Consider the following 72,089-nt stretch of genomic DNA (forward strand, 5'->3'; position numbering starts at 1 on the left):
CATCGAACTAAATCTCCTTGCATTAACCGTTGCAAAACACTCATACTAGCATGTCATAGTCTCCTATGCCATAACCAACTATCATGCTCATCCTTTGCAACTAGGCATAAATTAGTCATATTTATGGAATCTAAATGCACCATGTAAATGTTTCTTATTCTATGACCAACAAGCATAATCCGATTATATGCAAAGTCAATAACTTTACAACCATTAGTTTCAAACATGACATTGAATCCCTTATCACGTAATTGATTAATACTCAAAAGATTATGCTTTAATCCATTTACATATAAAACATTTTTAATTTGTATGGAAGAGGTATTACCTATTGTACCTATACCTTCAATGCGACCTTTTGAATTATCACCAAAAGTCACTTCTCCTCCATTTTTGGCGTTAAGTTCTATGAACCGGCTTTTGTCTCCAGTCATGTGTCTTGAGCATCCACTATCAAGGTACCATGAGTTTGAATTTGTTTCTCGTGCCTTGTATCAATGCTCTTTTTCCTACAAACATAGCTTAATTTTTGATTTTTGGTACCCAAATTCTTTTGGGTCCATATTCATTACTTTCCAAAATCTTAGTCCCCTTAGGTATCCATTTGTGTAGGATATCTTTATCTTTAGTAGTAATGAGTTCTTTAGGAACCCATATACTTCTAACGATTTTTCTATTAGAGGTTTTTCGGGGATCTATATGATTGTAGTTTTTAAAACTTTTTCTAACAAAGTTGGATTTTGAATTTTCTCCATTTTCAAAACGTTTTGTTCCAACTTTATCAAAAGAAGCTTTAAGATCATCAATTTTCTTTTGATGATCATCATTGACCTTTGAAAGTAAATTTTGCAAATCCGAATTTTTCTTTTCAAACTTTTTCTAATTTGATTTGCAAATTACTGATTTTACTTTCAAGATTATTGTTGGTATTGAATATGAGCTTATTTTAATTTTTCAACTTTGAAATATCATTTTTATATTTTAAAAACAATTTCTCATAATCCGAAGCCAACCCATTATATTCCTCTAATAACTCATCATAAGATAAATCATCTAATTCAAATGAGTTATAGGTTACCTAAGAATCTTCCCTGAATGCCATCAAGCACAAGTTTGCTACTTCTTATTCCTTTTCATCGGAACTTTCATCATCGCTCCATGTAGCCACGTGAGCCTTGTGCTTATTCTTTGATTGACCATTTCTCTTTAATTGTGGGCAATCATATTTGACATGCCCCAGTTTTTTGCATTCATAGCAAATGATCGGGTCTTTATCTTTTGGTTCATTTTTGAAGCCTTCATTTCGTTTGAATTTTCTTCCTCGGTTAGGCTTCATCATTTTTCTGAACTGTTTGGCAAACAATGCCATCTCATCGTCATCATCATCGTCATCTTCATTAGAATCACTCTCATCTTTTGTTGATTTGAGAGCAACTCTAACATTGTTTTTCTTCTCCGTCTCCTTCTTTGGCTCATCTCTTTTCTCAAGGTCTTCCTCTTCTTTAAGCATCATTTCATGCGTGAGGAGAGAGCCAATAAGTTCATCGAGGATCAAGGATTTTAAGTTCTTAACCTCGATGATCGCCATCTTCTTTGATTGCCAAGCTTTTGGAAGAGAGTAAACTAATTCCTTACAAGCTTGTCATTTGGAATTATTTCTCCATATGATTTGAGACTATTGACAATCGTGGAGAATCTATCCGTCATAGCTTTGACATCTTCATCTGGTTTCATCCTAAAATTTTCATAGCTATGAGTTAGAAGACTAATTTTAGATTTTTTTACCTCGTTTGTTCCTTTATGAGTGACTTGTAGTTTGTCCCATATCTCCTTGGCGGTTGTACAAGATGAAAATCTCTCGTATTCATCTGGTCCAAGAGCACAAAAAATGATATAGATGGCTTTGGAGTTGAGCTAGAACATTCTTGTCTCTCCTTCACTCCATAATCTCGGGTGAGTGGAGGGTTTGATGTATCCATCTTCTATGATATTCCATGCTCCCATGTCACTTGCTTGAATGAAATACATCATCTTATTCTTCCAATAAGCATAATTAGCTCCATTGAAGAAAGGAGGCTTGTTGACGGGTAATGAATCGAGACCGAAGTCAGAGTTTGAAGCGCCGACCATTGATGACTTGGAAATCGATGTAACTCTTACCGAATCGACTCAAGAGGCGATTAAACCTTCAAATGAGTGAGGCTCTGATACCAATTGTTGAGTTAATCGATTGATGGAATAGGCCAAGAGAGGGGGTGAATTGGCAATTAAAATTTTGGTGGAAGCTTTTGCAGAAAATTGAAAGAAGTTGCACAACGATTTAGAGTGGTTCGACTTTCTCAACCAAAGTCTACGTCCACTACCTTAGCTATCCACACTAAGGATTTTCCAACAAATTCACTAATTTTTTCTTTCTTTTGAGGCCAAAGAGATAACCTTACAACTCCCTCAAGAATATACCCAAATTCTTGAGAACACTCTTTTTCAAAGAGAAACACAAATTTGCAAACTTACAATGAAAACCTCACAAGGTAGATTGTTTGCACAATTCTAGAACAAAGAAAGAACACTCGAGAATGAATATAATTGAGTGCAAGTAGTGTTCTTGAAAGCAAAATGAATATTGAATGAAAAATAGGCTTGAAGTGCTCAAACAATGAGTTTGATGCTTTCTCTTTGATTCTCACTTGATTCTTGTTTCTTGTTGTTTCTTCTTATTGATCAATGGCTTCTAAGCTTGTTTAAATACTCATTCAATTGATTCTGAACGTTGGGGATGATTAGTGGAGTCAATAGAGCCGTTTAAGTGTGAAAACAATTAATAAAACAATTGGGAGCGTCTGGTGCATCGATGCATATGGCTGGTGCATCGGTATACTATGTGTAAAATTCAAATATTTCGACCGTTGGACCCTTGGTGCATCGGTGCACTAAGAGTGCATCGATGCATAAAATGTATTCGATGTTTTAAAATAGCCTGAGTGCATCGATGCATAAAATGCATTCGATGTTTTCATAAAACCCTGAGTGCATCGATGCATGGTATGTGCATCGATGCATGGATTGGTGCATCGGTACACTCCCTTGAAAAATTGATTTTAGGCTCGTTTTTTGTTCGAAATACTTTGTGAAATTTGTTTCAAAAATAGTTTAAGTATAAAAACACACTTTTACACATTAGTAAGGATTGAGATTGAACTTTGAAAGACTTGGAGTAATATTTTGATATTCGAGTTAATTAAATCGAATATACTTAGAAAATCATTTGTAAAATCTTAAAATTCATTTAACTTAATTTGTTATATCGAAACATCAAAATATTTTCAACATTATACACTCACAAGAACAAAATGTTAAAGATATTTTTTTTATATAAAGCATAAATATGCATCACAAATTTAGAGAGGAAACAACGTTCCATAATGACAGAAAAGTTTAAAGAAACCTCCGGTCTTACTAAAGACGAAACATAGAATAATTTGGATCAAAAATTTATTTATTAGCCAATTCTACATGGATCTAATTTACTCATTGAATTTAATAACATTTATATCTTTTCATTCAGATTTCAGCCTTACAAGTTAATGTAATATCTACCTTAAATTAATTGAAAGTTTTTCATCTCATATTATTTGTAATTAAATTATCTTTTATCTCGTTATCACGCATAAATTAATTTTTTTAATTTAAATTAATTTGATAGCTTTTTTAGTTTCACTAATTAATTTAAATAATTAATATTATTATTCACTGTTTTAGTTTAAATGATTTTTAAATGCATCGTTTTCGGCCCATCATGCATACCTTTTGTGTTAGAACTTAGAAGTAATGCTTTTAGAAAAAAAACTTATGGTAGTATTTTAATAAGATAGTTAATGATATTAATTATTTAAATATTTTTATTAACTAATAATATCATAGATATTAATAATAAATTGTAAAAACAAAATAAAAATTTAAATCTCAAAATTTACATTTTATATAGAGTAATTTATTTCATCACTGAATTTTACTTTCACTCTTATTTTATTAATTGAACTTTAAAAAATTTTAATTTTTTTCATTGAACTTAATACCTTGGATTTTTTGTCGCTTAACTTTATTCTCTATCCTATTTTGATCACTCCATCATTAAATAGTTAACAATATTAAAAATGACATCATTTAAAAAAAATAAAATTTTTACCAAAACGACGTTGTTTTGCATCTATATAACAATTACTTTTAACACCGTTAACTATTTAATGTCCGAGTGACAAAAAATAATATTAAGTTCAATAAGAAAATTGAAAAGAATTAAAGTACAGTGAGTGAAAGAGGAGAGAAGTAAAGTTAAGTTACCAAATTTATAATTTACCCTTTTATATATTATATAAGAATACAAAATATGAAACGCAAGTAAAAATATCTATAAATAAATTATCCACTCTTTAAAAAAGAGAGTAGATTTTGATTTCAATTTACATCTTTGAATCGATTTGAAAGAACAGAATTGAAGGGAAAGAAAGTCCAAAGAAGGAAAAAAATACAGTTAGCTGCACCACAAATGGCGGACGCCTTTTGTTCAGACTGCAAGCGGAATACAGAGGTTGTTTTGGATCACTCGGCCGGTGATACGGTGTGTTCGGAGTGCGGGTTGGTATTAGAATCGCATTCCATCGACGAGACATCAGAGTGGAGAACCTTCGCCAACGAGTCCGGTGATAATGATCCTGTCCGTGTCGGCGGTCCAACTAATCCGCTTTTGGCGGATGGCGGTTTATCCACCGTTATCGCTAAGCCCAACGGTGCTTCTGGAGAGTTCCTTTCGTCATCGCTGGGTCGGTGGCAGAATCATGGGTCGAATCCGGATAGGGGGTTGATTATCGCTTTCAAGACAATTGCTACCATGTCTGATAGGTAAATTATATCAGTTTTTTTTGTGTTTTTGGATTTTTATTTTTTTGATATTGGGTTTTTGTTGATATTATGTAATCTAGTTGGATGGTCAGGGTTTTTGGGGAAATTAAGTGAGAGTATTTATGCTAGTATTGTGGTTCTTTTGTGAAATTATTAGAGTTATGTTTGATTTGAGTTTGGGGTGTTCATTGCTTATGGAAATTAATTACTGGAAATGCTTAATATTTTGGGAATTTTTATCTCTTTCCGGATTTGGTTGCCATTTGAGAACCGAGATGTTTTAATTGGTGGTGAAAACAATTTACAAGGCAATTGTCGTTAGCTTGTTTACTTGTATGTACTGTAGAAAAATTTGAACAAAGTTTGAGGGCTGATTCTAGGAAATTTAGTATCTATTTGGGAAGTGATATGCTTTTCAATTTATTTTCCTTTGGTAGAATCAAACTGGTCTTGAATGTTAATATTTCTTGCTGATTGAATTTTAGCTCTTTTTGGCACCGTTGTTGTTGCAACATACAAGAGGACTTGGGTTTGAACTTCTAATGTGCTTAAGCACGCAACATACAAAAGCATTGATGTTTAATCTCTACGATTACTTTGTGAAGAGTCTTAATACTGGCTTTCAATTACTATTCTGTTGTAGGTGTAAAGATTTGCATATTTATTCACTTTCCCTTTCCCCTTATCGATGAAGAGAAGTTCTGTGCTTGAGAGAGAGTATTTACTACGAAATGTCACTTATTTGTATAATTTTATGTTTCAGGTTGGGGCTTGTGGCTACCATCAAGGTATGCTACCTATTTCAATGCAGATATAATTTGAACCATTTGATGATTCGGTGTATTACTATAGACTAACATGCACATATGGCATATACTTGATACACTCTATTTTTAGTATTAATGTGTATGTATATCATTGATATAAGCTGCCATTGCTGGACCAAATGAAGGTTTGATGCGCTAGGCTATATCATGTCATTGGCAATACTAAATCGAAAAAGTTAAAAGCTTAGCATGACAGACTTAATAAGAATAACTTGTTTTGAACAGTATGCCTTTAGTGTAAGTATTTGAAGTTTCTTGGAATTTCTTCTGCTGGCAACTGAAAGTTTCTTGGAATTTCTACCACTCTTAGTTTACTTCTCAATTATTGTCTTCTAAGATTACAAATAGTTTTGAGAATGTTGATGCTTCTAAAAGAAATTCTTTCATATTTGAAGTAGTTGTTAAGCTAATTTGAGAATCTTCCTATTCTTGGCTGTAACATCTCACTCTTTACATTTATACTTTTAGTTAGCTGACATGTTCATCTCTAGTGGTATTTTTTTTCCTTTTATCACTTTTCTTCTTGTGTGATTTATGGGGTTTTTTTCATTGGTTGAAGGATCGAGCCAATGAGATATTTAAGAAGGTGGAAGACCAGAAGTCTAGTAGAGGAAGAAATCAGGATGCGTTGTTGGCTGCTTGCCTATACATTGCTTGTCGACAAGAGGATAAGCCACGCACTGTCAAGGGTACAGGCTAAGATTCTTTTAACATCTGGATGTTTCATGATTTATCTTTCTTAATCTCTATGAGCTTCCTTGAACCCGTGGATTTCAATTAGAAATTTGCTCTGTCGCCAACGGAGCCACAAAGAAAGAAATTGGACGAGCAAAAGAATACATAGTGAAACAACTGGGATTGGAGACTGGTCAGTCCGTGGAGATGGGAGCCATTCATGCTGGTGACTTCATGGTGAGTTCCCTCGTCTGCCACATGCTTGGAAGGCAGCACTTCCATGGTTGAATAATGAATTCTATTCATTTGTGCTCACCTTCAATGTTTTCACTGACACTAATCCGTTCAATTATTAGAGGCGTTTTTGTTCCAATCTCGGCATGAATAATCAAGCAGTTAAAGCTGCCCAGGAGGCAGTTCAGAAGTCCGAGGAGTTTGATATAAGGTAATTATTAGTCTATATTCTTCATGAAGTTATGAGCCAATACTGAATTCCTTTTTAAGCATTTTGCTTTCAAACAAATTTCAGTGTCATCTATGACTTGGATAAATCTGTGTGGACCTATGTTATTCCGACTCTTTAATTTTATTTACCCATGTTTAACACTCATGTGTGACATATATGAGTAGATAATGATTGTCCAAATATGTGAAACCAAAAAATTGAGCATACCAGTGTCGGTCACATACTTGTATTCGACACTCATTTGAATTCGAGGAACATAGGTGGACCTTACAAGTTAACAGAATGTATGATTAGGAAATGGGGATTTGAGTTGATTAACGGATGTGATCGGGTAATTTTTGAATTATTGTTTGAATAGAGAACTAAAGAAAAAGAAGCTGTTAGATTCTAAATGACACTCATGACTTGGATAAATCTATCCCTGCAACCAAATTTTTATTCAATTTGGTTATTTTATCTTAGGCATTTGTTGGATGCTGTACTTACTAATTTGTGTACCTTTTGCAGGCGAAGCCCTATATCAATTGCAGCAGCAGTTATTTATATCGTAACACAGCTTTCAGATGATAAGAAGCCTCTTAAAGGTTTGACTTTTTTTCCATATTTATTGTCATGATTCTTCTCGACACTTCACTGCTATATTATTCCAACTCGTTGTGTTTCTTGAATTAAATATGCCTGATAAGCCCGGTCCTTTTTAGGATATGTCACTCTTCAAAACCATTAAAAAAAACCTTCCTGAGCGTGTCTGTGTTGGGGACATGTTTGTATCCGACGCACACCCCCGTGACCAAGGAAAGCAAAGTATTATGATTCTCTGAAAAATGCAGAGTTTTGATAGAAAATTTCAGTTCTGATAGAAAATGGGTGGGATGCAGATATTTCAGTTGCTACGGGAGTTGCAGAAGGGACGATCCGGAATTCGTACAAGGATCTTTATCCCCATGTATCAAAGATAATACCGAACTGGTATGCCAAGGAAGAAGATCTGAGGAACCTATGCAGTCCTTGAATTATAGAACAGACAATAATGTGAATACCCAAAAGAAGAATGTTCTCTCCCCGGGTTGTCGTAACTCTTGGAACTATCCGGTAATGATGTTTTTCTGTTTTCCTTTTCATTTTTCTTGCATAACTCCACCCTTGCAAGCAGGGCGAAAATGTCTATGGCATTTACTGATCAATTGCAATTTTAAGTTCTAGCAATCAATTTCAATTCTCATTCGGTCACCCATATTTGAATATATTGATTATCGGAAATACTTGGGGATTGTGCAAATGGGTATAATGAGTATTAATGCACTATTTCTTTAAAGAAAAATCTTTTGATGCTTTATGAGTTGAATTATCATTTGATTTAAAAGGCAAATAATTAAGTACAAATTTGACAAAATTTGATATATTTTTGTTATTCATATATAGAGATACTTATCAGGTAAGTCGATCGTAAGTTTAGTTTTTTATTCTTATAAATTGTTTGATTTGTGTTCAATTTGATACTTGATAAAATTTTGTTAGGCGTACTCGTTAAAAATTCTTGTTATTCCACTTGGCTCGTTATTCGACACTTTTTTTTGGATAAGCTTTGTTGCAAATACCTAAAGAGAAACAATAAAAACTGCTAAAAAAAGACGTTCAAGGCTCCCTAACGCCCATGAAATAAGACAAACAACCCCCTACAGGGAGATCCCCCATCGAGAACAAAGTATTATATTCACAGTATCAACCTTATCAAAACATCTACCGCCTAACCTAATGCAAATCATACCTTTCACAGCCTTCAATACAATACCCAAAAAAAAAAAAACTTTGCATTACTCTCCCAAATGCAATAAAGGAAAACACTCCATACAAGCTTAAGAACAAAAACAAACGACTACTTACATAAATAAACTGTGACCCAGCTCAACTCCTCCTCCCAGCACCTCGCCTCCCTTGTTAATCCATAAAGCCTCAAAATGGCCGACAGATGCTTGCCGAGTAGGTGCACTCAAAGAACGAATGACTTTTGGTCTCATCCTCTTCCCTACAAAGAGGGCGTTGGCTATCAACATTCAGACCCATTCAAAGCAACTTATCCTTGGTGGGAAGCCTTCCCAAGATTGCCATCCAACTGATGATAGCGTGAGTGCTTAGGAATATGCAGCGGAATCCACACAATCATATGCCAGTCAACCTTAAGATATTTGACTCGAAACTCCGACCAAATCCACCTCGTAGTGACCTTACTCAAATCCTGAGCAAAGTTAAACAAATGAGTCGCCTTCACTCGCAACTTAAGGAGCTTTCTGAAGCACCAACTCGAATTTACTTTTACCTACAACCTGTCAAAAATCCACTCCTTTAAGAACGTATTCTTTAAGCCAAGCAACCCAAAGCGAACCCTGACCCGCAAGGATACTCCTGATCAACTGAATCTTGCAAGCTTTGTTCCAACAATGGATATCCCTAACCCCTAGACCTCCCTCCGATCTTAAGGAGCAAATTTGCTACCAACTAACACAAGCGCCAACAGCAGAAGTGTCAGCGTTCTTCCAGAAGAACCGAAAACACAACTGCTCAACCTTATTAATAGCATCCCGAGACAGAACCAATTGACGACATCAACTGTTGATTATACTAAACAAAACTGCCTTAATAAGCTGGAGCATACCAGTATAACTAAGATGCCGAGAAGACCACTAACTTAACAAATAGAAAATAGTGTGAAATAATTAGAAAAACTTAACTTTAAAGTAATAATTTATAAATACACTAAATTAACTTATTATAATTAAAGTTACAATTCACAAATATACCAAATTGACATATTATAAAAAAATTACAATATATTAATCCTAAAAGTAAGATAAACAAGATACTAAAAATTACTAAAAGAAATTGACAAACTATCTATGAACTTGTCGATTCGAATTAGATTTTACTCGATTCGTCTCGTCAAGTTCTCGGATTGAGTTCGAGTTAAATCAACTCAAATCGAACGTCAACTTTAATTGAGTCGAATTCGAACTATTCATGAGTTGCTCAACTCAATTAGCACCTCTATTCATATATCATAAAATATTAAAATAAATTTTATATTGATATAAATTTTTATAATTAAATTCAAATAAAAAATAAATTTTAAATTAATTGGATTGAATCAATCATTCGATTCATGAACATATTTAGATCAACATGACTCAACATTTTTTGGACAGTAACTTAGATGACATTCTTTAAAGTATACTTAGAGATTACCAGTGTTTCATAATCCAATTCATAAAAAGGAAGCTCCAAGGCTTTGTCTTGACTAATTGAAACCGACTTGTATCGCACACCTAGTTTTGGTGGGTGAGTATTCCACTTGAACCAATGTTCAACCCCTGTGGGTATCGATGCTTAATGCTTTACTAACATACTTTTACCATTAATCAAAGCATAGATGAAACTAAATAAATAATGAAAAATAAAATAGAAGAAAAGAGGCATCTAACACAAAGGAAAGTAAAAATATTGGCAAATTTAAAATATAAATTACAAACCTCTCCTCTTCACTCTCGACACTAATTTACCCAAACTCTTCCTATCAACTTCACTATCTTCTTCATCCAAATACAATATATTCCGGCCAACTATAAAGGAACTTGGTAAAATTTTGACGAATCATTTACCTAAACCTCCGTTTTGCTTCTCCGTAAGCAACGACACCGAGGACGGTCACTGTATAACCAGCAATGCCAACAACTGTGACGGGATTTCGGAACAAAAGTATCGAGATAACAACAGCCACTGCTCCTTTTGCATTGCCTAATACCTGAATCAATCCCCAGAGGAACATAAGGAAATGCAATAACCAGGCAAAGAAGCACAGCGATAGTCCTTATTCTCGTAGGAGAAATATGTAAATGAAAAATGTCGAATTTATGGCGGGTTATTAGTTCAGCTTTCAGCTAAGTAGATATTATATGAGGGAGTGCTTAAGGTCAATATATTTCCTGAAAAGAAACTAGAGGAAGGAAAAAGGGAATGAACCTGGAGTGTTAATGCACTTGTGTGTTTAGTCACCAAGAAATTCGACAAATTAGCCGAATATGCGAGTGTTGAGTTAATGAGAAGCAGCAGCCACATGTATCTATGCTGTCTTCCAAGTGATATTGTAACTTCTACAACATTTGGTTCCATTACAAGTGCGGCAGGCACTAAAACTAGAACGGCAATCGGGGACATGTAGAGTAGCAAATTCATCGAGTTCAGCTTTTCCCTGCAAGAACGATCCAACAACCCAAGCAGTTATCTACAAGGGAAAGACCGTATTTTTCAGATTACTGTGTTAAAGGATGACAGTAAGTTAAACGATGACTACGTGGCCTGGCACTAACAAGAATCGCAGACAAGCTTATCTTTGGTTAAACCCCAAGTGTCCTGCCTCCTCTCATCCAACTGAAAACTCACCATGAACAAGGAATAAAAAGGAAAATTGAAACTAAATGCAACAGACTCTTTTGCCAGAAACTATTAACCGAACATGTAAAGATATGAGCGAGGCGAATTGCAGACGATGAACAAATAGAAACAGAAGTGATATACCCTTCTGAAGAAAGCAGAATCCCCTGAAGAACTGATTTGAAGGCCCTTGCAGCAGTTGCACTTATGCACATTATGAATCCAAACCAGTGAAAACCCGGTTCACCCTGCCACCAATAATCAAATATAAGGGTTTTAATTAAAGAAAAAGAGAAACGTTGGCTAGAACTGCAGAAAAGTTATAGAGCTCTGCGTCTCTTTCCTAGTTAATAAAAAATGATGGATGCTTAAAAAGAGACAAGATATGTATACAAGCGCACGTGCACATTGGACTCATCTTCTTCCTTTATCTGTTTTCCTTTTGTCATTTTCATTCCAGGATGTCACAGTTTCGAGACGGTTGTACTTAAAACAGGTCAATTATACATAAAAAAGGCCTCATGATGTGCTCCGGATATGGCTAATCACATTGCAGTCAATATCTCATGTAAATTTACTTTCGTTCCGGTTACACTACAATAATTCTAAAGGAGGTAATTTGCATCTTCACTGCAATCGCAACAGACTCAATATCTCATAAATTTGCTTAGGTTCTGATTAGACTATAACTTCGATTCCAAAGTAATTTGCAACTTCACTGCAGAAAATTAGCATTTTATTGAATCATTAAGTAGCTCAGTGCATGCAAAATTTTACGGTAGCACATCTATTGTTAATCATCACAATTGACTCAATAAACCATCCTGAAAGTAAACAAATAAATTAGTGAAATTGATATTCGAGTTTTACGGTACCGAACATGTAACTTAAACCTAGCCAACCCACCTCTATGTTACGTCAGTTTGTTCAAATTTCCATTGTATCTATATATTTCAATCTTCTAGGTTCAGCTTAATGCATGTTCCGTAAGGCCTTTCTGAGACTTACAGCAAAAGGACAGTCCTGGAATATTTCTAACCCAAAAGTTATGTTCTTCTTAATCGTACGTTCTTCTTAATCGATTCTTCTTTTCTCTTGAGGTACCTATTGCCGAAGGCATCCTCAAAATACATCGAAAAGCTTAGAAAAAATTAAAATACATATGTTAGACACATACCGGTGTCTCACACTCCACTCGTCAAAGTCCAAATAACAAAGCCTAAAAGACAACGAAGTTGAAATGCTACAAAACTTTGTTGGTTTTGTAGTTTCAGCTTCTGAAACTAATTAATTAAGCACAATCTGGACTAATTAATGAAAAAGGATAGATTTTTTCTATGTTACTCGGACTCGAATACAAGCATCAAGTATGGGGAATGTATCCATCAGGAATATGGCTAAAATTTTCTAATTTTTTTCTATGTAATTAAAGAATCCTTGGAGGTTGTATTTGTATCCTAATATCCATGTAGATATGAATGTCCGGGACAGGGTATCCCACGAAAAACAAAGTCCGAGCAACATCGTTGATCTCGGATCGGACAGCTCTTAAAAATTTCAAATTCTCTTATAATTTGGTATTTTCTATTGATAATATGTTATGGTCCCTAACAATTATATAAGTTAATTTTCCTAATATAAAATCCTATATCCGTCTGATTAAGATTTACTATAGTAAAAGATCAAAGCATAGAATTACAACTAATTATAATACAAAATAACATCAAAACAATCTCAGATCTATCATCTTGGTCACCTCACATACACATTACATAAAATCAAAATCGTGTAATGATTCTAAATATGAACTTTCTTCTTTTTGCATCAATCAAAGATCCGAATGAGCTAAAAGAAGAAAAACAAAGGAGCATTTACATACCCCACTGGCAATGACAACCCCAGCAACAACAGGCACAAGAGCACCGTAAGTAACCCAAGCCTCCCTCTTGAAAGTCATCAAGTACGCAAACAAGGCAGTGAAAAACGGCGTCGTGGCACCGACGGCCTGGTTGAATGAAACCGGTAGGTACCTCAAAGAAACGTTGCCACCGACGACCGAACAACAAAAGACGACACTCAAAGTTGCAATCTTTAGGAACTGAGTCCTGGATTTGATCGGCTGGAGAGGAACGAGCTTGATGAAGACGATGGAGATGTAGCTGAAGAAAGCACAAGCCGACATGTGGCACATTGTTAAGAAAATTGGGAATCTGAAACCGTTGTTGGAAAGCAAGTATTTGTTCAAGAGGAGGACTCCGATGTTTGAGGAGTACCATAGGATTATGAGTGAAGATATGAAAAGGGTTTGCTTTTTTGATGATGATGGTTGCTGGGTTGATGACATTTTTGGAGGTTTTGAAATCGGAAGAGAAGAGTGTTGGATCTGTTCTTCTGTGAACTCGATGAAGGAGATGAAATATAGGATTGTAGCAGCTGTCACTTGTGCTTCACTGGGAATTTTGTATTTTCTTTGTTTTTGTACATATCTTTTACGTTTTAACACTTCCTTTCTAAATTTAATCTTAAATCTAAATTAAATAGGGTAAAGTATATGTTTAGTACCCAACTATTATATATTTCCGTTTTGATTACCTAAGTATTAATATTTTAAAATCATATCTAACGTTACATTTTAATTTCATTTTGATTAAAATTGACAGAATTATTGAAGTGACATTTAAAAAAATCAATAATGACATGATATTATTTTACGGTGACACGCCAACATCAACGTTAATTTTTCAATTGTAGGTGGTCGAAATAAAATCAAACTGTAATGTTATAATTTTGAAATAAAAAATAATTGAATGACCAAAATATAACAAAAAATAATTGAGGCATGAAGTTTAACCTATAAAAGTGTTTGATTTCAATTCTTTTTAATATTAATATCAATAGATTCTGCATTTCCCCCCTATTTTACCTACCATAATAGTATATGTTGCTCATCTTTCAAAATCATAAACATGGCCCTAACAACATTTATTCTTTTTTATCTTTTGAATCTGCTACATTTTGATCTCCTTAATTTATTTATGATTAATTTCCAAGTTTTTCCTGTGATTTTATCATTTCTTTTGTTTAATGAATAAAGAACCTAGTATATGTTGCTGATTCGGGAGGCTTTAATTGGTCGAACGTTCATTGTAGAAATCTGTTAGATCGCGAATGGCTGATGGTTGAAGCTTTAAAGAAGCAAATTTCCGGAGTAAGTGTGTCAAGTAACAGAGTCGACAAAATGGAATGGAGTCATGACAAAGGGGGTGTTTTCTCAGTTAAAAAATTGTTTGATCTAATAGTTGATGCGGATGTGGAAGCACCAGAATTTGAGTTCGACAAAATCTGGAAATTGTTTGTTCCCCCGAAGGTAAAAAGGTTTGTCTGGATGCTTAAGATTCATAGATTACCTACCAAAGTATTCCTCAAAAACCGGGGTATGGAGTAGTGGACATGGAGTGCTTATGTTGTTGGTGTGGGGTGGGGCAGTGGGGCTTGAGGAGGTGGATCATCATTTTGTAAACTGCCCTTATATAGCTCAATTCTGGGTTTTGTTCACTCGGCGGTGGAGAATTCCATGGAGTAAACCTTGTACCACTGACCGTTTTTACGATTGGTGCATTTCTATTCAAATCTGTTCGGAACTGAAAAGTATTTGGCTTGTGTAAATTTCGGCTGCCCTCTGGAGTATTTGGTTGAGTAGAAATGATCGTGTGTTTAGTGGAAAGAGTAATTCTCTTACGGATCTAATTTTCATACCTAATTTACGTGCGTTGACTTGGTTAAAGGCGTTTTAATCTAAATTAGTAATCAATGAATCTGTTTGGCGGATTAATCCGATGTACTGTCTCTTGGAGGACTGTTATTCTAGTGGGGGCGTCTCAGACCCGGTAAAGTCGGATTGGTGTTTTACCACTGCTGGTGTTGCAAAAGCAGGGTGGGGTGGCTGCGGGGTGGCTCCGCTCACCCTCTGGAGCATTAAAGGCATTATTCTCGGAGCCTTCTAAGGAGCACAGCACTATAGGTTCAGAATTATCAGCGATCAAGTTGGCTCTCGATGTGTTCTTAGAGGCTGCGTTTTTGTAGGTAAAGGCATTGGTGGTGGAATCTACTTCCCTTATTGCTTGAATTGGATCTCTCATCCCTTGAACCGCCCGTTGAATTTTTTACATATCTTGGATGAAAATGATGAAAAGGTCAATTTGATTGGCACTGTTGTTTTCAAGCGTGCTTCGTATAGTCCTTCGACGGCGGACTGTTTGACTGGCCAAGGGTTGGCTAGACTTGATTTGTTCATGGCTTGGTGGTAGATCTCGGCTGGAGATCCTTCATCTCAAGTTTGAGGAAGTGTTTTATTGATGCGAAAAGGGAAGACCAGGGAACATCAAATCCCTGCAAAGTTTTCTTGATGGCAAGGTTATGAAGGAGCCATCGGACAAGATCAGATTCAAAAAAATTAGCACTTGCAACAGCAGGGATGATGCCTCGCCAGAAATTTTGAACACTGGGACAGTCTCTCAAAACGTGCAAGATTGACTCCTCACCAAGTTTACAAAAGGGGCAGGAAGAGTCCGAGGACATTCCACGATGAACACGTTCACCATTAGTCATGAGTTTTTGCTTCAATGAAAGCCATAAGAAAAGGCGAAGACGTTGCAGAATAGGGAGTGACCAAACTGATTTCCAAATTGGACTAGCATCATGTCAGCAATGCTCGAGTTGTAAACGGTAGGCAGATCCAATGCTGAAGTCACTGTCATTATTGCAGTGCCAAAGAATGGAGTCATCTTTGTCAGATTCAATAGGCGGTCTAACATTAATAATGTGAGCCACTACGAAAGGAGGGCCAAGAGACATGAGTGCCTGAGTATTCCAATAGCCATCAGAGTTTACAAAGTCGTGCACATGCAGGTCATCAGAAATCATATTTGCGTCAAGGGCATAATTATGTAGAGGACCTAAAGAAGGTACCCAATTATCGCTCCAAAACCGACAACTAGTTCCAGTGCCGATCGACCATATGAGAAGGGGAAGAAGGGAATTCCATGCCCTTGAAAGCCCACGCCATAAAGGGCTGCAAATTGCCCGTTGGATGGACGATGAGCAAGCTTCAACTAAATTATATTTTTGTAGGAGAGTTTTGACCCAAAGAGCATTCTTACAAGTCAAGAGATTATACCCCAGTTCCATCATGAAAGCCATGTTTTTCTCATGCATTCGAGGGATTCCAAGGCTGCCTCGGGTCCTTGGTTGGCAGACTGTTTCCCAATTGACAAGTGAGACTTTCGGACCTGTGGGAGAAGAGCCCCAAAGAAAACGGCGGATACAGGCTTCGATGTCCTTACAGACTTGTTTAGGTAGATACATCGTTTACATAAAATAAACTGGGATGACACTGAGAACCGAGTTTGCAGAGTGAGACGGCCAGCTAAAGAAAGTTTGAGCTGCCCAACCCGACAATTTATTCTGTATCATATCAATAATGGAGAAGTTTGAAGCAGTAGGTTGTTTATGGAAAATGGGAACACCCAAATACTAGCCAATTGATTCAACTTCTTGGAAGTCAAGTTTGGAGATAACGGCGATCAACTATATCGATATTAGGCGAAAACCACACTTGAGTCTTAGTTTTACTTACCTTGTGCCCCAGAGAAGTAGCCAAAGTCGAAGAGCACAGAGTTAATGGTGTCGACATGCTGGGGACCTGCTCTAGCATAGAAGACAAGATCATCAGCGAAAAAAAAATGGGAGACACGCAATCCTTGGCGGCCAAAAGTGAATGGCTTCCAAGTACCATTATTAACCGTAGCAGAGATACGGTGGCCCAATCGTTCCATAGCAAGCACAAAGAGATAAGGCGAGAGTTGGTCTCCTTGTCGAATACCGCAATGCGGGGTATTAACACGTGAAAGAGATCCATTCCACTATATCTGAAAAGTGGAAGTGGTGATGCATTGCATGATGATTTGTATGAGACTTCGCGGAAAACCAACCTCAGAAAGGGTATTGTTGGGAAATAAACAAGTAACGAGTAATTTCTATATAACCAGATTAGTGAGAATGCGAAATAAAAGCGGAAAAATAATACCCGAAATTGATAACGGAGTTCAACCAATTTTGCTTACGTCTCCGGACTTCTGCAGATCTTTTACTAGAGAGAAAATTTACAGGAGTTCACAAAACACTCACTACTCACAAGAAAACTCTCTAGTATTGGGAGAAAGAAATGATTTGGGATTTTGGGATGATTTTGAAGCTAAATGGGCTAGGGTATTTATATTTGAAGCTAAATGGGCTAGGGTATTTATAGTTGAAGCTTAGGGACTAATCTTGTAAAATACCCTAAAAAATGCAATAACTAAAATTGCAATTAACCCATTTACATTTTAATTTAAAAATTGGGGCACCGAATTCGGTGCCCCCTTTGTTGAAAATGTGCTGCCTGCGTCCCTCATTTCTATGCCCACCATTTTTGACTTTTCTCCAACAATCTCCCACTTGAGGACTGATTTTAATCTGTCTTCACATCTCGATCGATGCAGCAGCATTTCTAGTCTTGTTATTCTAGCATGCCAACTGAAGTTGAACACAACTTCAGTTTGTCCGTGGTCACCGTCTTTGTCAACATGTCTTCCGGATTTTGAGCTCCAATAATCTTTTCAAGTTTCAAAATCCCATCTTCCAGAAGAGACCGAATAAAATGATATCTCAATTGTATGTGCTTCGTCCTGGAATGAAAGGATGGATTCTTCGCTAGATGGATAGCACTTTGACTGTCGCAATACAAGACATTGTTTTCTTGTTTCTTGCCTAACTCTTCCAAGAAACTTTGGAGCCAAACCATCTCCTTGCTGGCTTCCGTAACAACGACATATTCTGCTTCAGTTGTAGAGAGAGAAACTATCTTCTGTAGTTGAGAAACCCAACTCACTGCAGTTCCTCCTAGAGTATATACATTCCCTGTAGTGCTTCTTCTGATGTCGACATTTCCGGCTAAGTCAGTATCTACATAGCCTGTCAGTATCGTATCTCCACCTTTGAAACAAAGTGTTTTGTTTGTGGTACCCCGTAGATATCTGAGGATCCATTTGACATCTTCCCAGTGTACCTTGCCTGGATTATTCATGTACCTACTAACAGCTCCCACTCCATCAGTAATATCTGGTCTGGTACAAACCATGGCATACATCAGACTTCAAATTATTGAGGCATACAACACCTTCACTATGTGTGCACGTTCTTCCTCCGTCTTTGGTGACTGTTCTTTGGAGAATCTAAAATAAACACCTAAAGGTGTACTTACTGGTTTAGCATCTTGCATGTTGAACCTGGAGAGTACTTTGTTGATGTACTCAGCCTGTGATAACATCAAAGTCCCTGACTTTGTGTTTCTCTTAATCCTCATCCCAAGAATATGCTTTGCAGTGCCCAGATCCTTCATAGCAAACTGCTTCGACAATTTTTGCTTCAAGTGTATAATCTCTTGCATGTCTGAGTCTGCATGTCATCAATGTACAATAATAAAATAATGAAGCTGTTGTCAAACCTCTCGATGTAGTAACAATGATCTACTTGGCATCTGGTAAAACTACTGCTACTCATGAAGCTATCAAACTTCTTGTACCACTGTCTAAGAGCTTGTTTTAAACCATACAAACTCTTATTCAACTTGCATACCATGTTTTTCTTGCTTGCCTCTATGAAGCCTTCTGGTTGTCTCATATAGATTTCTTCCTCTAAATCACCATGAAGGAAAGTTGTCTTTATATCTAACTGCTCAAGATGTAAATTTTCTGCAGCTACAATTTTCAACACTAGTCTGATTGTAGACAATTTTACAACTGGAGAGAAAATTTCATTGTAGTCAATACCTTCCTTTTGTTGAAAACCTTTGATAACCAATATTGCTTTGTAGCGTTTGCTCTCATTGTGCTATTCTTTGATCCTGTAGATCCACTTGTTATGGAGCGCTTTCTTGCCTGGTGGTAATTCAGCTAATTTCCACGTCTGATTTGACATAAGCGAGTCCATCTCATCTTTCATAGAAGACTCCTACTTGACTGAATCCTCCACATGCATTGCTTCATCATAGCACTTTGGTTCACCATTGTTAGTCAGCAACAAGTAGTGTAAAGAAGGCGAATAACACTGGGTTGGTTTAGGAATTCTTGATGAGCGTCTTAGTTCTGGTGTGCCTGGTTCTCCTTGAACTGCTTCAGGACTGATCTGAACATCATTTCTAGAAATCTCCTCAAACTCAGCAAATTCCTTTGTTTCAGCTTCGGTGTTGGAGCTACTTGATTCTATGGTTGATCTGTCTTTGTACATCACATTCTCATTGAAAATGACGTCTCTTCTTCAGATGATCTTCCGATTTTCATAGTCCCAAAATCGATAACCGAACTCATCACCACCATAACCAACAAAGACGCATTTGTTGGACTTGGCATCAAGTTTACTTCTTTCAGTATAATCTATGTGTACATAAGAAATACAACCAAACAATCTTAAGTGTGAAAGGTTTATTTCTTTCTTGCTCCAAACTTCCTCTAGTATTCTGCCATCCAAAGGAACTGAGGGCCCATGGTTGATCAGGTAAGCTGTAGTGTTGATAGCTTCAGCCCATAGAAATTTGGGTAATCCGGCATGTATCCTCATGCTTCTAGCACATTCATTCAGAGTTCTGTTCATGCGCTCTGTTACGCCATTCTGCTGCGGTGTCATGGGAATTGTTGTTTCCATCTTGATCCCATTGTTTACGCAGAAATCTCTGAATCTCCTATTTCTATACTTTCCTCCATTGTCAGACCTCAACCGCTTGACTTTCAGACCAGTCTCATTTTCCACCATGGCCTTCCATTTTCTGAAGGTATCAAAGACTTCTGATTTCTTATTCAGAAAATAAACCCACACGTTCCTTGTTGAATCATCGATGAAGGTGACATAATATAATGAGCCTGCAAGAGATGAAACTAGAGATGGTCCATATACATCAGTATGAACCAACTCTAACTTTTCTGCCTTGGGTGTCTTACCAATCTTTGTAAAGATGACTTTATTTTGTTTTCCAAAGATGTAATCCTCGCATAGTCCGACATCTAAATTCTTTAGATATGACAACTTCCCTTTTGACAAAAGTGTTTTCATCCCTTTCTCGCTCATATGGACAAGCTTTTGGTGCCATAGGTTTGATTTTCCATCAGCATCTGCTGCAACAATGATATTCTCTAAATTTGATGTTACATAGAGAGTACCAGTCTTCTTACCACGAGCAATGACGAGTGCTCCTTTGGTAATTTTCCATTCACAGCCTGAAAAAGTTGTGTTATATCCTTCTCCATCAAGCTGTCCTACAGAAATCAAACTTCTTTTTAGGCCAAGAATATGTCTCACTCCCTTCAGCGTCCAGGTGGTCTGGTTTGACAACTTTAATCGGATGTCTCCTTTTCCGACGATCTTCAAGGTTTCATCATCAGCTAGATGAACCCTCCCAAAATCACCACTGACATATTTCTCTATGATTTCTTGGCATGGGGTGGAGTGGAAAGATGCCCCTGAATCCAAGATCCATGATTCAATCGGACTGTTGACGCTTAGAATCATGGCATCACCTGTCTCCTCTGCCATGTTGGCAGATTCCTGTGTGCCGGTATTTTTCTTCGGTGCTCAACAATCTCTTTTAAGGTGACCCTTTTTGCCGCAGTTATAACAGGTAAAATCTTTCTTTCCCGTTCTTGATTTTCCCCTTTTGGATTTGGATCTGCCACAATTTGAATTTCTTTCTGAAGTTCTCCATCTGGACTCCGTGTGCAAGGCAGAGGAGGTTGATGCTTCATCTGATTCTCTTCGACGAATTTTTTCGCTCAGTACCGTATCCCGGATATCGTCGAATTTTAATTTGCTATTTCCCGACGAGCTGCTGACTGCTGTAACAGTAGTATTCCAACTGTCTGGTAGAGATGATAAGAGAATTAAAGCTCGAACTTCATCATCAAATTCAATCTCCACGAAACTCAACTGGGTTGTGATTGTGTTGAGTTCATTTAGGTGTTGAGCCACTGATGCCCCTTCCGCCATCCGCAAATTGAATAATCGCCTCATCAAATGAACTTTGTTTGAGGCTGATGGTTTCTCATACATACTGGAGAGAGCCGCAATAAGACCCGCCGTGGTATTTTCCCTTGCTATGTTGAAAGCAACATTGCGGGATAACGTCAGTCGGATAACTCCAAGGGCTTGTCTGTCGAGAAGAGCTCAGTCTTCATTCTTCATGTCCTCTGGTTGCTTTTCTGAGAGAGGTTGATATAGATTTTTCTGGTACAGATAATCTTCAATTTGCATCTTCCAAAAGCCAAAGTCTGCACCATTGAACTTCTCTATTTTTACTTTTCCTTCGTCTGCAGCCATCGCTCCCACTCGAATCTGGCTTCGTTTGGATCGTTTTTAACAATTCTTGCGAACCACCGTGTATTAGAACACCTCCGTCGACAAATTCGTATCGTCGACAAAATTTCACTATTCACAAAATTCACTATTTACATGAATAATAATGAATAGTAACCTCACAAAAAATTGACAAAATTCGTAACCAAAAGCTCTAATACCAGTTGTTGGGAATTAAGAAGAGTACGAATAATTTCTCTATAACCAGATTAGTGAGAATGCGAAATAAAAACAGAAAAATAATACTCGAAATTGATAACGGAGTTCAACCAATTTTGCTTACGTCTCCAGACTGTTGCAGATCTTTTACTAGAGAGAAAATTTACAGGTGTTCACAAAACACTCACTACTCACAAGAAAACTCTCTAGTATTGGGAGAAAGAAATGATTTGGGATTTTGGGATGATTTTGAAGCTAAATGGGTAGGGTATTTATAGTTGAAACTTAGGGACTAATCTTGTAAATACCCTAAAAAATGTAATGACTAAAATTATAATTAACCCATTTACATTTTAATTTAAAAATTGGGGCACCGAATTCGGTGCCTCCTTTGTTGAAAATGTGCTGCCTGCGTCCCCCATTTCTATGCCCACCATTTTTTACTTTTCTCCAACAGGTATCTCGGATAAAATCCCATCTAATCCGATCAAAAGCTTTCTCAAAATCTACTTTAATGGTCATCCACCCCTTTTGTCGTTAACTTGTCGCATAGAGTGAATAATTTCCTGGTTGATGAATATATTTTCAGTGATGGAGCATCCCAGAATAAAGCTAGTTTGGCTCGATGAAACTAGAAGCGGGATGATTTGTTAAAGTCGTCGAAAATAAATTTGTTGATGATCTTATATGCAATAGTGCAGAGACTGATTTACCTGAAATCAGCAAAGGTCTCCGACACTTCTTTTTTTGGGATCAAAGTAAGAACCGTTCTATTAAGGGATGGCTCTATCGAGCTACCATTAAAGACTGATTGAACCATATTGCAGACCATATCACCCACAATTGACCATTGAGATCGGAAGAACTTCGTATGTAACCCATCATGGCCTAAGGCTTTGAGGGGCACCATACTAAATAGAGCATCCCGGATTTCATTTTGAGAAGGGATATCAAGAAGAAGTCGCATATCATCATCTGGGATCAATGAAAAGTAGCTCGAGGGAGAGAAAATATCCTGAACCTCTATGTCATTGGCGAACAGCTTTAGAAAATAATTGGATGTCTCATCTTTAAGTTCATCATCGTCATGGACCCATTCTCCCGAAGTGGTTTTGAGCGCAAAGATTCGGTTTCAAGTGGAGCATTGTTTTCCGGTGGAAAAAATTAGTATTGCAGTCACCTTCAGAAGCCCATTGAAGACAAGATTGTTGTTTCCATAAGCATTCTTCAATATCAAGTATTCACTCAAGATCGAGCATTAAATCAGCTTCAAGATAGATTAAATAGCTTTGTGAACCCCTCGGAGAGGAGCCATAACAATCTTTTTTTGTGTGCCAATATATCCAAATGTTGTACGATTACATTCATCAGCAACTTCCGTTATGGTAGCAATGGTTTCTGAAAGAGTATAAGAATGGGTACAATTGTCTTGAACCATCCGGGGAAAATCATCATAGGACAACCAACCAGAGAAATAAAGAAATTTTCGTTGTTTAGAGATAGGCGTAACATTGCCAACCATGAGTAGTAATGGCCGTTGATCTGAACACATGTAGAGGATATGGATAACAATAGATTGAGGGAATTGCTCATCCTATTTTGTATTGCAGAGGACTCGATCAAGTCTGACAGAGACATGACCCCTTGACCAGGTGAACTGAGGTCCTTGGAAGCCCATGTCACGTAAACCATAATCATAGATCATATCTTGAAAGGCTTTGCAAGGCCGAGAAGAATAAGCCCCCATGATGATCACGATAACTAACAGTGGCATTAAAATCACCCAAGATAATCCATGGGTGTTAATGGAGGAAGTTGTTGGAAAAATATGAATGAATTGATCATGACTATTCATGAAAAATAATTATTTCATTTCACCCCAAAAGTCATGTTTTTCATATTAACCTTTTGATTAAAAGGTTATGATTTTTAATCAAATGATTCAGTCATTTTATTTAAAGGTCTTAACCTTTCAATAAATGTATTAACCTTTCAATACAAATTCATCTCCCTATATAAAGGCTAAGTTGTGACATATTTAAACACACAACGTTTTACTATTTTCTTTCAAGTACTTTTCTTTCAATTCTTCGATTCTTCCAAAGTTATTTTCCGGTGATAGATAAAGACAAAGATTGTGTTCGATTGTTCACTACGGTTGTGCTTACTGTTGTGAACGTTTGTTGTTGTATCCTGGGAGACCGACGTCCAACATTACTCAAAGCACCGAAGAGAGGACGAATCTGTCTTAAGGAAACTGTTCATTCAAGCCTCAACAAAACTCTTCTTCTATTATTCAGTTCCATCCGATTACATGTTCTATTTTAATTTCACAATTATTTTTATTATTGAAACGGAATTTTAGATTATAATACTACAACACTATTTTTCAATATTTTGCAACAATCTTAAGACAAATTCCTTGTGTTGTAGTTCAATCTAAACTCAAACATATTATGTTGATAATATATTTAGGTTAATATATATTTCGTTTCATATTATATTTATTATTTTGGTTTTGATTCTGATTACAAAAAAATGTTTGATACTTCATCCAATTCACAGTCTAATGCGATTGTCGCTACACAGACTTAGGCTGCGAGCCAAACGTTACCTATGACCATAAGTCATAATGAAAAGCCTGCGAAATTCAATTGAGATAATTTCAAAACATGGCAACATAAAATGTTGTTTTATTTGTCGACATTGAATCTGGCCAAATTTTTAAAGGATGACCCTCCTACTATTAGAGATGATGAAATGGATACTGCAACCGCATTCAACATTACCGAAGCATGGAAGCACTCTGATTTCCTATGCCGTAACTACATCTTGAATGGTTTATCTGATGCACTTTATGAAGTATACAGCATAAAGAAAAATACTAAGGAACTATGGGAATCATTGGACCATAAATACAAAACTGAAGATGCTGGTGCTAAGAAATTCTTAGTCGCCAAATTCTTAAACTTTGTAATGGTTGATTTTAAAACTGTTGTGAATCAGGTGCAAGAATTCCAACTAATCATTCATGATATTCTCGCAGAAGGGGTGATTATAAGTGAATCCTTTCAGGTGGCGGCCATTATTGAAAAACTTCCGCCTGCTTGGAATGACTTTAAGAATTACCTTAAGCATAAGAGAAAAGAAATGACAATAGAAGATCTGATTGTGAGACTTCGGATTGAAGAAGACAATCGATGTGCGGCTAAAAGGCTAAACAAAACAGCCAATCATAACATTACCAAGGCAAATGTGGTGGAAGTAAAAAATGACTTCAAGAAAAAAACAAGCTCAAATTAAGTCTAAACTAGGACCAAAAGGCGGTGTTTATAAGAAGTAAAAATTCCAAGGGAAATGCTTTAATTGCAATAAGACGGGACACATTTCATCCGAATGTAGGCTTCCAAAAAGGTCCAGAATAAAAGAGACTAATGTTGTGACAAAAATTTCCAAAGAAGTATCTGAACCAGACTTATATGTTGTGGTCTCTGAAGTTAACTTGGTTGATTCAAATCCAAGAGAATGGTGGCTTGATACTGGTGCCACACGCCATATTTGTTGTGACAAGGACTCATTTGCAGAGTTGGTTTCTTGTGAGAAAGGAGAAAAGCTCTATATATGCAATGTTGTAACTTCCAAGATCAAGGGGAAAGGCACTGTAATTTTAAAGATGACTTCTGGCAAAGAGTTGAAACTTCAAAACGTGTTGTATGTGCCTAACATATGAAAGAACCTTGTCTCTAGGACCCTCCTAAGTATACATGGCTTTAGGATGGTGTTTGAATTCCAGAAGTTAGTTTTATCAAAAGGGGGAATATTTGTGGGAATGGGATATATATTGAACAATATGTGGAAACTCAATGTTATCTCTGTAAAAGCTAAAAATATAAATAAGAATGATTCTTCTTCTTCTTCTTCTTCTTCTGTTTATATGATTGAGTCATTAAATATATAGCATGGTAGACTCGGACATGTTAATTATGATACTTTACGTAGATTAATTAACTTAGAACACATTCCCCCATTTCACATTAATTATAATCATAAATATGAAACATGTTTTGAAGTTAAACTAACAAGGTCTTTATTTAAACCCGTTGAAAGAAATACAGAACCTCTTGATCTAATACACAGTGATGTTTGTAACTTAAAATTTGTTCAAACTAGAGGAGGGAATAAATATTTTATTACCTTCATTGATGATAGCACAAAATATTGCTATGTATATTTGCTTAAAACCAACTTAACAAAAGGATTAAGAGGGTGAGAAGTGATCGTGGTGGTTAATATGTTGAACCATTTGGTCAATATTGTGCACAACATGGTATTATTCATGAAGTAACACCATCATACTCTCCTCAATCGAATGGAGTAACAGAGCGGAAAAATCGAACATTAAAGGAAATGATGAACACTATGCTAGGAAGTTCTGGGTTGTCACAGAACATGTGGGGGGAAGATGTCTTATCAGCAAATTACCTTTTAAATAAGGTGCTCCGAAAGAAAAAAGAGACAAGACATCATATGAGTTGTGGATAAGCAAGAAACCTTCCTATAATTACTTGAAAGTGTGGGGTTGTCTTGAGAAGGTAATGGCTCCTTTATCAAAGCAAATGAAAATAGGTCATAAAACAGTGGATTGTGTTTTCATTGGCTATGCTCACCACAACAATGCATATCGATTTTTTGTGCATGAATCAAAGAATCTAGAAATTCACAAGAATACGATATTAGAATCTAAAAATGCCTCATTCTTTGAAAATATATTTCCTTGTAAAATTAGAGAAGTTGACTCAAGTTCAAGGAAACAAACTTTAGAAACTATTAATGAAAATAGTCAAGACTTCCAACAAGAGGTTGAAGTCGAGATAGAGCCAAGAAGAAGTAAAAGGGCATGGGTAGAAAAATCCTTTGGATCGGATTTTCTAACCTATATGCTAGAGATTGTACTTGTAACTTATAGCGAAGCTATATGTTCATCTGAAAGTAATTTTTGGAAAGATGCCATCAAGAGTGAAATTGATTCCATCATGCAAAATCATACGTGGGAATTAGTGGATCTTCCTCATGGAATTAAACCATTAAATTCTAAATGGATTTTCAAACGAAAAATGAAAGCAGATGGAACAATTGATAAGTATAAGGTCATATTGGTTATTAAAGGGTACGTACAAAAGGAAGGTCTTGATTACTTTGATACATATTCACCCGTATCAAGAATAACTTCTATAAAAATGATACTTACAATTATCATTTTACAGAATTTAGAAGTACATCAAATAGATGTTAAGACCACTTTTCTTAATGGAGACCTTGATGAGGAAATTTACATGGAACAATCTGAGGGGTTATGTAGCTCCAGGATAAGAAAAGAAAGTATGTAAGTTGATAAAGTCATTATATGGACTTAAGCAAGCACCAAAGCAATGTCATGAAAAGTTTGATAGTGTTATGGTATCAAATGGATTTAAAATAAATGAGTGTGACAAATGTGTGTATGTCAAAATCACTGTTGATGAATATGTAATCCTATGCCTATATGTTGATGAGATACTCATAATTAGAAGTAACAATGAAATGATAAAACGTACCAAAAATATGTTAAATTCAAAATTTGACATGAAAGATATGAGACTTGCTGACATGATTTTGGGCATCCAAATCAAAAGGTCATCTGAAGGTCTCATATTGACTCAGTCACACTATGTAGACAAGATTCTTGAAAAATTTGGCAAGGATGATTCTGGTGTAGCCAAAACTCCGATAGATACAAGTCAACATCTATTTAAAAAAAGGTGAAAGTTTTAATCAAGTGGAATATGCAAGGATCATAGGCAGTCTAATGTACCTTATGAGTTGCACTAGACCTGATATTGCTTTCACTGTAAATAGTTTAAGCAGATTTATAAGCAATCAAGGATAGAAAAACTGCAAAGCAATTGTAAGGGTATTGAGATATCTCAGATATACTCGAAACTATGGATTGCATTATTCTAGAGATCTTATTGTGTTAGAAGGATTCTCTGATGCCAATTGGATATATGATATTCAAGATACCAAAGGCACAAGTGGTTATATTTTCACTTTGGGATGAGGAGCTTTGTCAAGGAAATCCTCAAGACAAACAATTATAACCAGATCCACGATGGAATCTGAGTTTGTAGCCTTAGAAAAAACTGGAGAAGGGGCAGAATGATTACGAACCATTAGACAATTGATCTCAACTAGAGTTATTTCTATTGATTTTATAAGATCAAAAGATAACATTACAGATCCGTTAACCAAAGGGTTGAATCGAGATCAAGTTGATAAAACATCAAGAAGAATGTGACTAAAGCCCATGAACTATGTGAAGGAAAACCCAACCTAGTTGGCTAGAGATCCTAAGATCTAGGTTCAATGGGACAACCTACTTGCATATAGACCTGGTGAGGTGTAACACCCTAACCCATACCCGACCCGGATACGAGTTCGAGGTGTCACATTGACTTTTCAAAACCTTTACTTGTACAAAATAGCAAGACATTTGAACTTATTTTAAGAAAATAAGATCATATATTGTTCAATTGTGTTTGGTATAAAATTTTGAAAACAAAAGCGTATTTATGAACAATAAAATATGGTATGAACAGTACCGTATGAACAATATCCCAAATGTTAAAATTTCCACATTATAAATAGGGAACAAATACCATTTACATATATATACGTTTAAAATATTCTAAAACTCGATCAGAGAGTATCCAATACAAATCCTTTATTTATTACATGCCAACTGAATTCTTTATAATAAAATACATATAATTCGATTTACATTTCTGATCTGATCTTTGGTAAGGAGAACTGACCTGTCTTGTTACTCTTTGTTTCTCCTTTCGCTTTCCATACCTACGTGTGAAAAAATCACACGCTAAGTCGATGACTTAGTGAGGCATATAAACATATAATGAAAACTTATCTTCTAACAGTGCATAATCATTTAACATCATCATATCAAACAGAATCATATACCTTTGCATGTAATAAATACACTCATGCACATATATCATCCTACAATACCATACATTTTACCAATTAATGCATACTTCATCATATAAATCATATCACGTTTCATATCATTAAAAGTATATACATAACATTCATTGTTATTTCTTTATTTCACCCATGTACACTATTGAGAACAGAGGTATGTGAGTACATTGAGGTTGTGCACTAATGCTGTCACCACAGCTTGTATAAATTCCCTCATGGGGCACCAAACATTTGTTCAGTATTCGTCCCGAAGGACTGCTATATATGTCCCGTAAGACCACTACGTCCCGAAGAACTACGTCCCAAAGGACTACAATACCCTCGACTCTTGGCATGCCAACTACACCTATAGCTCTCATATCATATAACATGGGCATTATCATTTATAACATTTCATATCACTTGTTCTTTCTCTTCTATCACATACCACATGTATGTGTAACCATATATCTCATATCATATCACATGTATCATCAGTACATGTATTCACGTAGATCATTTTATATGGCTTATATCATCTCTCATTTCACATATTCATATAGGCACGTAGTTCACTTACACGTAAAACATTTTCATATGATTCACATTCACATGTCACATAGTTTACATCTTATTCTTATGTCTTCTCATAGACATATATTCATATGTTCACATCACTTATATCATATAACCATGTAATATCATAACTCATTCTCATATGGTTTGTATATGATTCTTGTTATATAACTCATATCACACATAAGTTCATATTATGTAGCATATATCAAATATTCCTGAAATCACATAGATCGTATAGTCACTTCTGTCAATGTCTCCTAGTTTATATACTATTCTCATATTGTACTATAGATCAATGTTATTTAACTTATCCTACTTTTCATCTAATCGCATAAGTTGGTTATACCAATTCTGATATATATATATATATATATATATATATATATATATATATATATATATATATATATATATATATATCTTACTCATGTAATTTATATCCTTTCTCTTGTTATCACATAAATCCTTGCTATTTTATATAGTTCGTGATTCTATAGTCACTTATAATAGCATGTGTCTATTTTATCTCATATCATATAGTTCTTTAACTTATGTCTTATATCACATATTTCTATTATACAACTTATATAATCACATCCACTACTTAAACCAGTTCACATAGCTCGTCACACTAATATGTGTTCACTCAATTCATGTAACATATGCAATAAGTATAACACATGTACCCATTTTCATGTACTCATGCAAACATAAGAATCACAATTCAAATAACATTTTAGGAGTCACTTCTTACCATAGTAACTCCATTATTGGCTCATCGCAAGTCAATGTTCGTTCAATAATATAAGTACAATTAAAATTGCACTCACCTTAGCCTTGCTTTGATTCAATCACAATCCTTTGATTATTCTGGAAACTTGTTTAGGCTCAATATATACATAAATATAACATTTCAAAACAACCATCAGAAGCCTAAACCTTAAACTTCATGTTAATAACTTAAGCTAGTTTTACGAACCATAATTTCATTTTCCATTTAGGGGAACATACTGGAATTTTTCGTTCAAGGGGGGAATCGATGCCCCTTCATAGGGTATCGGTTCCCTCTGCCCAGAAATTGTATTTCAAGCCCGAAAATAATCAATTCTTAAATCAATTCTTCTATTTTAAATCCCTATCATGCCATTAAACTCAACTACCATCACTTAAACCCACTTATATCCATAAAAACCATCTTAAATCTCAAAATCCTATCCCTCATATGAATTTCAATAATCATACCAAATTTTCATCATGTTCTAATTTCAATTCTATCACTTCATATTCTTTAATTAGCATGATGACAAGTCAAATTTAACTTCAAATTCAACTTCAAATTTAACTTATCAACACTTTTCCATGATTTCATATAAAAACTCATTTTCTTTAATCTCTTATAACTTCTTCATCCTTTGATTATAAGACAACTTGAGCTTTCCTTAAGCTTAGTTATCATTTTAATAATCAAAACTCAACCTTTAATTCAACAAATAATCAATAAAATGGAAAACCCTTACATTTGCCTAGCTTCCACGGGAGAAAGAAGATGAAGAAGGAAGAAGAGTTTGTAGATAACTCTTCCCCACCCCACGATAATCATTCATATAATTGGGGGAAAATATCTTTCATGCTAAATGACCATTTTGCCCTTTAATTCTTTGGATAATTACTATAAACTTTTAGGAAATATTTCCAATTAAATCATTAAACTATTCAACTTTTCCACTTTAATCAACAAATTCCAAATTCCTTATAATTTAGTCACTAACCCGTAGTTTGGGATGTTACAGGGGGTTTTCATCCCCAAGCCCATTCCTATGATGAATACAATGGCTAAAATGTGGATAAGGTTAAGCAATGCTTTTAATGACCAATATGTGTTTCGTTGAACCGAACAACATAAGTCACCTATGTGAGAGTGAAGTGGAGCCGCTTCAAAGAGACTATTGGGGCATAGTTCTCTAAGCTCTTGCAGAACCATGAGATGTCCACGGCTATATGGACATAACCATGAGAACCAAACTCTTGTCAGTATGATATTTGTGCGAGGTATGTCATCGCTTACACAAACGACAGGACAGTTCAAAGACATCATGTCTACTGGACAACCAGTAAGGTAAACATATTTTAAACAATCAAATTCATTCATATGGGGATTGTTGGAAAAATATGAAAGAATTGATCATGACTATTCATGAAAAATAATTAAGTCTTTTCATGAAAAATAGTTATTTCATTTCACCCCAAAAGTCATGACTTTTCATATTAACCTTTTAATCAAAAGGTTATGATTTTTAATCAAATGGTTAAGTCATTTCATTTAAAGGTCTTAACATTTTGTTGACGAAAACGGGTAAAGAAAACGAAAGAACACGAGAATTTTACGAGGTTCGGCAATGTGCTTACGTCCTCGGTGCCTAGGCGGCGCTAGAATTTTTATTCAATGATATTTTACGTCTAGGTTACATCTCTATTTATAATAGAAAATCCTGGTACATAATTACAAAATTAACCATGTACCGTACCGCGGGGGCTGCGCCCCCGCACCCACAACCCACATAATTTGTAACCCCACAACGAGACTTTCTTTGTAAGGACAGTTGATGTTCGCTTCGCTCACTCCGCTCCATCTCCTGTCCTCTTTACTGGTATATTTATGAGCCATACCTAACAAATCTCCACCTTGGCGAATATCCTGCCCCTTGGAAACTTCAATGTGGGTTGGGTTACCTTGCTTCTTTAACAACTCGAAACATTCAACAAGTCCAAGCAATGCTTGAACTTGTCTGTCGTAACTGGCTTGGTGAACATATCAGCGACATTCTCATCAGTATGTACCTTCTGAAACAAAACCTCTCCAGATGCAACCAACTCTCTGATCTTGTGGAACCTTACATCAATATGTTTAGTTCTAACACGATACACCTGATTCTTAGCCAAGTGAATAGCACTTTGATTATCACAAAGCAACTGAACTCCACCTTGTTGAACACCCAACTCCTTCACTAAACCAGTAAGCCATAAAGCTTCTTTGCAGCTTCAGCCGCTGCCATGTATTCAGCTTCAGTTGTAGATAGTGCCACGACAGATTGAACAGTAGACTTCCAGCAAATAGGCCCTCCACCAAGAGTAAACACATACCCTGTCGTAGATCTTCTATTATCCAAGTCACCTGCATAATCTGAATCCACATATCCTACAACCAAAGGATTATCCCGCTGACTCCCAAAAATAATTCCATGTCCCACAGTACCCTTTAAGTACCGAAAGATCCACTTGACTGCTTCCCAATGTTGCTTACCAGGTTTAGACATGTACTTACAAACTTGACTAACAGCATGAGCTAAATCAGGACGAGTACATACCATCGCATACATCAAGCAGCCAACAGCATTAGAATACGGAACCTTTGCCATATCTTCAGCTTCCTTATCTGTCTTGGGGCACTGTTCTGATGAGAGCTTAAAGTGATTCGCCAATGGAGTGCTAACTGGTTTCGCGCTGCTCATCGCAAACCTTTCTAGCATTTTCTCAACATAACCCGTTGAGATAGCCGCAGTTTCCTTGAGTCTCTGTCCCTGCAAATTTCCATTCCAAGAATTTTCTTTGCAGCACCTAAATCTTTCATATCAAATTCCTGACTCAATAAAGTTTTCAAACTGATAACATCATCCATGTTCTTCGCAGCAATCAACATATCATCAACATACAGTAATAGAAAAATAAAATAACCATCATCAAGGCTCTTAACATAGACACAACAATCATACTCACATCGGTTGTAGCCAATCTTGATCATATAGGAGTCAAACCGTTTATACCACTGTCTCGGAGACTGTTTTAACCCGTACAAAGATTTCTTCAATCTGCAAACTAAATGCTCGTTTCCAGGTTGAGTGAAACCTTCAGGTTGCCGCATGTAGATCTGCTCCTCTAAATCACCATGCAAAAAAGCAGTTTAACATCCATCTGCTCTAAATGCAAATCCCAACTAGCCACCAATGCAAGTACTGCGCGGATTGAAGTGTGCCTGACCACAGGAGAAAAGATTTCATCATAATCAACTCCTTTCTGCTGTGAAAAACCCTTCGCTACCAAACGAGCCTTAAACTTATCCCCCTCTTTTTCTGTTACTGCTGGTTTCTTCTTATACACCCATTTGCAACCAATCGGCTTCTTACCCTCAGGAAGGGGAACTAACTCCCATGTGCGATTGTGATTCAAAGACTCCATCTCCTCAACCATGGCTGCCATCCACTTGTCGTTTTCCGACTAGTAACGGCATCATGAAAAGTAACTGGATCATCACTGCTAACAGTAAGTGCAAAAGATACCAAGTCTTCAAAACCCAATCTGTTCGGAGGCTTTATATTCGTCCGTCTCACCCTGTCTCTGGCGAGACTATAATCCTGCAAATCATCCGTAGTGGAACCACCAGAAGTCGATTGAGAAGTTTCTGGTTTCTCAACTGGAAACTGCTCGAAATCTACCACTGTCGTGTCTTGCTTCTGCTGCAACATAGACTGTTCATCAAAAACGACATCTCTACTAATCACAACTTTCTTCGCAACTGGATCCCAGAACTTGAATCCTTTGACACCTTTCTTGTAACCCAGAAAAATGCACTCCTTCGATTTTGCATCAAGTTTGGATCTCTCATCAGCAGGTACATGCACATAAGCAGGACAACCAAAAATCCGTAAGTTATCAAAACTAACATCATGACCAGTCCATACCTCTTCTGCAACTTTCCCAGCCAGCGATGCCCTTGGCGATCTGTTGATAAGGTAACACGCCATGTTAACAGCCTCAGCCCAGAAGTGTTTGGGAAGCCCCGCATTCAACCGCAAACATCTGGCTCTTTCATTCAACGACCTGTTCATTCGTTCCGCAACACCATTCTGTTGTGGTGTCTTGCGCACTGTAAAATGCCTCTGAATCCCATGCTCCTTACAGAATTGTAGGAACTGTGAATCTGTGTACTCCGTACCATTGTCAGACCGCAAACACTTGATTTTCGTCCTGTTTGGTTTTCTACCTCAGCTTTCCACAGCTTGAACTTCTCAAAAACTTCAGATTTCTGTTTCAAAAATACACCCAAACTTTCCGTGAAAAATCATCAATAAAAGTAACATAGTACCTAGATCCACCCAAAGACGATGTCGTGGAAGGCCCCCATACATCAGAATGCACATAATCAAGAATCCCTTGAGTTGTGTGCTTCGCAGTCTTGAAACGGACTTTAGTCTGTTTACCAAGAACACAATACTTGCAAAAATTGAGCTTACAGCTTTTGACACCATGCAACAAGTTTCTCTTGTGTAATTCTGCCATACCACGTTCACTAAGATGAGCAAGGCGCATATGCCACAATTTTGTCGTATCATCACAGGACTCAACAGAGTGAACTCCACCTGCAACGGTACTCCCTAACAATCTGTAGATATTCCCTGCAGTCATCTGCCTTTCATCACAGTCAATGCTCCTTTAACAATCCGAATGGTTTCCCTATCCTCGTCAGCCTTAGGGATAAAACCATTCTTGTGCAAAGTGCCCAAGGAAATCAAATTCTTCTTCAAGTCTGGGATATGTCAAACACCACTCAACGTCCGAACGGAGCCATCGTGCATCTTAATTCTGACATCACCAATACCAATAATATTGCAACATCGATCATCACCCAAATAAACCGAACCAGAATTAACCGGCCTGTATGTCGAAAACCATTCCCTATTTGGCGTGATGTGATAAGAACATCCAGAATCAAGAATCCAAGCATCCGTCAATTGTGTCGTTGAAATAGAAAGCATATCACCCTCACTGCAATCAGAAGTATCATCCTCGACCACGTTCACAGACTTGGATGAGCCATCACGCTTCTCATCAGTCTGCTTTTTCAACTTCGGACAGTCTCGCTTCATATGTCCCGCCTCCTTGCACTTGTAACAGTGAATCGTCTTCTTATCCCTGGATTTGGATGTGGAATTCCGCTTCCCGAACCCTGCCTTCTCTGGCTTCCGTCCACGATCTCGATTACCCTTGACATATAAGCTATCGGCTTGAGAGCTTTCCCCTGCATTCTGCTTCCGCTGGTTGTGAGCCAACAAGGCTGCAGTAATCTCCTCAACGTTGATAGTCTCTTTCCCATATGTAGAGTAGTCACCATGTGTTCGTAAGAGGAAGGCAACGAACACACAGAATCATCGCTCTGTCTTCATCCTCAATTTTCACATCAAGCCGAGCCAGATCAGAAACGATTTGATTGAAGACATTCACGTGTTGCGCCAAATCGTGATCGTCCTGCATCTTCAGCCCATACAGCCGCTGCTTCAGATACAGTTTTGTCGTTAAGGATTTGGACATAAACTGACTTTCCAACTTCCTCCAAATTTCGTCTGGAGACGATAGATGCATGACGTGATACATGACCTCATCCGCCAAGCATAATCGTATGGTTCCTGCCGCTCGCTGCTGCAATTCTTCCCAATCTTCCTCATCCATCGACGCCGGCTTTGTAGGTCGCAAAGCCTTCAAGATCCCTTGCTGCGCCAATAGATCCTTCACCCTCGTTTGCCATAATCCGAAGTTACCCTGACCATCGAATTTCGCGACTTCGAATTTTGCTCCTGACATCTGATACCAATTGTTGACGAAAACGGGTAAAGAAAACGAAAGAACACGAGAATTTTACGAGGTTCGGCAATGTGCTTACGTCCTCGGTGCCTAGGCGGCGCTAGAATTTTATTCAATGATATTTTAGGTCTAGGTTACATCTCTATTTATAATAGAAAATCCTGGTACATAATTACAAAATTAACCATGTACCGTACCGCGGGGGCTGCGCCCCCGCACCCACAACCCACATAATTTGTAACCCCACAACGAGACTTTCTTTGTAAGGACAGTTGATGTTCGCTTCGCTCACTCCGCTCCATCTCCTGTCCTCTTTACTGGTATATTTATGAGCCATACCTAACACATTTCAATAAAGGTCTTAACCTTTCACTACAAATTCCTCTCCCTATATAAAGGCTAAGTTGTGACACATCTAAACACACAACTTTTTACTATTTTCTTTCAAGTACTTTCCTTTTAATTCTCCATTCTTCCAAAGTCATTTTCCGGTGATAGATAAAGACAAAGATTGCGTTCGATTGTTCACTACGATTGTGCTTATTGTTATGAACGTTTGTTGTTGTATCCTGGGAGACCGATGTCCAACGTTACTCAAAGCACCGAGGAGAGAATGAATCTGTCTTAAGGAAACTGTTCATTCAGGCCTAAACAAAACTCTTCTTCTATTATTCAGTTCCATCCGAATACAGGTTCTATTTTAATTTCATAATTTTTTTTATTATTGAAACGAAATTTTAGATTATAATACTACAACACTATTTTTCAATATTTTGCAACAGAAGCTAGATAACGAAGCCAGGGACAAAGATTCTTGCGCTTTGAGGCATTTGGACTGGCATGAACAATAGTGACAAAAGAGGAGCTATGATCAGCGATACAAGTTATTTTGAGGTGAATGAACTGAGAGTGATTGATGAGAGGGACAATCATAACAGTGTCAAACCAGCAAACCCAGATTTCGCCGGAGAATCCAATGGCTTCAATTCGATGAGAGTTAGGGAAACCAAGTTTCTTAATGAGAAGATCAGCTTTCCAGTCACTAATTATCGGTTCAACAAAAGCAATTACATCTGGTTTGTGATCTCGGACATACTGCCGAATAACAGAAGCAAATTTTGGGTGACCACACCCTTGAACATTCCAGCAAAAAAAGTTTACAAATCATTAACAACAAACGGGAGAGATGGAAGCAAAGTTACTAAAGCATGGCTTCCGCATGGCCTACGTTCTGTTGCATTGAGGCAGCTGAGTCAATGGGTTGATACTCATTTGGTCGCACTGCTTGCATTGGCAATTGCTAGGGGTCTGGAGCTAGAGGATGCGCTGTGACAAACTGGTTGGGGTCTGGAATAATGACATGAGCATTAGGAGTATTGTTTTGTAGAATATTAGGACTGGTGTTTTCAGATATGGTGACATTGGAATGTTTATTCTTCTCGAGGATCAAGGTAAGCTGGGAAGGGTCTAGCGCACGGCGAAAGCTGCTGGTTTGGCCAACAAATGATGATTTAGGGTGAAAGATTCGAATGCTCGAAGCAGAAACTGAGAGGGGTTTCCTCGCAGTCATCGGACTCTTGTCTTTCAAATTTTTAGGGTATCTACTAGCGATTTTTCTCGTTGGTTTGGAGACTTGCTTTTCGGATGGAAGATAAGCAATGGTTGCATCTGGTTAGACTCTCAGAGGGGATTCCATGGGTGGAGTATATCGGATGGGCATCAGCAATCAGCGTAAACCTGGAGCCAGAGTTGTTTGTCATGTTCGGGGTAGATTGTTTCTTGGAATTTCGCCGCGTTCGACATTCAACCACCATCCAAGGGCCAAAACGAGGCTCTTCTGTTTGCAGGGCAGCAGGAGTAGCAGACTGGTTTACAGTAGTAGTGCTTGACGGGGTAGGTGTTGGTATAGTAGGGCAATTATCCTTTAGATGTCCATGTGTCGGAACCGTCTTTCGGGTGGACTCGGAATTGGGCTTCGACTTGGATTAAATGAATTGGAATCGTCACCGATCATTTATTTTAGAATAAATGGGTTGATCGGGTACCCTATTTCTTACCTGATCTGTATTTTACCAAAGATGTGTTGGATTCGGGAGTCGGTTACAATCAAGGAAGGGTTGGCACCCTTGAACTGCCTTTTTGGTACTATAAAATTTTCAGTTGTATTTAATTAAGAAAATTATAATTTTAAATTAAAAGATAAAATAACGATCTCAATTACTTACCTCCGATTGATTGAAAATTCCTCAAAAGATAAAATGTGTTAGGAAAAAAATGAAAAATGAAAATATGATAAGGAAAGAAAAAAAAAGTTAAGATAGGGAAGCAAATAAAATAAATAGAATAAATAATAATAATGTATATACCGTAAATAAACAAATAAGAACAATGAAAAATAAATAAATAAATAAATTAATCAATACAAGTATAAAATAAATATAAAGGCAAAAAAAAGTAAATAAAAATACATATATGAAAATAGTAGTAACGATAATAATAATAAAGTAAAATATACATACGTACAATGTAATATAATAAGAAAAACAATCAAATAAAAGTAATTACAATATATAGATTTAAATAATATAAATAAAATACTAGGCGTATACATATATATTATGATAAAATATAGTAACGATATAAAGTATATATATATATATATATAAATTAAAATACTGAAAAAGTAATAAAGAATAAATAAAAAAGGAAAAAAAAGATAATTAAATATATATGATAGTAATATGGGTTATATTGAAACTAAAACAAAATTGATAGCACAATTCGAAAGAAAATTGAAATTGAAAACGAGATTTAAGGGTAAAATCAAAGTTTAAAAAAAATGGAGGGATGAATAAGGGAATTCACCCCTTCTTTGATGGAAACACGTGGACCTTATAGGTCCATGGATTGGGTCCGTCGGTTTTATGGGTTTCATATAAGTTAAAAAAAAATTAATTTCATTTTGCCTCATTTATTTCTTCAGCTCAAAACCGAGCCTTCCCCTACCTCTCTTTTCCTCTCCAACTTTCTTCAACAGCAACGAACAGGGGTCATATGTTCAGGAAAAAACGGTGGTTTTTTTTAAAGAAAAACGGTCTCAGGAGGGTGGATCTAAAGAGATCTCTTCGAAATGCCCCTCCTCGGGTCCTCGACCTTTTCTTTTTTTGGCTTTGAATCAAGAACAAAGGCAATCAAGGCAACATGCATGTATCAAGAACAACTGAAAGGTAAAAATAACACCTTTCTTTTTATTTCCTCTCGAACTTGTTACAAACGCTTCGGGATCACTCTTTCTCTGCTCGTGTCTTTATGGTATTTTTGCGTGTATTTCCTGTGTAAATTACATTAGGGATTACACTGTATTTATAGTGTTCATGTACTCCTGTTTTTGGGTATTTAAATCCTAATAAAATACTAATGGTGGTATCTTGATAATGGCCGAGATTCTCGGAGATTGTTGCGTACACGCGACGGCTGTTAAGAGTCCTCACATATGAGGGTTGCGGTGCCGGTGGAGAGGCGATAGAAGTCTGGTGGGCTTCACGTGTTTCTGCTGGGTTCCTTGGTCTTGGGCTATAGGACAAAATCTGGTGTCTTCAGCTGCCCCTCTTTGCTCATTATCGTGTAACGAAAATGGAGCAAATATTACAAGACACGAATTTTGTCCATATCGAATATCATCTGTTGTAGAGTTGAAATCCAATATTGAAAATGATTCGTCAATCACAAAATGTCTCTGTCGTTGTGAGGTTGAGTTTAAACTGGAAAATTCTGAGTACGAAATCCTTCGTCGTGAAGTTGAAAACGAGCTCAAAGCTTTTGACAAGTAGCCTCTGAATCGTCTTCTGGCTCAAGATACTTCGTCGTGAAGGTGGAACTTGACCTGGAAACTTTGGTGTTGATGTGTTACAGATGACTCCTTCGTCGTGAAGTAAGGTCAACCTGTTAGGGTATGATACCCTTCGTTGTGAAGTTGTTATGTATATGTTTCATTCGTCGTGAAGTTGAGCCTGGGAATTGGACATTCTTCCTCGTGAAGTTAAAATCCAATGTAAGTTGTGCTGTTCCGGGGCCAATATCCTTCATCGTGAAGTTGAAATTGAATCTGAAACTGGTAAATTGTTTGTTGACACCAGCCACCCCTTCGTTGTGAAGTTGAGCTTGTGTTGTCCTGAGTCCAATATCCTTCGCTTTGGCTCTGAAACTGGGAAATGGTTTGTTGACAACCAGCCGTCCATTCGTTGTGAAGTTGAACTTGTGTTGTCTCGAGTCCAATATCATTCGCTGTGAAGTTGAAATTGACTCTGAATGAAACTGAAAAGTTGTTTGTTGATAACCAACCGTCCCTTCGTTGTGAAGTTGAACTTGTGTTGTCTCGAGTGGCACGATATCCTCTGTCGTGGAGTTGAAATCACGGATGTGTGGATTTGATATCCTCCGTTGTGGAGTTGAAATCGTGGATGTGTGGGTACGATATCCTCCGTCACAGAGTTGAAATCGCGAATGGCCCCTTCGTCGTGAAGTTGAGCCTCGACTTGAATATCCTTCGCTGTAAAGTTGAAATCCAAGTATTGAATGTTACGGGTAGACACGATTTCCTTTGCCATGAAGTTGAAAACGTGGATGACCCCTTTATTGTGAAGTTTGGCTTCGAGCTAGATATCCTTCGTCGTGAAGTTGAAATCTACTCTCGAACAAATTGTGTCACTTCGAGTTCAATATCCTTCGCTGCGAAGTTGAAATTGACTCTAGCTAAAACCTGAAAAAGTTATGCATATATGTGATACTATGAATGCAATGCTCTTAGGTGTGCCTAAACTGCATATGCAACATATGTTATTTTGGGTTCTGGAGAGAAATCTCGATCTCCGATTGCATGTCTGGAATCTTGACTCTGGAATCTTGAAGTTCTGATCCCTGATCTTTAATTCTTCAAATGTTCAAATCTGATGTGCACATTCTATTTATTTCTTGATTTGGGAAATGTTTCTCTACCAATCTCAAGTATGTACATGAGCCTTGATCGGCTTCCGAGTACTTGTACTTTTCAATGAATCTTTGTACAGTAATATGCAAATATCTTTTGCATAAGTAAATTAATCATTAAGTTTAAGCTCAATCCAAGATGCTCAAAAGGAATTGGTTTGGAGAAAAAAATATTGTCTTTTATTCATGAGGAAAAAGGAACAAGTAATACATGACATATATTCTGGAAGATGAAGACATGATGAGGTGTAAATGAATGTCTTAGATTTAAATAATGTGGGCACTTCTGAGCTGAAAAGCCGTTAGGTGACATTGAATATAGCCTTTGTCAAAGGATCTTTGAAAATGCGACAACATTCAAGAGAGTGCAACCTTTCTTCAACTCGTTGAGTCTGTGGAAAATTCAGATGCCGGGGAGTTTCAACTGTCTGAATTTCTTGAATTATCTAAATCGCCCTTTCGGGTTTTCAACTTGGACCCATCATTGGTTGCAAGACGCCCTTTGCGGGTTTTCATCTTGAACCCACTTTATTTTTGTTCTTTCTCTTTTTCTTTTGTTCTTTTGTTCTTTTTTTCATTTTTTCAATTTAGGGCGCTCTTTCAGGTTTTCACCCTAAACGTTTTCACTTTTTGTTTTGTTTTTTTTCCGACTTTGGACGCCCTTTCAGGATTTCATCCTAAGCGAAGTATTTATTGACTGCATCCGAATTGATGGGATATGACAGTTCGGGTCCGTCCATTTCCACTAGGACAAAGACTCCTCCGGAGAAGGCCTTTTTCACGACATAAAGTTCTTCCCAATTTGGCGTCCATTTTCCTTGGAAATCTTTATGGACTGACAAAATTCTCTTTAGCACCAGATCTCCTTCACAGAATATTCTCGGGCGTACCTTCTTGTCATGTGCTCGAATCATTCATTTCTGATAGATTTGACCATGGTGAATGGCTTTCAGTCTCTTTTCATCTATCAGATTAAGCTGATCGTATCTGGATTGCACCCATTCTGCGTCATCCAGTTTAACTTCTGTCAATACCCGTAATGACGAAATTTCAACTTCAATAGGAAGCACTGCTTCCATTCCATAAGCTAATAAAAATGGAATTGCCCTAGTCGAGGTTCGTACTGAGGTTCGGTAAGCGAACAAAGCGAAAGGCAACTTCTCATGCCAGTCTTTGTAGGTATCGATCGTCTTCTCCACTATCTTTTTAATGTTTTTGTTTGCTGCTTCTACTGTGCCATTCATCTTTGGTCTGTAGGTAGTAGAATTGTTGTGCTTTATGTTGAATTGCTCACAAGCAGCTTTCATCATTTTATTGTTCAAGTTTGTAGCATTATTGGTAATGATCCTTTCAGGTAAACCATACCGATATATGATCTCTTTCTTCAAAAACTTGCAAATAACGGATTGAGCGACACTGACATAGGAAGCAGCCTTTACCCACTTGGTAAAATAGTCGATGGCTACAAGGATGAAACGATGACCATTCGAAGCCTTTGGATAGATTTGCCCAATAACATCCATGCCCCACATATGCCCATTTGCATGTGCTCCACAAACTCCGTCATGTACTTCTTCCATTATCATTTTTGCCTCTTCAGTATCGACGCACCTTAACAGAACTTGATTATGGCTTTTTCTTATACAAGACCTCCCCATCAAGGACATATCCAGCTGACATCCTTCTAATGGTTCTTTTATCAATTTCAGTGGCTTCCTCTGGATAACTTCGATGCTTGATATACTGCAAAATGTCGTAGTACTAAGGCTTAGTGTCTTTTACTTCTTCAATCAGGTAGCAATGAGCCAGATACTCATACGACTGCATATTAATTGGCATCATTTCAGACTCCCCGCCAACTTTGAATGCGGCTGCCAAGGTAGCCAAGGAGTCAGCCATTTGATTTTCTCTCTTGGCACATAAAGGAAGGTAACTTCATCGAATTCTTCGAGCAGGTTCAGTATTAGCTTCCGGTATTCCATCAGTTTTGCATCTTTGGTTTCCCATTCTCCACGGAGCTAATAGACTACTAATGCTGAATCTTCGTATATCCGCAAGGTCTTTATATTTTACCCCAGTGCAGCTTGAATTCCCAAGACACATGCTTCATACTATGTCATGTTATTGGTACAATCGAAGTTCAGTCTGCTGGTAAATGGGTAGTGACTTCCTTATAGAGATATCAGTGTTACCCCGATGCCATGTCCTAATGCATTTGATGCCCCATCGAAGTACATTCTCCAGGAACTGTCTGTTGAAGTACTTGTTTCTTCTAAAGATAAGGCCATCAAGTATTCGTCTGGGAAATCAATGTCTAATGGCTCATAATTCTCATCGGTTCTGCTTGCCAAGAAATCTGATATGACACTTCCTTTGATTACTTTCTAGCTCACGTACTCGATGTCAAATTCAGACAAGAGCATCTGCCATCGAGCTAACCTTCCAGATAGAGCAGGTACACCCATCATGTACTTTAAAGGGTCTAACTTAGAGATCAGCCAAGTGGTATGATACAACATATATTGTCGGAGTCTTTTTGTAGCCCAGACTAGTGCACAAAAAACCTTCTCGATATGGGGATATCTGACCTCACAATCGGTGAACTTTTTGCTTAGATAGTATATGACTCTTTCCTTTCTTCCGGATTCGTCATGTTGACCCAAAACACACCCCATTGAGTTCTCAAATATGGATAGATAGAAGAACAGAGGTTTGCCTGGGATGGGGGACATTAAGATGGGAGCACGAGACAAGTACTCTTTCACATTTTCGAATGCAATCTGACAGTTTTCATCTCATGCTCCGGGCTGTTCTTTCGGAGAAGGCGAAAGATTGGATCACACTTATCGGTTAATTGAGATATGAACCGAGCTATGTAATTCAATCTGCCCAGAAAACCTCGAACCTCTTTTTATGTTCGAGGTAGAGGTAGATTCTGGATAGCCTTAACTTTGTCAGGATCAATCTCAATGCCTTTTCTACTGACCATGAAGCCTAAAAGTTTCCAGGATGTCACCCCGAAAGTACACTTGCTAGGGTTCAGTCATAGCTGGAACTTCTTCAATCTTTGGAAGAGCTTTCTCAAATGCTCGACATGTTCATTCTCGGTTTGTGCCTTGACAATCATGTCATCGACATAAACCTCGATTTCTTTATGCATCATGTCGTGAAACAGAGTCACCATAGCTCTTTGATATGTTGCCCCAGCATTCTTTAATCCGAAAGGCATCACTTTGTAACAGAAAGTTCCCCGCATTGTAACAAAAGTGGTCTTTTCCATGACTTTAGGGTGCATCTTGATATGATTGTACCCCGAAAATCCATCCATGAATGAAAAGTAGTTATTCCCGGCTGTATTGTCCACCAGAGTGTCTATGTGTGACAGAGGAAAGTTGTCTTTAGGACTTGCCTTGTTAAGGTCCCGGTAATCGACACACATGCGTACTTTCCCGTCCTTCTTCGGTACAGACACTATGTTGGCCACCCACTCCGGATATTTGGCCACTTGAAGAAAATCGGCATCAAATTATTTCTTGACTTCTTCATTGATCTTAATGAGCATTTATGGTCGCATTCTTTGTTGCAAGGGTTTGCATTCTGGTTTGATATGCAGTTTGTGGACTATCATATATGTGTCTAATCCTGGCATGTCTTGATATGACCAAGCGAACACCTCTCTGTACTCCTAAAGTAAGGCTATTAGGTTGTGTCTTGTTTCAGTCGAAAGAGTTGTGCCGATTTTAACCTCCTTTCGATCTTTCTCAGTGCCCAGATTCAAGATTTCGATTGTCTCTTTATGGGGCAGTATTTGTTTATCTTCTTTTTCTACCATTCTCAATAATTCGGTAGGCAAGTTGCACTCCTCTTCGGTGTCGCATTCATCAAATTCCCCGAGACAAATGGAAGATTCAAAATCCACCTCCGGATCAGGATCAGGATCATTAGTGCCTACATTATTGTTATCTGGGGATCTCAAAGAAGGGAAAATGTGCGTGTGTGAGAGGAAAATATCACATACGAAATAGTCAAGAATTAAATTTGAGAGAAAGTAGAAATGAAGTACTGAAGTGAAGAAGATAGACAATGAATTCAAAAGGAAATAAAAGAAAATTTGTTTGCCATGAGAAGAGAAAAGAAAGTGCATCTTTTATTGAACTTAAACATAATGTTTATTAACCCTTACAAAAGATCACCTATTGCCCCGAGTATAGGCAAATAGGGATAGTTCGAATATTACTCTGAAAGACTCTTGTAAACCACAGGTAGTTCTTCGATCGACCAACGGCTAGGCATGAACCCAGGTGGCAGAGGGCATATCCCAAATCTAACTGTGTCGTCAGCATTTCCAGTGGTTATGGCATTGATGATCAGATCTTCCAGAGACGCTCCTAAATCGGATGAGGTGGTCTCAAACACGTAACCACCCGATTTGAATGTATGGCAAAGAGGCTGGAATGTCATGGGTTCCCATTGAAGTTCACTTCCAGTCAGCCTGGCCAGTCTTCTCTCTCGGTTCTTCTGAACTTTCTTTCTTCTTTCATGGTAATTGGGCTGAAAGCCGAGCCCGAACCGGTCTGGCTTTAAAATAGGAAGGACTGGAGCAATCATTCCTTGCAGAAATTTCTCAAACCCTCTTCCAGTCTTGGCACCTCGTCCTAATGTTTGCATGATCTCCATTCTAGTACACTTAGAAAGCCGAGGTATAGGAACCGTTCCTCCTTCTGCCACAAAGGTGGCATTCACAAATTCCAAGGAACAGAATGAACACTCCACCGCTTCCTCTTCTACTTCGATGTATGGGGCCTCCGAGGTCACACTTGCTACAATATATTCCTCAGCATTGATAATTACAAAGGCCCCATCAATAACAAATTTAATTTTTTGGTGCAGTGTGGATGGTACTGCACCAGCTTGATGAATCCATGGCCTTCCCAAAAGACAGTTATAAGAAGGTATGATATCCATCACCAGAAACTCGATATTATAGGTGGCAGGTCCGATGGTTAATGGCACCTCGATCTTGCTAATAACCTCTCTCTTAGTCCTATCAAATGCTCGGACCACGTTCTGACAGGCTCTCATATGAGAGGTATATATTGGCAGCCTCTTCAATGTCACCAAAGGCATCACGTTCAAGGCTGAGCCGTTATCGATCAACACACTCAATAGGGCATGCCCCTTACAATAGGTAGTGATGTGTAATGCCTTAGTTCGGCCTCTTCCTCCGGATGGAATCTCATCATCTGAGAATGAGATGAGATTATCAGCTTGAATATTATTTACCAGTCGATCCATCTTGCTGACTGGTATGTCTTGTGGCACGAACGTTTGATTCAGGATTTTCAACAGTGCCTCCCGATGTGCTTCAGAGCTTGATAAAAATCCCAACATTGAAGTACGTGTTGGCAAGCTGTGGCTACAATACTGTACTCGCTATGCTTCAAAAAATTTGAGGAATTCTTTAGTTTCTTCCCCCTTTATAGGTTCATTGATAGCCAGCACGTCTTCCTTGAAGGGCTCTAATAGTCTTTGCCCCCACCTTGCTATCACATTCTTTGGAAGTACTCACCTGTCATTCGTATTTCCAAGACACTTACCGACTATCCTTGTATTGAAAAGATCGAGGTGCCGTGATCACCACCTTTTCTTGCGGAGTTGCTGTTATCATCTTTGCTTTATGGGTAATAACAAAAGGATTACCCCTACCGAGTCTTTTGTCTGATGATTCTCCGGTAGCGTAAACATCTGCTTCCAGGGAATCCTGAACTTCTTCGTAAAACTCCAACTCTTTCTGGTCCATCATGATCTGGACTAATGTCCTGAATTCAGAGCATTCTTACACTTTATGCCCCTCTTCGTTGTGATAACAACAATAGTTACCACCTTCACCCTTTGCTGCACATAACTGTGGTGTAAGAAGCTCTGCCTTTACCATTTGGCTCCATACCCAAGCCAGAGGAGCTTTGACTTCTGAAACACTAGTTTTAATTCTCCTGCTATTTTCGGTGGTGATTGCATTAATTCTGGTCTCCGGATGACTAGACAAGGGATTCTGGGTAACGTTTGGTGTTTCAGAGTCGAAAGTGATCCAATTCTTGTTCCACATTCATTGTACAAGCCTCTTGAATGCGAGACAACCTTCGATTGAATGCCCATGCATACCACCATGATATTCGCAGTGAGCATTTTCATCATACCATCTCGGATACGGGGGCTTCATCGGATCCATTGGGTAAGGCGACACTACATGAGTGTCGAAGAGTTGTTGATATAACTCTTTATACGTCATGGGAATGGGATCGATCTGCTCCATTTCCCTTTCTTTCTTTGGTTTTCTCTAAGCTTGGTTAAAAGTACCGGTTGGTACAGCTGCAGTGGTTTTTGAGCTTGAGACCGTAATACCCTTGTTGACGTTGTAAGTGTTGACATTGTTGATCTCTCGGTCTATGTTCTTCATAGGAGACTTTTTACTGGAGTCTCCTCCCTCAATCTTTCCTTGTTTAATAGCCAACTCAATCATTTCACCGACCATGACTAGATCTGAGAAATCTCCCGATGTAATTGCCACCAGGTGCCCGAAGTAAGGTGCCTTCAGAGTTTGTACAAACAACTTTCTAGTCTCCTTTTCATCCAAAGGTGGATGAACCTACACAGATAAATCCCTCCATCGCTGTGCATATTGTCAGAAACTCTCATGTGTTTTTTCTCCAGGCTTTGTAACATAACCCGGTCTGGTCTTATATAGTTTATATGCTTGTATTGTTCCAGAAAAGACTTAGCTAAGTCTTTCCATGTCTTGATATGAGTTCGGTTGAGCTGGTTATACCAACGGATAGCTGAACCGGACAGGCTCTCCTGAAAGCAGTGGATCAGGAGTTGGTCATTCCCCCCAAATCCTGTCATTTTCCGACAGAACATAGTGATATGGGTTGATGGGCAGCTGTTCCTATCGAACTTCTCAAACTCAGGAACTTTAAACTTTGGTGGAAGTATCAAATCTAGAACCATGCTCAGCTCCCTTGCATCCACTCCATAATAATCATGGTCCCCTTGGACCATCTTCATTCAATCTTCTAACATACTGATCTTCTCTTCCATCTTTCTTGCTTTGTCATCTTCATTGAAATCCAGGATATTGTAATCAACTGAATGATTATCAGGATTAGTTGTGGAAGTTTGCACTTTTATAGCAAATGATGCTTTTCCTTTGACAGTAGAAGAATTTTCTTATGGTCTAGATAAGATCTCGAGTGAAATAACCACCTGTGGGGTTGGTGATATGGTTACCCCCTCGTATGGACTTCCCCCTACTGAACTAGCTTGCAGTAAACTCGATAACTTGGCCACGATTTGGACGACCAAGGACTCATGATTTTTCTTGATGGACTCCAGAGTGCTCTGACTGTTTTGAGCCATCTTATCTTCCAGTTCTTTTTGCAGTCTTGTCATGTTCTCCTCGAGTTTTTCAATTATGGCCTCCATTTGTCTCTTCTTTGCTTGAGTATTGTGTGGATAATGCGTATTTAATGCTTGCGGTGGTAAACTTGGTGTTTGCTCTTTCTTTTTCTGAGATATGTTATGTTTGTTAATACGAATATAAAAACATGGAAAATATAAAAATAAACATGAAATATAAAATGCAAAGTATGCAATGCATGTTGTATGCAATTTAGAGACATTGATCCAGAAAAATGTCCATTATTATAAATAATTCTTATTTAGACAAAAATGTTTTATCTTGTAAGAGACATAAAAAACAATCAAATGTACGTTCGGATTAAATCCTCTAGACCCCGAACAGCTTCTAGTAGATTGACAAGTCTTTTGCATTCATCTGTCACTGGTTGAATGCCTTGTCGAACGAATCCGACTTCCCTTGCTAGGTCATGAAGATGACGGGCTGCCTTCTGTACTTGTTCTAGGAAATCTCAGATGACTACGTCTCTACCTTTTACCCTTTGTTGTGCTTGCTCTCAACGGAAACGTCACTGTAATCCTCCGTCGAAAGACACTATCTGAAGCTCGTTCACTTGCTTCTTGAACCCATCTACAACTACTTCTAACTCTGCTATTGTCTTTCCATCTTTCTCATGTTGTTTCTCTAAGTCAGTCACCCGGATTCTCAAGCGTTGGTTCTGATGTTGACTGTCTGTCAAGCGCCTTTGAGAAGTTTTCAGCTGTTCATTCTAAGCTTTTTCATCAGGCCCCTCGAACTTCTTTTTCAGACTGTGAGCTTCGTCTTTCCAGTATTCAGAGGTTACTTTCAACTTTGAGTTATCCTTGACTTTATCTTGATACCCCTTTCTCAAATCTTCGAGCTCAAAACGGACACTTTTTTGTTATCTTTGTAGTTTGTCTGCTCTGTCTTTCTGAGAGTCGGCATCTAGCTTCCATTGATAACGTTCAGCTTCAAGTTCCTTAACCCTCTGCTTCAGTTCGTTATTCACAGCTTCAAACTCTGTCTTGGCTATCTTAAGTTCAGAAGGGACAGGCCTAAGATGTTCCTCAATGGTCCCGATGTCTTCACAGTCTGGTACCGGGATATTATCATTTTTTCTCAATCTTCACCCCATATAATCCGGAGTAAGAATGTCTCTGGCAGCTACAACATCCATCCGAAATACTTTCTTCCACGAATCAACTGCTTCTTTGATCATCTTCTTATAACTGTCACCATGATACACAAACTCTGATCTAGCTAGCCCGCATATTACCGAGACAAACTGACGTGCCCCATACTGTCTAAGTGCTAGCAACGAAGCATACCCAACTGCACCCCAAAGTCCAAGTAAGGTCATCGTATCAGAATCCCCATATCGAAAAAGAACGTCACCGAGGAACAACCAGGGGGCTCTCCAAGTAATATCCCGGTCCTGAAGATGAGTGAAGACCTTCATCCATTTTTCCTTTGTAGCGCCTTCATGCCATTTCATTGTGATGAACTCTACCAAAGGTGAATAGGTGGTGCTAAATCGGCGGTAGGCAACCCCGTTAGTCTTCCAGAAATGGCTGTAAATCCAGACTTGAAGAAGCTGTATACATCCGACTAACCTTCCTCCGCTAGTTCTTCGACAATGGTTGAGAGATCGAAAGGTTTCGGCTAAGATGGCCGGTGCTGGGTTGACTCGCTTTGGGAGTTGTTCAAACAGCTCTACCATAGCAACATCAATGTAACCCAAAGTCTTCGGGAATATAATCAGACCATACAGACCCAGTGCAAACAGGTCTATTGCCTTCCACTCATCGGGATGGTTCTTCATCAGTTGTTTGATATGAAGCCAAGTAATTCCTTCCCCACTGCCTTTACATCGAGCCCGATCAGTTACCCATTTTTGTCAACCCCGGCAACCTTGGCTAGTGCATTCTTGAAAGGCTAGCTTTTAATGTGTTTAAGGTAGGCCCTCTCTAGTCTGATACTTTCATAGTGCATCAGTGTAGTGTACTCTTCAATAGTGGGCACTATGTCCTCCTGATTAAAAGTAAAACAATTGTAACCCGGGTTCTAGGATTGAACCAAAGCTCTTATTAAGGGCTCATCAGTCTTGATATGAAGCAAAAGTGCAATGTCACCGTACTATTGACTGAACTTATGTTTCTGATCATTCTTCCAACTGTCCCAGATATCTCGAAGTTCTTGCATGACACATAATTTTCTTGAAGACTGTCTCCCTTTTCCTTTTGAGTCTTCTCAGACCATAGTCGTACATCAGTGTTTTTAATCTCTTGTATTACAACACCTTTATCCATTAGTTCAGATTATTTTGTGTATTACAAACTCTTTTTTAGGGATCAATGACCTCTTATTATGATGCAAATACTAAAAATATACACAAAGACAAAAAAGTTAGTAAAATAAAAAATAGATAAATAAATATAAAATGACGAAAGGAAAAAATAAAAAAGAAACATGATTAGGGTAAAAATATCTTAGGTTTCGGAATGTGGTTTCGGGGTAGGCTCTAATTTTTCATAGTCTCCCGGTTTAGGTTCTAAAAAACGGTACCCGAGTTCTCCTTGCCGGTGCCCCTTGGGCTTACCAGTCCCTTAGTCCTAAACCCATCACAGGCTTGTGTGGACTAAGTTAAACTCGAGAGAACACATTCCCTTATGTTTATGCGGAGAATAAATTCACACGAAGACATAAGATATATGAATCCCGAAGGCTATTTGCTAGGCATATGCGGTGAATAAATTCACACGAATGCGTCGTTTTCACCCCCACTTAAAACGGGTTTGGTGCTCGGGTTTAGAGCCTTAAGTGAAAAAAACTTTGAATGCTGAAATCATGAGAAAACAATTAGTACAACTATTTACTCGAAAATATAATTAAAAGTAAATAAAACGGATCGAAATTTTACCTTAAAATTTAAACTTACCCTTTTCGTTAAAAAGACAACTGGAAATTACCTTAGCCTGACTCACTTACCTGTCCCCAGTGGAGTCGCCAAGCTGTCGGAATCGTCTTTCGGGTGGACCTGAAATTGGGCTTCGACTTGGATTAAATGAATTGGAGTCGCCACCGATCATTTATTTTAGAATAAATGGGTTGATCGGGTACCCTATTTCTTACCTGATCTACCTTTTACCAAATATGTGTCGGATTCGGGTGTCGGATTCGGGAGTCGGTTACAATCGAGGAAGGGTTAGTACCCTTGAACTGCCCTTTTGATACTATATAATTTTCAATTGTCTTTAATTAAGAAAATTATAATTTTAAATTAAAAGGTAAAATAGCGAGCTCAATTACTTACCTCCGATTGATTGAAAATTCCTCAAAAGATAAAATGTGTTAGGAAAAAAATGAAAAATGAAAATATGATAAGGAAAGAAAAAAAGAAGTTAAGATAGGAAAACAAATAAAATAAAATAGAATAAATAATAATATATATATCATAAATAAACAAATAAGAACAATGAAAAAATAAATTAATTAATTAATCAATACAAGTATAAAATAAATATAAAGGCAAAAAAAAGGTAAATAAAAATACATATATGAAAATAGTAGTAATGATAATAATAATAATAATAAAGTAAAATATACATATGTACAATGTAATATAATAAGAAAAAACAATCAAATAAAAGTAATTACAATATATAGATTTAAATAATATAAATAAAATACTAGCCGTATACATATATATTATGATAAAATATAGTGACGATATAAAGTATATATATATATATATATATATAAATTAAAATACTGAAAAATTAATAAAGAATAAATAAAAAAGAAAAAAAAAGATAATTAAATATACATGATAGTAATATGAGTTATATTGAAACTAAAACAAAATTGATAGCACAATTCGAAAGAAAATTGAAACTGAAAACGAGATTTAAGGGTAAAATCAAAGTTTAAAAAAAATGGAGGGATGAATAAGGGAATTCACCCCTTCTTTGATGGAAACACGTGGACCTTGTAGGTCCATGGATCGGGTCCGTCGGTTTTATGGGTTGCATATAAGTTAAAAAAAATTAATTTCATTTTGCCTCATTTATTTCTTCAGCTCAAAACCGAGCCTTCCCTTACCTCTCTTTTCCTCTCCAACTCTCTTCAACAACAACGAACAGGGGTCATATGTTTAGGAAAAAAAACGGTGGCTTTTTCAAAGAAAAACGGTCTCAGAAGGGTGGATCTAAAGAGATCTCTTCGAAATGCCCCTCCTCGGGTCCTCGACCTTTTCTTTTTTTGGCTTTGAATCAAGAACAAAGGCAATCAAGGCAACATGCATGTATCAAGAACAACTGAAAGGTAAAAATAATACCTTTCTTTTTATTTCCTCTCGAACTTGTTACAAACGCTTCGGGATCACTCTTTCTCTGTTCGTGTCTTTATGGTATTTTCGCGTGTAATTCGTGTGTAAATTACAGTAGGGATTACACTGTATTTATAGTGTTCATGTACACATGTTTTTGGGTATTTAAATCCTAGTAAAATACTAATGCTGATATCTTGATAATGGCCGAGATTCTAGGAGATGGTTGCGTACGCGCGGTGGCTGTTAAGAGTCCTCACATATGAGGGTTGCGGCGCCGGTGGAGAGGCGATAGAAGTCTGTTGGGCTTCACGTGTTTTTGTTGGGTTCCTTGGTCTTGGGCTATAGGACAAAATCTGGTGTCTTCACCATGGCCACAAGAGAAGCAGATGGTTGGGAGGGACTCATACTCAACACGTTGGATAGATCCATTAACAACAATTTTCGAAATCAATGAGCGATGGAGATCAATAGTAACAGCCATGCGAGCGAATATCCCGCGTCGACCACTCTCAGTATGATAATCTACTTTATTATCTAAAGAATATTTTACTGTCTAAAGAATTTTTCGCTAAAAATAGGTGCATCATGTTTCTAACATTATACTTTTAGGTGTCCACTGTTAAGTGACACGAGTCATTCTGATAATTTTGAAATTTTATTTAAAAATTAAAAATATATTTTTGTAAAAAAAAATGCACGCACCCAGCAGAACCCCCGTGCCTTCTCCCCTCCCCCACTCCACTCTTCTATGTCGGTCGGCCGATCGACAATGACCATCATCGACACCGATGTCGACCCCCAATCAAACCTCCATTAACGTTTCGTCATAACATGCCACTATTTGTCGTAGATAAGCGTTCAAAGTTTTGTTGATTTGTAGACCACCATCATCATTTTTTGTCGATTCCATCCTATTTCGACATCCATAAGTCACACTGCTGCCACCATTTGAACCACCGTGCAATTACGACTAAAACTCAATCATTCGATGACGACGATGGTGGCCGGAGATGGTCGATGACCGATGACCGTTTTAGGGTTTTTTATACTTTTAGTAAAAAGTTGAGATTTTTTTAAATAAATTATTTTTTTTATTTTTTATTTTATAATTAAAAATAATTTTTTATTATTAAAAAATAAAAATTAAACAACAGAGACCTAAAAGTATAACTGAGAAAACGTTAGACAATTATTTTTAGCGAAAAATTCTTTAGACACTAAAACGTTTTTCGAGATAAAATTTAGATACTTATTTTTGTATTAAATCAAAATATTAATACTGTTACATTTAAAAAATATCATATATTATTTTAAAATTCTTATATTATAATTTTAATTCTTTAATTTATCTTTAATAATATACTAAAACTTTGATATAGTAATTTAAATTTTTTAACTCCGTCACTGCATGCTTAAGGAAAATATATTACGTAACTTCATGCAATCATTTAAAATGGTTTTTATTATAAATTAATATATTGTGGGCGGCCCCTTTGTTTGTGGCAGCTCCGTACATGGAAAAATTAGACCGGCCGGTTGAACTGGAGATTATATCACGTGTTTAGGTCATGTGGACCCAAACCACCACGTGTTACTCTTAAAATACTAGTCTTATTGACAAGTAATATATATAAAATAACTAAAACAACCTTCATCCTCTTTTTCATTTTCATTTGATATTTTTTAATAACAATCAACCCTCCTACCCATTTATTAGCGAATATAACTCACACGAAAACATCAAAATCAACGAACTTTCCCTGGGACTAGATTAGCCTTCAATTATCTAATAAATTTTTAATACAATTTTAAACTAAATTTAAATACAATTACAAATTAACTAGTTCTTTATTTTTTTTATCATTTTAAAAAATAATTCTTTATTTTTAAAATTTGATAGATTTAAATACAAATACAAATTAATTTCATTCTTTACTGAAAGGGAATTTTCTAAAACACCAAAAGGGAGTGCCCACTTTCTAAAGCACCAAAAGAAAGTGCCCAAAGTAGTAGTTTATTTTCATGTATTATAAATTATGTTTTCTTTCACTTAATTTGTTTTTTTCTCTTTTCTTCTCTCATAACATGCAATGAAAGTACTGATTTTTCCGGCATTGACTATTCTCTGAAAACAAAGCTGACCCAGAACAACAAATCGGTGAGATCAGCTAAACATATAAATATATAGTATATGATATTTTTTGACATTGATTTATTGTTTTAACTTGGATCATGTACATTGGTGTAAACTCGATTCAGCTGTTATATCTTTAATTACCATCACCACGAATCTTTGGAGATATTTGCAGTATCTTTTTGTTAACAAATCTTCATTTAATTCTCTGAATAATACAACTGTTGTGTTTACAGGAATTAAATTACATGACTTTTTTGCTTTATCTGGTTTCTATTTTTTATTCATACTTTCCTTATTTTTGTTGACAGAAATGGTATGGTTGCCTTTTATCTCAGATGTTGATTTGATACACTGATTTTCTACCTGAGAATTTTTTGTTTGTTTGTTTTTCTTTCTTTTTTTCTTTTAATTTTCTTCAGGTTTTTCTTGGGGGTTTTTTAATGTCGAGGATGTTAGTTAGGAGATTTGGTGATTTGGGAGAATAAGTTGAAGCAATATGGTAGGATTTTTTCCCTGAGAATATTGGAATTTTCCTGGGAAACTTTCAGGAATTGGTACTTGTTTGAAGCAAGGTATTTTTTTTGGGGGTAAGAATAGGAAGAACTGGAAGAAAGAGCTGATTGCTGGATTTTGCATTAGAATCCGAGATGAATTTTGAAGAATTTTCAATTCCACAAGGAAAAGAATTCCAGTTTATGGGTTCTTGGATACCAGTAACCCCACAAAAGCCAATCCCCCCGAGATCGAATCCAATCCAGGTAAATGTGCATGGGAACCAGTTTAGAAAAGAAAATTGGCAGGAAATTGCTGGATTACCTACGGGATATGTTCAAGATATCCTAACCTACAATGGAGTTTCTCACAATTTCAACCAGGATCAACATTTTGGCAGTCTAAATTTGGCAAAGAATAACAGAATGATCAATAACATTGCAGGTTCTTATAGACAGGTTCTTCAAACTGGAAGCACAGAATGGAATAATCGTACCTGGGAAAATCTTCTGGCAAACGGAAATGCCACAACTGGTTTCGCCTCTGCAAGCATAGGCAACGGGAACACAGCACCAATTTCAAATTTGCATTCTCGAGAAGATAACTGGAGACATTCTAGTTCACATCAATCTTCGAGTTCAGGCTTCATGACAAATATCAACAGCTTCCTCAAGATGCCACAATGTAAGTTGTAAACCTGTCTAAAGAATGAAAATTGTGCAACTAAGATTACATTTGAATGTCCTTATTTTCCAGAAACAAACATTTTGGCAAAGAAATGTAAATGTAAATGTCATGGCAATTCATTTTACTATACTTCAACTATAGTAGTTTGTATGTAACGGATATAGTTAACAATTATCATGCATCGGATAACTTTTCAGAACTTCATTCAGAAATTAGAAATTTCTCATTATTGTAGAGTGTCATTATATATAAAGCTACTAGAGTTGAGCAACTTTATAAACTAGTGCAGCCCAGAAATTATTGCAGATTCTCATTATTTATAAGGTTACTAGAGTTGAGCAAATTTATGAACTAGTGCAGCCCGTTACAATGCCCTGGAAGACGGAAAACATGTCAACAACATTGGTTCAAACAAATTGCGTCATTCTCGTCTTTAATGTGTTTGTTTATTAAAGGTAACTTTCTTACAGATGAATTTCCGATACCTTCAATGCCAGAGTGCAATTTAAACTCACAAAGGACAGAAGTCGGCGCAGCTTCTTGTTTCACCACCTCATTTCAATCCATGTTAGCAGCACTAAATCAAACTGAGAAGATGGAGAACAAGCAGATCTCCGCAGCACCAACTTCAGCATCAGATGAATGTTCAAATTGTGAGAAGGAAAAGCAGGAAAATTTAATTGCGTGTAATGAAAATGGAGTTTCTCAAAAGAACTGTGAGCTCTTAAATAACGTTGTTGATTCCTCATCTGCTGTCATTTCTGCTCCGATGGAGGAAAAGGACTCTGAAAGGGGAAGTGCCCTAGGCATAGATCTGAATAAGACGCCTCAGCAAAAACCACCTAAACGAAGAAAACACAGACCCAAGGTAATTGTGGAAGGAAAACCCAAAAGTACTCCGAAGTCAGCCGCTGCTAACGTTAACTCCAAAGACAACCAAAATGGGAAGAGGAAGTATGTACGCAAAAAAGGCCTCGCGGAATCAGCAACTGAACATGCAGATTCAACAAAGGAGTCAAGCTCAACCGCTGGAACTCCGGAGAAGTGGAAGCATGTATGGAAGAGAAGCCTGAAAGAATCAGCCAATGAACCAATAGATCCAGCAAACAAATCTGCTCGTGGTACTGGGACAACTGCAACAGGGAAGCACATGCACCAGAGCAACCAGAAAGAATCAATGATTTTACAAGGAGATTGTACAAGAGGCTCTGATCCTAGTGCTCAAGCAACTCAACAAGTAGATCGTATGGAGGAGACTGATCCTTGTCCCGTGCCTGCTCAAAGATCCTGCAGAAGAGTATTGAATTTTGACTTTGAAAACACTGGAAATGGAAGTCCGGCTGATATATTTAATCACCAAGTGACGTTAGAGGGAAGTAAGTCCTTTGAATCCCCAGCCCTGGGGTTTCCTGATGTGGGATACAGTGGGTTTAGAACAAAACTCAGTACACAGACTACTCAACAGAGTGGATTGGCAGTGGAAAACCAGCAACTACAAGGTGAATGTAGTGACCCTGTTTTCTTGAAGAAAATGATGCCAGCTGACTACATGTCCCTGCCAAGTATAACAGCTGCTACTGCCTCTCAACTTCAAGCAAAGGAGACGATGGAAAAAATAAATGCCATGACAAGGAACGTAAACATGTACAATGCTGATTTCAGCCGGAAAAGCTACAGAAATGAGTACAGTTCCACACAACAAGCCTTTCAATTTGTTTCACAAAGGAGAAGCAACTGGGAAAATATTGATGGGACCAAGGAACTCATGTTCAAGAGACAACCTCAATCAGTAGCAGCAGTTTTGTCCAACTCTAATGAAGGTAGGGGATCCAAGAGAGATCACTATCATGCCATTGAGTGGGGACAATTTAGCGGAGCAGGTTCAATGAGTTCATTGCTATCCCAAGGCATATTTGAAGAGGACGAAGGTTACATGAATGGAAGCGGTAATGGGACACCTTTTCTACAGGCTTCAAAAAGAAAGCTGGTTGAGGATGAAACCCATGCATATATTTGTAGAATGCAGTGCCCAATGTCACTTGCTGCAGGACTACTTCAAACAAAAGGCACAGATGGCGTTAATGTAGAACAATTTACATCACTGAGAGATTGTGGAATATCTAACCCCCAATTTCAAAGTGATAACGTAGACAGCAGAAAAAGTGGTGAGTTCATTGAACTTACAAGAGGCAGGTATGTTAACTCTATGGCTAGAGGTGTAACTTCTTCAAAGCAAAATACTTTTTCCCAACTGCATTCAGGCATGGAAAAGGTAGGAAAAACAAATGCGTTAGCTTTGGTCCAAAACGTAGCCATAATCAAGAACCGGAATCTTCTTCTACCAACTACCCCTGAAAAGGTCCCAACACCTCAATTTGGATTCGCCGGCAAAAGATCCCATACCAATGTTTCAGTAAAGAAGAAAAGAGAGCCTGGTCTATCTAGAATAGTTCCATCCAGAACTGGAAAGATGCTGCAAGAAAAGGAAGAAGTGAATGAGAACCAACAGAAATCCATAAAAGCAAGAGGTACTAACAAATCTTTACCCTTTCATCAACTGTTCTTGGTAAAATGTTCTGCGCATCATCACTAAGTCAACTGTTCTTAGTAAAATATGCAGGGCCATCAGCAAAACAGGAATCTCTCAATTCAGTAGAGGAGATGATAAATAGATTCAGGGGTCTCACTCTCGAAGAAAGGAACAACAAGCCCAAAGTAGGAGTACAAAATGCACTTGTTGTATACAACGGAGCTGGAACAGTTGTCCCATATGAGGGGTTTGAGTTGATCAAAAAAAGAAAAGTACGACCTAGAGTGGTCCTTGATCCAGAGACAAATAGGGTATGGAATTTGTTGATGGGGAAAGAGGGAGAAGACATTGGGGACACTGAGAAGGATAAGGAAAAATGGTGGGAAGAAGAAAGGAGAGTTTTTCGCGGAAGAGTTGATTCATTTATAGCACGGATGCATCTTGTACAAGGTACAGCCTGTTACATGTTTGGTCCCAATATTCAATAGTACAAAGACTTCTGCATCTGCTTTCGAGATTAATATGTCACCCTGAACCTTCTGATCATATAATTACAGAATAAAAACCATTAAGAATGTTTTTGTAGAGTAGAAGCATAAGAAACACTGGTATGCCCACATAAACAAGATATAATTGCCTGAGGAAAAAAATACATGATATAAAAAATACCAGCCATATGTAGTACCAAATTGCCAAGCCAGCATAATATTCACTGCTCTAAAACTACTGGATTTTTTTTTCTATCACTTAAAATTACTTCATGGCGAGTCCATATAGTTGACACAGACTTTTCTACCATCTTTAAGACAAGTACTAGCTTGAGAAGAATGCAAATCAAAAGTTAATAATAAATGCTTTCTTGGAGAGAAACGGTTTGGGGGAAGAAATATGTCCCCCACCCCCTAAGTCCTATCAATCTAAAAAATTGCAGTTCCAGCCAAAATAGATAAGCACTTCAAATAATTGAACTGATAATAGAATATTAAATATTTATACTAAAGCTTCAGACTAACATTCTCCTTCCTGTTAACCAGAGTTAACAGAATTCAGATTTTAGAACCTAGCACATATGCAACAAATTACATCAATAAAAATTACCTGAATATTCAACCGCTTACTTGAGTCTTGTAGATTGCAGCATGTGTGCTGACCAAAGTGTGATGAAACCTTGCAGGAGATAGGCGCTTCTCAATATGGAAGGGATCTGTGGTAGATTCTGTAATAGGAGTCTTCCTAACCCAAAATGTTTCAGACCACCTTTCAAGGTAAGTTACTGTGATCATACTGGTACAAATAAACATGAAAACTGAAAGTACAAATAATTTCTTCCCACCTTCCTCCGTGCAGCTCTGCCTTCATGTCTCTGGCAGCAAAGTTTCCTTTGAAGTCATCAAGAAAGACAGACTGCAATGCAGATGGGGTAAAAATACTAATCGAAGAACCAGAAGTCCGTGAATTGAATCCAGGTGAAACCATCAAATGGCATGAAATGCCATTCAGTTGTCAACTTGACAGCCAAAGCTCCATGACTCCCTACAGGTCAACAGATTACCTGAGAAACAGTGAGTATTTAGGTGTAAAGAGAACAAGCTTCACTGGAACGTATGGTCTGAGCTTGGAGGAAGAAGTGCTATCATCACAAGGTTCTTTTGAGTCCTCAGTTATTCAAGCAAACAGAGGATTCAGAACCTACTCAGAAACAGAAGATCCTAGTATGAGATGCAAGCTACGCAACATTCATGGTTCAACTCCTGACCAGATAGAAAACAGTGCCTCATTTGAGGAATTTTACTATTTCGCAAATAGGAGCTCACTGTTTCATGAGGGATTAAAATATAAACAATCAGAAGTTACAGAAGAGGGGCAGGCACCAAGATTGGAAAGAACAGAAAATCTCAAATGGTCTTCCTCATTCAATCAAGATAGCTATTTTAGAAGTCAACTAGAAAAAGCGTTTGGAGTGAGTAGCCATCCACTACACATAACTTTGGAGTCTGAAACATGGCAAGAAGAGGGCCTTGAACCTTTCAGTGAAGAGTGCATGTCTTCCTGGGATTCAACTGGTATTGGGTTCAACAAGCCAAAACTACCTTATCATAGTGGAGGTAAAATCACAGTCCAACACAATGGACAACCAGTAAATCAAAATACGGCCACAACAGCCTTCAGTACCTTATCAGGTGAGCACATGGTGCACCAACAAGAAGTTCATACTAAAAGTAATCAGCTTTGCAACAATCATCAAGAAAAGGGGAAGAAGACCTTCCAATCAGAAAGTGCATCAGTCACAATGCCTCCAACCACTGATGTATTCACTAAGATGCTTAAAAGTACCTCACTGTCTGCTGCAGAGGCCGTCAAACTCACAGAAAGGACTGATGTTGAAAGAATGACTGATTTGGCTAAGGGAAAAGCTATAGAAAGCAGAGAGGTTCAATCTGATGCAAAGGAACTAATGCATTCTTCTGAAAATCAGCATGGAGAAAACAGCAGCTTAAAGCCCAAGAGAAGAAAGGCTCAGGAAGAGAAAAATAATGCAACTGACTGGGACCAGTTAAGGAAGCAGGTGCAAGCCAATGGTTTAGAAAAAGAAAGAAGCAAAGATACTATGGATTCCATGGATTACGAAGCAATGAGAAAAGCTAGTGTTGATGACATTTCTAACACCATCAAAGAAAGAGGGATGAACAACATGTTGGCAGAACGAATCAAGGCATGTAAAATGAATTCAGTTTCTAAGGAACTGATCTTAGCTAGGAGCAGCTCCAGTAGTATTTATTGCGAAACCTTTACTTCATATTCAGAAGCACTTGAAAATTTTGCAGGACTTCTTGGACCGGCTGGTTAGAGAGCATAAAAGAATTGATCTGGAGTGGCTAAGAGATGTTCCACCTGGTAAAGCAAAGTAAGCCATCTCAAAGTTCACCGTTAATTCTTCAACATTATAGTTATCATCTTTATAAAAAACAAAAATCTTCATGGCATCAACTAATCCAGATTGAATAATCACTGATCTCCTGCATCTCTGATGTTAACGTTCAATGCATCTTAAAATTGCTTATGCTGCAGGGATTATCTTTTAAGCATATGGGGATTGGGGCTGAAAAGTGTGGAGTGTGTTCGGCTTTTAACCCTTCACCATCTTGCTTTTCCAGTAAGACTCGACTTTACTTACAATTCTAGTTTGACAAGATCATCAAAACCACTCATATAGTTTCCAACATTTACATTTTCTGAAGGTTGACACAAATGTTGGACGAATAGCAGTTCGGCTAGGATGGGTTCCTCTACAACCGCTGCCCGAATCACTACAGCTGCATCTCCTAGAATTGTGAGTATTAGATATTTAAGTAGCCAACCTCATTTTTTTCCCGCATTGCTTCATTGCTCACAGATGCTAACATGTTCGTCTTAGGTACCCAATACTAGAGTCGATTCAAAAATATCTGTGGCCAAGATTATGCAGACTTGATCAGACAACATTGTAACCTCATAACCCATCTTTAGATAAATGTCTATTCATAAAAAAATTACTGATTTATGCACTATTGGTACAGGTATGAACTACATTATCAAATGATTACATTTGGAAAGGTATTCCATTAGGTTAAATTTTACATCAATGCTTCAGAAATTAGAATCATATTTTGAAGGCCTTTAAGAGCATCAGTATGTTCATGCACTAACATGTTATGTAGGTTTTCTGCACAAAGAGTAAACCAAATTGCAATGCATGTCCAATGAGAGGGGAGTGCAGGCACTTTGCAAGTGCATTTGCAAGGTTAGTGTCCAACCTATTGCCATCTTGTCTTTATAATATCATGATAACTCAGTAAGCTAGAAATAGGTACCGCTCATCAGCATGCATCTGAATTTCCAGACAGAAGCATTAATATCAGAATCTAAGTCTTTAAAGTTTTCTTTGCTCAGTTACTGATTAATAATCATTTACTGATGTTTTACTTTTGTTGTCTACATGAGCCTGTATATATATTTGCTCATCAGTCTGAAAACATGCCAAGCAAGTAGCTTCAACTTCTATTGGCATTCATGATTCAACATTTATCTTCGTTACTTAAAGCAATATAGATCTTAGAGCATCCAAGTAAAATAACTGCTGTAAATTTACTATTTAATTTGGTATTCACAAAGTCATTCCAAAAGACATCTACTGAGATCTAAAATCACAGATAATTAACATGGCCCTGAATTGTGTCATAGGCATCCAATTGATGTGGAAAATATTAATTGTCTTAAACATAAGGGGAGTCAAAGATAGTTCACTATTAATCAAAAAGGATCTGTCTTAAACCTATGAGATTCCCAATAGTGTAGATGCTTCTTTCCACTATGTTTAAAATAAGTGTACATAAAAAAAAACACAAAGTGAGGTGCCAACAAGCTTTCAAGGAAGTCATAAAAAAAATAAGTGTACATAGCTTCAAATCTTTGTAAAAAGCAACACATTCACCTTCAGAACAAAAGAAGACAACTTAGAAGGAATTAATGAAAAAGGTAAAAAAAAAAAAGTTCAGATACTCTTAAAGTCACCTACCTTGGCCTCTGAAAGCTTGAACACTATGTTTCACGCTTGTGTCAACTTTCTTCCATGCAGTGCAAGGCTCGCACTACCAGGGCCTGAAGAGAAAAGTATAGCAAGTCCTAGTGCTCCAATGATGCCGGAGGGAAATCTTATGGGAGCCGTGAATCAAATTCCATTACCTCCACCTGTGCATAACTTGCTTAAAGTAGGGTCTAATGGTGGCAACAGTGAACCTATCATTGAAGAGCCGGCAACACCAGAACTAGAGCACACAGAAGTAACACAGAGCGATATTGAAGATGCATTCTATGAGGATCCTGATGAAATTCCCACAATAAAACTGAACATGGAAGAGTTTACAGCAAACCTACAGCATTACATGCAGGAGAATATGGAACTCCAAGAAGGAGACTTGTCAAAGGCTTTAGTAGCTTTGAATCCTGAAGCTGCTTCTATCTCTACTCCAAAACTGAAGAATGTGAGCAGGCTACGAACAGAACACTATGTGTAAGTGGATATTTCTCTCATCATTATGTAACCGAAGTACCAAATACCAACCTATGATCATGGATAAACCTGTTAATATAATGGTCAAAAAGGCTACATTAACCCAACCAATGTACCAGTGGAATACACTCTAGATAAAAAGTGCTCAGGCAACCTAACTTTCAGATCTAAAAATTGGACTACGGCCACACTTGGAAATTGCTTTAAAAAATAGACTTGAGGGTATAGAGGGAAAAATATTTAGACCACAGAGTTTTGATGACAATTAATCAGTAATTTATAGTATCTACCATGAGCAAGAAAATACATCACATTCTGATAAATAGCTGCAATGATGCAGATATGAGCTTCCAGATACGCATCCTCTCTTGACACAGGTAAGTTATTCGTAAGTTCATTGAAATTTTGAGACTTCAATGCATAACATACTATTCTAATTTCCTTCTTTACAATATTATAGATGAAAAAGCGGGAACCTGATGATCCTAGCCCCTATCTTCTAGCTATATGGACACCGGGTAAGAACAAAACTCAGAATGTCAATCTATATAAAGCAGGCTGAGAGATAAGCACAAAGCTACTCATGCCATTTATAAAATACTTCTGTAAATAGCATACAATGTTAAGATCACACCATAGATAGCCATTGTGTTAAAAAGATATGGCATCATAGTTAGAGTTAAAACTACACATTGAATAGTGTCAGTGAAAGAGATCATTTGAACTACAAAATAATTAGTTGTGCTTCTCTAAACATTCATTTAATAGGAGAAACTGCACACTCATTTCAACCAACAGAACAAAGTTGTGGATCCCAGGAACGAGGAAGATTGTGCAGTGAGAAGACCTGCTTTGCTTGCAATAGCGTAAGAGAAACTAATGCTGAGACAGTCCGAGGAACCATCTTGGTGAGAAAGATTTACATGTATATAAATGTTATGGAAGCAAAATACTCAAATACCTCCAAGATTCCTAACTAATATTAGCGTCACAATTTGCACAGATACCTTGTAGAACTGCAATGAGAGGAAGCTTTCCCCTAAATGGGACGTATTTTCAAGTTAATGAGGTAATCTTGTTCAAGCTATCGACAATTCTGATTCTTAGAAGACTCAGAAGTTAGAATAAAGGGGTAAAGTAGGATCCAGGAAACCAAAACATAGAACTATATCCTAGACAAAATATAGAATATCTTTCAGTATTCAGGAACCAACTTTTTATTGATTCATACATCCCTAGAACATATAATTTATTTAACAATTAGATGCTTATAAGATTAATCTGTTATTACCACACAGGTCTTTGCAGATCATGAATCAAGCCTTGACCCAATCGACGTTCCAAGGGGATGGATCTGGAATTTACCGAGACGAACGGTATACTTTGGAACATCTGTGTCATCAATATTCAAAGGTAAGAAACTACCCACCAAGCTTTTGAACATTAAGATTGTTGTCGCAGATCAGTAATAAAGGAAAAAGGTTACTTACAGAACTAATCTTTGTCTAGTAGGACTTTCAACTGAGGGAATTCAGTACTGCTTTTGGAAAGGTATGAAATCTTAATTTTCATTATTTATCATATATGCATGCAACAAACATCAGCTTCTCATTAGACACACATATAGAAATGGGGGGAAATTTGTTTATTTATTACAACACACACTAACCAAAATATTTCCAACTAGAAAACCAGGTTTTGTATTTTTTTTAACATTTTGAACACCAAAAAAAAGTTATGCATTGAAGAATACAGCTATTGTAAAACATTCCTAGTTCAAAGTCCTTCCAGAAGCATTGCAATTAATACGCAAGGAGATTCAGTTGAAAAACATTTCACACTTTTAAGAACTAGGATGGATGATGATTATGCAAGTATTGAAGATTTATCATGCTTTCACCCATGATCCTTTTAACTGACATAATTTGCAGGGTTTGTTTGTGTAAGGGGATTTGACCAAAAAACAAGAGCACCCCGGCCCCTTATGGCCAGGTTGCACTTTCCTGCGAGCAAGCTGCCCAAGATGAAGACTGAAAACAAGAAATGAACCAGCCATCATACGGAGATGATTGTTACCAAGAGGTACAAGCTAGTGCCAATCCATAAAGGTAACTACAATAGCCAACCAGTTAGCAGAGAAAAATTTGCAGAGTAGCAGAGAAGAAATTTTTTTACTAACATATTGTTGTACACAACTGTTCTTTCTCTATAACATGAGATGCATCCATCCATGTTAGCACAGAAAAAAGAACTTTTATTAGTGAAATTTTTAACCCATGGTAAGTGGGATTAATGTAGTCTGTCAATTTATCAAAACTGTGATTGTTATATTAATTCATGCTCTAAAGAGAGCCATTTTTCAATAAATAGCCAGAAATAATTCTTCCTACTAATGCTCCAATCCATAATACATTCAAGACATGGCAACTTGTGTATCTATGCCACGTGTAGTGTCATGTTATTTTTCATGTCATAATTGTATTTCAGATGTTGCATGCTTTTGAAGTATTTGACATGTTGGACTTAGTGTTATATAAATTTTGACAATCATGTATTATATCATGTTCATATTAATTTTCATGTTGTTTTCATGCCAATACATAAGCATTACATATCGATACTAAAATAGAAAACAAGAATTAACCCTTCAAATGGTTAATATTTCAACAAGCCTTGAAATACCTTGTGCTTATAATATGGTAAAATTATAGTAAATGTCATATACTGGTGAACCTAAGGCATAAAAAGCTTTCTTATCTCTTAATTTCTTCATTGTTGTATCCAGAAGACAATAATTGCTACTTTATTGATGTATCCAGAAGAATAAACCAATTCCATCAACATATAATCACCTTAAACCAATTCCATCAACATATAATCACCTTCTCCAACTAAACAACAACTAAAACGATATCCACGTAGGTTAATGCTGGCTCGAACAATCACATGATGCTTATAAAACTAAAATGATAACCAAATATGATACCGATGGCTCTGACAATCATATGTGTACTCACAGGTTTTAAGAATTAAAGTTTGCCAGAAAGGTTGAAACGTTCTCATTTTTCTAGCTTTTTTCCCTATTGACATTCGACACAAGGAAAATTTTCAGGAACTTAAAGTTCAAGATTAAAAGCTAATACGCAAAAGCTTGCTTAAGAGTTGAGAACTTGTAATTAGTTCATTACCTCATAGAGCTTGAATGCCATATACAACGCCGTCTTCAAGCAGCTTCTCTGCATTAAAATTGAAATGATGGTCAAAGATTAAAGAAAATCAAGCAACTTTGCGTGCAAATATAAGTACACTCGAAAACAACAAACTAAAAGTAATATTATATATACGCACACATAATGAAGTTTTGTCAATTTCTATATCATCATTGTTGCTTAGCCTAATTCAAACTGCAGTTAAAGCATTGTTGCTCAACAGTTATCCTAAGTTCCTAACCCTTTATATGAGCATCAAACGAAAAGCAGGGTATAAACTTCGATTCACTTGACTCGTGCATGCAAACTTATTTTCAAGTAACAAAACATAATAAATCTACTCTTGAATTCATAAGACTTTTTCATCAGCAAAAATATTTTCTGAAAGCTAACAAAAATCAAAAGCAACTTGTGACCACCAAGTATAACTCCTACAATGATTGCAAATACCTCTACTGGACTTCAGCAAAGCCTTATATATACACACAATCATTGAATGCATCGGCGATAACAAAAGTTGATACGACGCATCTCGCATGCACGTATGCATAAATTCTTATCCATCAAAGCAATTGTCCAAAAATCGCACAAGAAGCACATATTAAATAAGTTAAAATCGTAAATGAAAGATTCAACATAAATATCAATTCGAACATTTGTTTAACAAACAATCGACAAACACAGAGAATATCACAAAAGTACTTGGGATATTAGATTTAACAATTTACTTCATCTACAAATTTCCTCTATTTATCAGCAGCGAAAGCAGTATTCAACCCATTACAGTATATCATACAACATTAAAAAAGCAAAAGCTATCTTAGATATTAAACTCAGAAGTACTTTCATTTCATTTTTTTTCTTGTGCGTTTTCTGACCATCAAAACATGGATTAATCTTAAGGCGAAATGGATACATTTGAAAGATATTAGAACATTTGAGGAAAAAAAATAAAAAGGAATCTTAGAATTTATACCCTTCAGTTCGCTTTCTTCTATCTTTGCTCCCAATTTCTCAGAAACCAAACAGCAAATCATTAAACAAGGTTTAAGAGATCATAGGAACAAAATGAACCATAGACTATTAATTTCCTCCAATATCTCAACAAATAAGGATTGCCAGATGATTTAGGGCAAAAACAACAAAAATTTGATCGAGAACAACCTCGAAACATATACCAGAAAAAAGGCTGAATAAAAAAAGACTGAATATCAACAACCTTCATTGATATCATAAAAACGGTTACACAGAAAAGGAAATAATAGGTGGACCAGTGGAGGTGCAGATTCCAGATAATAATAATAATAATAACCATTATTTATCTTTTTCTTGCCTTTTTTAGGTTTTGAATTTTCTTTCTATATTTCTCGGATGGTTTTCTTTTGCCGCCATTTGTTCTTCCCTCCTCTTGCCTGTTTTACTGTGAAACAGCCTTTGCTGCAGTGACGCGTGAATTGCAAGAACCCCTTCTATAACCGTTATGTTATGAACACGTGTTCCACCATCTTCATCTGGCCCATGTTTATAAATAACCCTCTATCGTTTGATATTGAATCGTTCACACCTTTGATATTTTTAGTGTCCGAATCCGAGACTTTAGGAAATAATAAAAATTACTTTACCATCGAAGTCGTTTGATTCGTGAAATTTTATATGCCCATATTTGATTTTGGCTGGATTCGTTTTTTATATAAAATATAAAAAATATTTTATTTTAAATTGATTTTTATCTACTAAATTTAAAATGGAAACTTATTTTCAGTTCAGATATAGTTGAATTCTAACTCTTAATCATGTCCAATAAACTGAACTGTAGTTTATATTAATCATGAAGATTAGTTAACAACCATAAAACTTGTTCTTTAAAGATGTGGTCTTCAAATACGCTTTTAACCTATGTTTTTAAGTTTGTTCTTTCATAAAGTTATCAGCTTTATATTCGTTTTGGTTGCTTCCAGATTGTTGTTCTGAATTGGAGGCTGATGCCATGAATAAGATGTTACATCGAACCGAATTAGGTCAAATAAAATTAATTAATTTTTTTAATTATTAAGTAAATTGAATTGTTTTTAAAAAATTATTAACTAAATCGAATAAAGTTTGATTAGTTTAGTAACTTTTTAAACTAATGCAAATTTATTATAAGTTTTTTAATTAGATTAATTTGTATTTAACTTGGATGTTTTCCATTTAAAATTAAATTTTTATTGGTTTTTGAAATTTTAATTAATTTAGTGTGGTTAAAAAAATAACTGAATCTTGATTCTTAACAAGCCTTCGCTTAAAATATATACAGAAATAAGATCCACTTGCGATTAAAAAATCAATATTTTATTTTATTTTTGTTTGGTCTCTTCAAAAAAAATATTTTTTAATATTTTTAGTTGAGTCCTTTCTAAAATTTTAATATTTAGTCCAAGTTGTTACCGGTTGAACTGATTCTATACCGGGCCAGGCCAACATCTCGCGTGTTAATACTACCATCCATCAGTCAACAGGATATTGCATATTACTCTAATACTACCATCCATTGTCTCAAATTTCAACATCCAAAAACATCAGTGTCATAGTCATGAAGAACAACTCCATATGTGTAATGCTCTTATGATTTACAATCAAGTCTTTGACAGAGATTCAGTACATATACACTAATACGACAGCTCGACAAATGAATCGATTGTCCATAGAAGTATAACAACTATTACCCTAAGTCAGAGAAACGATCTTTACCGAAGTATTCGGGTACATGAATCTGGTGGTTGCACCACCTATTTAGCTTCAACAGCCAATTCCAAATTATGGCCATTAGAGAAGATGAAAATGTAACCATAAATCAATTAGGCACACAACTCGGTTACCTCACACAATGTACGTCTTTATGGAACTCTTTGGACCGCGTTTTCTTCTCGGGTTACCGGTGATCATACAGGAGAAGGCATTGACGAGCTCGGAATCCTCTTCGGTTGTCAAAATCTTCGCTGCACTCGGGTCCGCGAGTATAAGTTTTGCCACAAGATATCCTGCAATAGACCAGGTTTGGAACAGTCTCGATTGTTTTCCGATGAACCTTGCTTTTTTAGTATCATAGTACTCGGGCCATTTGTCCCTGGATAACCGTTTCTCAGCAACTGAAACAGCTTTTGCAGCAATCTCAGGTCTATTCATCTTCACGCATGCAACTGCGAACTGTATGATGGGATTTGAGTATCAGAGTTTCATCCATTGATTGCAAAGCTTACACCCAAAACAACCATCTTTCTTCGATATAATATCTTTTAATATTAGCTATAAATATTCTAAACATAATAAATAATGCAACAATACCTACAGCTAAACGTCAGCCAGACTGGTATCTACAAATTGAGCCACGGTTCGACCAAATATACACAGCATCAACAATTTTCCTGATATATAGAAATATCTATAATTTCGATGGTCATCTACAATTACATAGGGAAGCCTGAAAACCCTCAAAATTTCGAGACCTTGAATGCAAACCTAAGAACCGGATGTTAACAATGAAATTTAGAGAAATTAAATGAATGCCACCATTACTAACCTGCCAGAGTAGAGTCGGCCAGGAACCACCATTGTGGTAAGACCAAGGCCTGCATTAAACAAATATGCAATTAAAATGCTGATGCCGATAAAAAATAAGAAAATTATTATACTTAAGGGAAATATGTTACGTGTTCTTCGGATCACAGCCTGTAATAATCTGCCACTCCTGACCTTCAAGGGCTGGGTAACAGATCTTAAATGGCATTTCTGCCACCAAATCCGTCCATTTAGCTTCAATAAAATCCAATATTGCATGCGACTGAGTGGTTGTTGCAAGACCACTTACAACAGCCCACAAATTTCCAAGAGAAAAGAATCGAAAATCCATATGAGCTGGTTGTAAGTTCCCAATCAGGTAACCTCCTTTATTAGGCATCCATTCCACCAACCAAGGAGAGATTTGATCAGGATAAATATTGAACTTATTAACGGCGTCATATGAATACTCTTCAGTCTTGTAACGGTAAATCTCATTAAGCTTTCTCATATCAATCCAGTAATATTCTCGGATATGAAATGACAGAGCAACCAGACGGTTATTCAATGCTCGAAGAAGATCAGCTGATCCATCCTCCAGAGTAAGCATTTCACGTGCACATAACAATGCTGAATAGAAAAGTGACTACAGGAATGCAAAATCATCTGAATATCAGGTTCATTTTCACACTGATTTAAACTCCTCATGCATACAAAGAATGTAAATTTTTTATTCTAAATGTCACCAATCCATGCACATCAAAGTAAACACACTATCCGTAAACTCAACCAACTTGCGACAAAAATCAAAGGGAAGCCAGGTATTTATGGCAATTCTCGGAACAAATTTTGAAGGACATTTTCTTGAAATAAAATAAATGCAACTTTCCAACTATAGTGTTTTTATATTTTATCCCATAGGAACTTTTATAAAGAAAAAACCAAGTGCCAAAAGGCAAAGTTGTTCTAGAACTTATTTTTCATTTACCTGAATTTCCAGAGGGTGTCCATGAATTCCCATGCGGCGATCTATCATACAAGAACCATCAGTAACCAACAATGTAGGAAACATATCAAAACCATCAGCAAGGCACAGCCGCAGAATCATCTTGATTCCGGTTTGGATATCAACTCTCTCCTGAACTGAAAGGTCGCCCGAACATTTGCCATATGCTCGTAATAATATAATCCACCACAATCCTTCAATTGAAAGAGGTTGTTCATTGTAGCAAAGCATTCCAATGAATGAAATATAAAATAGAAACTCTTTCTAGACTTTTTTAATTTTTTACCAGAATCAACAGGTGCAACACGGCCAATAGCTGCCTCTCCGAAATCGGGATCCAATACTTCCTCTGTTGCTGAATCATCACCATCAAGAGGAACTGTGCGCACTTTAAAACTTGCAGGCATCAGTCCCTGACCAGGGCTATGACAGTCCATTGTTTTTTCCCAACTCTACTACGAGCAAGTATTCAATAAATTAAAAAATATAAGGAAAAAACCAAGGAGTTTATATATTAGTAGGACACAAATTCAAACAACTTTACACACAAATTTGTCGAATGCATATAGA

At 37.0% G+C, this 72,089-nt stretch overlaps 5 protein-coding genes across 6 annotated transcripts in view; 3 read left to right on the forward strand and 2 right to left on the reverse strand.

Moving 5' to 3' along the window:
* Positions 1-4,440: 4,440 nt before the first annotated feature.
* On the forward strand, positions 4,441-23,483 carry LOC120134334 (transcription initiation factor IIB-2-like). Its single transcript, XM_039150771.1, has 8 exons — positions 4,441-4,899; positions 5,663-5,687; positions 6,286-6,415; positions 6,508-6,638; positions 6,758-6,846; positions 7,375-7,451; positions 7,746-7,920; positions 23,473-23,483. Exons 1-7 carry the CDS (start codon positions 4,547-4,549, stop codon positions 7,877-7,879), a joined length of 939 nt encoding a protein of 312 aa, XP_039006702.1. The 5' UTR covers positions 4,441-4,546; the 3' UTR covers positions 7,880-7,920; positions 23,473-23,483.
* LOC120134323 (UDP-URONIC ACID TRANSPORTER 1) lies at positions 10,410-13,741 on the reverse strand. Its single transcript, XM_039150761.1, has 4 exons — positions 13,172-13,741; positions 11,437-11,540; positions 10,882-11,110; positions 10,410-10,663 (listed from the first exon to the last, which is right to left on the reverse strand). Exons 1-4 carry the CDS (start codon positions 13,634-13,636, stop codon positions 10,517-10,519), a joined length of 945 nt encoding a protein of 314 aa, XP_039006692.1. The 5' UTR covers positions 13,637-13,741; the 3' UTR covers positions 10,410-10,516.
* Positions 23,484-24,576: 1,093 nt separating the features above from the next.
* On the forward strand, positions 24,577-25,621 carry LOC120134222. Its single transcript, XM_039150699.1, has 2 exons — positions 24,577-25,155; positions 25,268-25,621. Exons 1-2 carry the CDS (start codon positions 24,577-24,579, stop codon positions 25,619-25,621), a joined length of 933 nt encoding a protein of 310 aa, XP_039006630.1.
* Positions 25,622-55,443: 29,822 nt separating this feature from the next.
* LOC120134345 (transcriptional activator DEMETER-like) lies at positions 55,444-66,156 on the forward strand. The gene is made up of 19 exons (XM_039150779.1): positions 55,444-56,184; positions 56,658-58,715; positions 58,808-59,167; positions 59,892-59,982; positions 60,065-61,430; positions 61,543-61,622; positions 61,787-61,871; positions 61,957-62,048; positions 62,133-62,201; positions 62,275-62,311; positions 62,416-62,498; positions 63,333-63,767; positions 64,108-64,144; positions 64,228-64,285; positions 64,536-64,675; positions 64,771-64,836; positions 65,066-65,180; positions 65,280-65,318; positions 65,699-66,156. Exons 1-19 carry the CDS (start codon positions 55,656-55,658, stop codon positions 65,812-65,814), a joined length of 5,856 nt encoding a protein of 1,951 aa, XP_039006710.1. The 5' UTR covers positions 55,444-55,655; the 3' UTR covers positions 65,815-66,156.
* Positions 66,157-69,566: 3,410 nt separating this feature from the next.
* Positions 69,567-72,089, reverse strand: part of LOC120134354 (neutral/alkaline invertase 3, chloroplastic-like) — a 4,925-nt gene continuing 2,402 nt past the window's right edge. Inside the window, exons 3-7 of one of the 2 annotated variants that reach the window (XM_039150791.1) lie at positions 71,806-71,971; positions 71,502-71,713; positions 70,666-71,159; positions 70,536-70,584; positions 69,567-70,162 (exon numbers count right to left, since the gene is read on the reverse strand). In XM_039150791.1, coding sequence (XP_039006722.1) covers positions 69,836-70,162; positions 70,536-70,584; positions 70,666-71,159; positions 71,502-71,713; positions 71,806-71,971 — 1,248 coding nt within the window. In that variant the 3' untranslated portion in view covers positions 69,567-69,835. Of the gene's footprint in view, positions 70,163-70,353; positions 70,417-70,535; positions 70,585-70,665; positions 71,160-71,501; positions 71,714-71,805; positions 71,972-72,089 lie in introns of those variants that run through there. The other variant, XM_039150797.1, reaches the window with a different exon arrangement.

Source organism: Hibiscus syriacus, unplaced genomic scaffold (genome assembly GCF_006381635.1).
Source record: "Hibiscus syriacus cultivar Baekdansim isolate YM2019G1 unplaced genomic scaffold, ASM638163v2 tig00001802_pilon, whole genome shotgun sequence".
NCBI classification, from domain to species: Eukaryota; Viridiplantae; Streptophyta; class Magnoliopsida; order Malvales; family Malvaceae; genus Hibiscus; species Hibiscus syriacus.

Coding starts and splice junctions, on each gene's coding strand:
- LOC120134334 (XM_039150771.1), top strand. CDS start 4,547: ATGGCGGACGCCTTTTGTTCAGACTGCAAGCGGAATACAGAGGTTGTT. Junction 6,416..6,507: donor TAAGCCACGCACTGTCAAGG/GTACAGGCTAAG, acceptor GATTTCAATTAG/AAATTTGCTCTGTCGCCAAC. Junction 6,639..6,757: donor TTCATGCTGGTGACTTCATG/GTGAGTTCCCTC, acceptor TTCAATTATTAG/AGGCGTTTTTGTTCCAATCT.
- LOC120134323 (XM_039150761.1), bottom strand. CDS start 13,636: ATGTCATCAACCCAGCAACCATCATCATCAAAAAAGCAAACCCTTTTC. Junction 11,541..13,171: donor GGGTTGTCATTGCCAGTGGG/GTATGTAAATGC, acceptor TATTGGTGGCAG/GGTGAACCGGGTTTTCACTG. Junction 11,111..11,436: donor ATTCTGCTTTCTTCAGAAGG/GTATATCACTTC, acceptor TCGTTCTTGCAG/GGAAAAGCTGAACTCGATGA.
- LOC120134222 (XM_039150699.1), top strand. CDS start 24,577: ATGTTGTTTTATTTGTCGACATTGAATCTGGCCAAATTTTTAAAGGAT. Junction 25,156..25,267: donor CCAAGGCAAATGTGGTGGAA/GTAAAAAATGAC, acceptor AATTGCAATAAG/ACGGGACACATTTCATCCGA.
- LOC120134345 (XM_039150779.1), top strand. CDS start 55,656: ATGAATTTTGAAGAATTTTCAATTCCACAAGGAAAAGAATTCCAGTTT. Junction 64,145..64,227: donor CGCATCCTCTCTTGACACAG/GTAAGTTATTCG, acceptor ACAATATTATAG/ATGAAAAAGCGGGAACCTGA. Junction 64,837..65,065: donor CGTATTTTCAAGTTAATGAG/GTAATCTTGTTC, acceptor ATTACCACACAG/GTCTTTGCAGATCATGAATC.